Source organism: Vigna unguiculata, chromosome 10 (genome assembly GCF_037176805.1).
Source record: "Vigna unguiculata cultivar grain cowpea cultivar isolate G323 ecotype 2 chromosome 10, ASM3717680v1, whole genome shotgun sequence".
NCBI classification, from domain to species: Eukaryota; Viridiplantae; Streptophyta; class Magnoliopsida; order Fabales; family Fabaceae; genus Vigna; species Vigna unguiculata.
Window position 1 is genome coordinate 45,003,520 of NC_140801.1, and position 72,089 is coordinate 45,075,608.

Genomic DNA, 72,089 nt, shown 5'->3' on the forward strand with positions numbered 1-72,089 from the left:
TTCTTGCCAACTATATTTTGTATCAAAAATCAAATGAAATTCATGCAAACAAAAAAAATCAAAGAAAAATATGCATGAATTTCTTGCAAAAATATTTTTATAAAAAATATTACAGGTAATGAGTGATTTTTTAGTAGTGATAGCCCATGAAAAATTAATAGAAACAAATAGTTTGTGTTTTATTTCCACTTTTTCTTCAATAAATAATACAAAAACATATAAGAATTGAGAAAAAAGAATGTATAGTTTGAAAAGAGATTTTTTTTATCAACAATAAGTTTGAAAAGCGAATTAACCAGACACCATTGAAGAGATAATACAAAAAATTATCTTAATTTTCTTCCTCTATTCATCGCCATTTTTTTATTCTTATTATGTGTTCATTTTTGTTAAAATTAAATGACTTGTATTATAAAATAAAGGTTAAAATGTCTTTTTGTCCTTATTTTCGTTAACTTTTGTTAAATAGGTCCAATTTTCGTTATATATTCAAATAGGTCCTAATTTTTGTCACTTTAATTCAATTAGGTCCTAATGTCGTTTGAATTGTTAACGTTCACTATACAGTTGGCATTTTTGTGCTACATGTTGCATTAGTAAACCTATGTAGCAATGTTTTAAGTTTAATGAGATGTTTAATCGTATGTTTAAACATACTTTTTTTAAAAAATAAATGAAAAGGAAAACCAAAAAAAATGGAATGTTTAAAAATTCTTAGTAACTTGGGCTTAGGGTTTATAAAAATTGAACAGGGCAAGTTCTTGCTTGTGTTTGGAACATTAAGCTTGAGTGAAGTAATTTATGTCTCGGACCTAATCTTCTTCTTCATACTGTAATAATTGTGTGCAACGTAGTGTTACCTTGTCTGATGCAAAGATATTGCGTTACTTTCCTTTAAAGTCGAGATTGCAAATATTATTTATGTGTTCTAAGACAGCTGATTCTATGACATGGCATGCATCAGAAAAAAACCCAAGATGGATTGATGAGGCACCCTAGAGATTCCGAGGCTTGGAAAACATTTGATCTATTGCATCCAGAATTTGCAAGTGATTCACGAAATGTACGACTAGGCTTAGCTAGTGATGGTTTCAACCCTTTCGGAAACATGAGTACTAATCATAGTATATGGCCAATGGTCCTCATTCCATACAATCGTCCTCCTTGGGAGTGTATGAAGCAAACCTCCTTCATCCTCTCTATGATAATTCTGGGTAAACAAATGGAAGGGAATGACATTGATATCTACTTACAACCATTGATCAAAGAATTGAAGGAGTTATGCACTAGTGCAGTTTTGACCTTTTAACTCGCGTTATAGGCCTCGGTTATCGCTTAACCGAAGCATAAAATGGCGCGGTGGCACTTTTGTAATTTTTTCCAACTTTTATGCCTCGGTTCATTAGAAAACCGGTGCCAAAAGTCTTATATGCCTCTGTTTTGAAGACTCGAAGCCTAAAAGTTGGCTAATATTTCAAAAATGCCATTATAGCAGTGACATTTGGCCTCGGTTGGAATTGAACCGCTGCCAAAAACTATTTTTTGCCTCGGTTAAAATTGAACCGAGGCCAAAAATCGGTTTTCTGCCTCGGGTGGAATTGAACCGCTGCCAAAAACCGGTTTTCTGCCTCGGTTAAAAATTGAACCGAGGCCAAAAGGTTCGTTAGGGTTCAAAAATCGCGAATCACTTTTTTTCTTCTTCTTCCTCGCGTGCGCGTTCTCTCTCTCAGCCACCCACCTCCACTGCTACTGTTGCGTTCCGACCACCATTTTGTGTCTCTCTCTCGCGCGCTCTCTCTCTCGCGCGCTCTCTCTCTCTCTCTATTGTGGTTTCTATCGTTGGGACTTCCGGCAAGGGTGTTCCATTTTGATTTGATGCAGGAACGTTATGCAGGTTTGAATCTGGTGCTGCAATGGATTTGGTGCTGCAATGAATCTGGTTCACACGCGTTCATGGCGGTCCGGTGACAATAGCTGACGACATCAGGTTTCCTGGAGCTTTCATGGCTTTTTTTGCAGTGAGCGACTTCAAGAGCGGTGCTGTTTCGTTTCTAGTGCAGGGATGGCGTTGCGGCAACGAAGATGCTGGTGCGTGGTGCTGATTTGTGGAGGTTCGTTCATGGTATTGCTCGTCGCTGTTGTGCGTTGCAGGTGCGGTGGCTATGGTGGCGGAGCTTCTCTTCTCCTCTGGTGGCTGCTGGTGCGCGAGTATAGAGGCGATGTTGCAGTGTAGTGGTGCGTGGAGAGAAGATGGAGGTGCTGCTCACGAACAGTGGCTGCTTGCGACGTTGACGCTGCAGTGCGAGGCGAGAAGGATGGAGGAGATGATGATGTGGCAATGTATGATTGGCCAGATTTATAAAAAAGAAGCCCATATGGCCTCGGGTGTACCCAAAACCGAGGCCAAAGGGGTATCAAATTAAAAAAAAAAAAAAGCCCATATGGCCTCGGGTGGAACGTAAAACCGAGGCAGAAGGGGACTCTATGGCTTCGGTTCTTAACCGAGGCAAAAAGCTATGACCTTTTGGCCTCGCCCCAATATGCTTCGGTTCTCGAACCGGTGCAGAATATTGAAAACAACCGCTGCCAAAGACCCTTTCTGCACTGGTTATGGTTTGATGGAGTGCAAACAATGTATAAAGTGACGTTTGTAGCGACGTTTGACATGAAATATTTTGTGGCGGCAGGAATTACGACATTTTCAAAAAGCGTCGTGCGCGTAAATAATGACGTTTGAAAACGTTGTAATATACAAAAATAAACGCCACAACTTACATGATTTTTGTAGTTTAATACCTTCCCCACATGTAATTGACTTTCAAACCCAAAATTGGTTTCGAAAACTATTCTTTTTTAAGTTTTTCTATAGTTTTCCTTAGTAAATTATGGTGGTGACTCCTCTGTATTTTAAAATAAATTTTTTCGCAGTCCCGTCATGACCCTGATTGCAACAATTTTTATTAAAATTAAATGACTTGTATTATAAAATAAAGATTAAAATGTCTTTTTGTTCCTAATGTTTGTCAACTTTTGTTAAATAGGTCCCAATTTGCGTTTTTTGTTCAAATAAGTCTTCATTTTTGTCAATTTGATTCAATTAGGTCCTAATGCCGTTTAAATTGTTATTGTTTCACTGTACAGTTGACATTTTGCTGGTACGTGTTGCATAAGTAAACCTACATGACAAAGTTTTAAGTTTAATGAGATGTTAATCACATGTTTAAACAGTTTTTTTAAAATAAATGAGAATTGAAATTAAAAAAAATAGAATGTTTAAAAAGTCTTAGTGTTTTGGCTTAGGGTTTATAAAAATCGAACAAGGCATGTTCTTTGCTCGTGTTTGGAACGTTAAGTTTGAGTGAAGTAAGCTATGTCTCAAACCCAATCTGCTTCTTCATGCTGTAATAATTGTGTGCAGCGTAGTGTTACCTCGTTTGAAAGTGGGGGGGCGAAAGGTTTTGGGGTTAAGACCCATTTTTGATTCTGGAGAAGTTGCATTTCTCATGACAACAAGAACTCTGAAAAATGTGGGTAGAAAGTTCTGGGGTTGTGTTAACTACAAGGTAAGATTGATTTAATTGCTATTCTATTGGGTATGTCAGATTTGATGAATCTTCTAATTGTTGTTCGTTTTGATGTTTTTCTATTCAATAAAAGCGGAGAGTGAAGCTGGTGTTTAGTGTAATTTTTTCAAATGGTGGTATGAAGACGTTAATGGAGAAAATGATGCTATTATCGTCAGCCAAAACATGAAGATACAACATCTGGAGAATGTTGTTAGGGTTCTTAAAAAATGGTTCATTGTATTAGCAGAAGTAGTTTGTGTTGTTGGGTTGATAAACGTAGTGATATTGTCCCTGATGTTGAAAAATTGATAGAAATAGGTTATAACTGTGAAACTAATGATGTACGAACGTTTCCAAAATTATCGATGAATTTAGTTTTTTATTTTCTTTTAATTTAATAAAATAGTCCAAACCTAGTTTAAGAAAAATGAGAAAAGCGTTTCCCATTAGGATGTTTACACGTGTATTGTACGGTTATTTCTTAGCTATCCTAACAAGTGTAAAAAAAGAAGAAGAAAAAGTACGGGGAAAGAGTGAAGTTAAAAGATAGTTTTTGTTTTCCTCCCTCCCACTTGCGACGGACACTACTCGTTTAAGCATTCTTCTCCCAAATCTTATGTTACCATTTAATAAATCCTTTCTAACTGAGCTATGGTTTTGGCCTTGGAAGGTCTTGGAAAATTGGGGTGGAGCTGGTTGTTTTGAAGCGGGAAAATGTCACAAATCTGGTAAATCATCTCCCAAAATCCACTGCGTTGATTAGTTAACGAGTGTACAGTAATGATATAAAACTTTAAAACTATAGATAAATAGAACAAGAAGTTTTTTATGATCTTGATAATGATTTGTGCTTGGCAAGTATTTATTGTTGCTTCCTTTAGATGTATTTCATAGTTAGTAATGTTGCTTAAATTGATTCACTTGTCCTCTGTAGGTAAAATTCCTATTTCACCAAAGATAAGTGCCAAAATGTTTGTTGCTTATGACTGATATGTAAAACTAATTAAGGATCTTTAGAATTTAGGATTCTCACACGATAAACATAATAGAGCAATAATCTTGATCCATGAGAGATCCTGTGAATATGCATTCTTCAATTTATAATCCTGTGTGCTCTTCAACCATCATTACCCAATCTATCTCTTTGCCTTTCTTTCTCTTCTCACACGTTCTTGATGGGTTACTATGAAAAGAACCTTATGGCCAAAGACAAAACCCCAATCCCTTTTATAAACCAACGTCCATCAAGTTGGTTTTTATTTTATCTTTATTTTATTTTATTTTATTATCACTTCTCACAATAATAACCAATAGGTCTTTAAATTTTATTAAATCACAATTGGGCCCATCATAATATTTCAAATGAGTCACTAATAGAATTAATTCGTCAATTAATTCTAACATTCTCCTATTTGACTCATATGATGTCATAACATTATGTGATTTAATACATAAACATAATGCGCATTAAAAGACCTTACATAAATTGGTTTCATCATTATTCATACTTAAAGATATAGAAATAATAAGAGTGATGACTGTCACACATCATTCAATCGACATGATCCCTTCCATGTACTGTTGGTCTCTTGGCAAGCGTACCAAAAGTCAACTGTAGTATAATGATTTGGAGTAAGAGTGTCGAACCCACGAGTAACGAATTCAGTTAAAATAATTAATTATCTCGATCAGCATATATATACAGAAATTTTAATTTGATAGATCATTGACGTTTAAACTAATTTGCATAAACAAATATAGTAAAGCAGAAAATTAGATAAAAATTCAGTAAAAGAAACTGAGATTGAATTTCATCTATCTCCCTTGTCTGTAATCTGGATTAATATAATATATAACATCTGAAAATACCAATATTGATGCACACTCAAAAATCATTTATACCGATCCCTTGCGTATAAAATTCATAAGATTAGTTCCCTGAATATTGATTCCTCACATATTCAACAAACTATCCAGCATTACGGTCAAGTGTTAAAAGCAATTGATATATTGAGATCTATTCCTAGCATCACAGTATATCAAGTATCATTGTTCAAATCAGATTTTCAAAAATACCTTCCGGTCAGATATAAAAATCAAAATCAAAACATCTATTGATCAGATAGAAGTAAGCATTAAGAGCAGAACAATAATACCAATATTGAGTAAAACAGAAATGCTATATATAAATATCACTAGATTACATCCAAGTTTGAGTAGATTACATTCAATCCCAAGGAAAGAGATTAGCCACTCATGGTAGCTATCAAAATCCTAAGAGCTAAAGAAAAAGAAGAAGAAAATGTGAACTCTGTAGCTCGTCGTCACAACTCCAGCAAGTCTGCAGTTTTTCTCCCCAAAATCTCCCACAATTTCACTTTCTGATGCAGGGAGAATTTATACCCACGAAGGTCTCGCTCAAGCGACGTGAGTCTCGCTTGAGCGAGACAACATTCTTCATGCTAAAGAAAGCTTCTCGCTTGGGCGAGACGTGCTGAAACCAATGTCTCGCTTAGGCGAGCAAGAGTACTTCGAGCTGAAGAAAGGATCTCGCTTAGGCGAGATTGACAACATCTGGGCTCGCCTGGGCGAGAATGGCGGCAAGAGAGGGTCTGCACTGCGCGAACTCTCGCTTAAGCGAGAGTCTGCGTCGCTTAAGCGAGAATGGCGACAATGGCTTTAGCTTAGGCGAGAATGCTTTGGTTTGAGCGACCTTGACAACATTTCTTCCCTATTTTCTCTGTTTCTTGCTTTCTCCTTCACTCTTCTTGAGTTCTCTTTAATCTTTCCTGAAAAACACACAAAATAGGATCAAATGATTTCTTTAATTCAAAACTTGGAAGCATGTGATTGAAACTTAAATTTAGGGAAAATCAATATGAAATGAACACCCATTAAAAGCATAAGTGCCAGATTTTGTTATGAATCTTTACTGAATTTTGGCACTTATCATGTACTACTATATCATCCCTTTCTCCTTAATATGACCTTTAAAAACGAGAAGTCCATAATGGGTTCAAACATAATGTTATTTTACAAAATAATAACATAACATAATTTGTTTTCTTCATCGTAATTTCCATACATAAACATAAAGAAGAAAACACAGATTTTAGAAATTTATACATTATGGAGCTTAGAGTGTCACATAAACATTAAAAACATTAACATTCAACATTTAACATTCACTAGTAGACATAATGCCCATATTCTTTACATGACCAACATACAATTTGGGCGGTAACCCTTTTGTTAAAGAGTCAACAATCATAAGATCTGTGCTAATATGTTCTATTGACACTCTACGTTTTTTAACCTCTTCTTTAACGACAAAGTATTTCAACTCCATATGCTTAGCACTTTTAGAATACTTATCGATTTTAGAAAAGAAGACTGTTGCAGAATTATCACAATAAATTTTCAGCGGCTTGAAAATACTGTCGACTACTCCAAGTCCTGAAATAAAGTTCCGCAACCAATTAGCCTGAACTGTGGCCTCAAAGCATGCCACAAATTCAGCTTCCATGCAGCAATGACAGATTGCTTCACACTTTTCCATGAAATTGCTCCTCCGACTAAAAGATACACATAACCAAATGTAGACTTTCTTTTATCCACACAGCCGGTAAAGTCTGGATCTGTATAACCTATCACCTCAAGGTGATCAGATTTTCTATAAGTAAGCATGTGATTCTTTGTTCCTTGTAGGTATCTTAAAACTTTCTTTACAGCTTTCCAATGCTCCAGTCCTAGATAACTTTGGTATCTACCAAGCATACCAACTGCAAAGCTAATATCTGGCCTCGTACATGTTTGAGCATACATCAAACTCCCAACAACAAATGCATAAGGGATATTTTCTATTTGTTTCCATTCTAAATCATTCTTTGGACATTGCATGAGACTAAACTTGTCTCCTTTCTGTATTGGAATAGGAGATGCTGAACATTTATCCATTCTGAATCTCTCTAAAACTTTATTAATATATGCATTCTGAGACAAACCTAATAGTCCTTATGATCTGTCACAGAATATTTCTATTCCTATCACATAGTATGCCTCACCCATATTTTTCATTTCAAAGTTATTAGAGAGAAACCTCTTAGTCTCACTTAATAGACCAAGATCATTAGTCGCAAGCAAAATATCATCAACATATAGAATCAAAAATATAAACTTACTCCCACTGACCTTTAGATATATACACCGATCAACGGTATTTTCCTTAAATCCAAAGGACAAAATAGTATCATTGAACTTTAGATACCATTGCCGAGAAGCTTTCTTAAGTTCATATATCGATCTCTTAAGTTTACACACCATGTGTTCCTTTCCTTCTTCAGCAAACCCCACCGGTTGGTTCATATAGACATCCTCTTCTAAATCCCCATTCAGAAAAGCAGTTTTAACATCCATTTGATGCAACTCAAGATCATAATGAGATACTAATGCCATGATAATCCTAAAAGAATCTTTCTTTGAAACAGACGAAAATGTTTCCTTATAGTCAATGTCGTTTTTTCTGAGTAAAACCTTTGGCAATAAGACGGGTCTTGTAACGTTCAATATTGCCTTGAGAGTCACGCTTAGTCTTAAAGACCCATTTACACCCAACTCTCTTGCATCCTTCTGGCAATTCCACAAGGTCCCATACGTCATTATGTGCCATTGATTTAAGCTCATCTTTCATGGCATCTAACCACTTATCAGAATTATCACCATTAATGGCTTTTGAAAAAGAAATTGGATCATTATCAATACTTAAGTCATTTTCTGAATCTTGTAGATAAACCACAGAGTCAATCGAAATAGCAAACTTTCTATCTTTATGAGATCTTCTTAATACTATTTCTTGTGGTTGTTCTACTATTGGTTCATTGTTAACCTCGGGATCATTAATTTGTTGTTCTTGTTGATTGTTGTGAGTTTCTACAACATGTGGAACAACAACTCTTGATAAAGAAGTACTAGCTATAGGAACTTGTACTCTAACATCCTTAATCTTCACATTTCGTGAAGCTTCACTCCCACTGGTTTCACCATTCTCAATGAACCGAGCATTTCCAGTTTCAACGATTCTTGTACTATGGGTAGGACAGTAAAACATATACCCTTTTGATTTTTCTGGATAATCAATGAAAAATCCATTGATTTTTCTTTCATCCAGTTTCTTTTCTTGCAGATTGTATATTCTTACTTCTGCTTGACAACCCCAAACATGCAGGTGTCTCAAACTAGGTTTCCTACTCGTCCACAACTCAAAAGGAGTCTTTTGAACAACTTTACTAGGAACCCTGTTCAACAAATACATAATAGTCTTTAAAGCATACATCCACAATGATATAGGTAAACATGAATTACTTAACATACTCCTAACCATATCCATTAAGGTTCGATTACGCCTTTCTGACACACCATTTTGTTGTGGTGTGCCTAGCATTGTGTATTAAGCACAAAAACCACGTTTCTCAAGGAACTTAGCGAACGAACCAGGATGTTGTCCACTTTCATCATATCTTCCATAATACTCACCACCTCTATCAGACCTTATGATTTTCACCTTTCTGTCTAATTGCCTTTCTACTTCATTTATATAAACTTCCAAGGCATTCACTAACTGAGATTTCTCATGTAGTAGATAGACATGTCCATAACGCGAAAAATCATCAATAAAGATGATGAAGTACTTCTCTTTATGGAAAGAATTTACATCAAACAGATCACATATATCGATGTGTATGATTTCAAGAAGCTGAGTGCTTCTCATGGCTCCTTTCTTTGTGTGTTTAGTTTGTTTGCCTTTAATACAATCCACACACATATTCAGATTAGTAAAATCTAAATCTGGAAGGATTTCATTCTTTACTAATCTTTGCATTCTTTCTTTGGAAATATGTCGCAAACGTTTATGCCACAAGTAAGAAAATCGTTCATCCACTAAACTATGTTTAGTGCCTACATTGTGATGCAAATTCATACGAGTTTTAACATATAAATTATCCAAATTCAATTTATATAAACCATCATAAAGTGTACCTGATCCAATCATAAAAGTACGCTTAAACAAACTGAAACAACCATTCCCAAACTTAAAAGAATATCCAGCAATGTCAAGCTTAGACAAAGAAATTAAATTCCTAGGGGTTTTTTTATACATAAAAAGTATCCATAAGGTCTAAGTGATATCCAGTGTTGAGGATTAGACGATAAGTTCTGACCGCTTCCACTTGAACTTTATCTTTATTACCCATGAAGACAAACTTCTCATTTGGGTTTATGGTTCGGGTTGTAAGAAATCCCTGCATCACATTAGAAACATGAGTCGTACATCCAGAATCAATCCATCACGTATTATGGGGAACTTCAGTTAAGTTTGATTCAAAACATATGTAAGCATTATGCTCACCTTTCTTTTCGAACCAAGTTCTACACTTTATGTAGTCCTTCTGGAAATGTCCAGACTTCCCACAGAAATGACATTTGTCATTTTTCTTCTGGATTTTGGTTGAGGACTCGTCAATCTTCAGTGGTCCTTTACCCTTTCCATGTTTCTTAGCAACTTTCTTTCCAACAGCTCCTTGATTCTTCACAGACTGAATAGAGTGACTTCCTAAGTTCTTTAGTCGGGTCTCCTCCTGAACCAGCATACTGTGCAATTCATGCACATTCCACTTGTCTTTCATGGTGTTATAGTTCATCTGGAACGGACCATACTTAGACGATAATGAGTTCAAAATGAACTGCACGAGAAAACCTTCATCCACTGCCATTCCTAGAGACTTAAGTCTTGCTGCGATATTTGTCATCTCGATCACATGCTCATGCATGGTACGTGAACCGTCAAACTTCATGGTGGTCAACATACTTATCAGTGTCCCAGAGAGAGATTTATCTGCAGTTTGAGAGCGCTCTTCCACAAATTTCATAAATTCTTTTGCGTCATCGATTTTGGGAAGAGCTGACTTTATACTGCTTGCTATGCTCATTCTCATAAACATTAAGCTAAGTTTGTTTGATCTTGCCCAAACTTTGTAATGGAATTTCTCTTCATTGCTATTGGCATCCGTGATAGCAGTCGGCTTTTCAACTTGAAAAGCTAGATCAAGATCCAACACCCCTAAGTGAAAGTGGACTTGCTCACTCCAGCCAGAGAAATTCAACCCATTAAAGACTGGAACATACGAAGCATGCAGGTGTAAAGATACCAGAATAGAGACTGCAATTAACACATGCCTAACATTAATGCTTTGAGTCATAAAACTAAACGTAAAAACAAATTCAGATATAAACAAATCATTCTATGCGTACTAATGTTCTCCTTTGGGAGATCCAATAATACACAACCATAAACATAATGATATTAATCATATTATAAAATTATTGATAATTAAAATATGCATAAACTAGAATCAGCTATTACCTTTGGGTATATAAATAAAACTAGTGACACATACAAAATTATCTACAATCATGTTCATTAATGTTGACAAAGATTGATTAAAAGATTTTGATGATGATAAATATGCTGAAGAAAACACTTGAAGATATTGAAGACAATATAGTTTATGTTTAAAGATTCCTATTGTAATAGACTTAAACTTTTTCTAGTTAGGTGCAAAACTGTTAGAACAACAGCCAACTCGCAACTCCTCTAAGAGAAACTCATTTTTTGCAAAAATCAGTATGGTAATCGATTACTAACTTATAATAATCGATTACCAACTCAAAAAAAAGTTCTATTTTTCAAAACCTACTTAAGATAATCAATTACCACAAATGGTAATCGATTATCACTGGCAGTTATAACTTGGCTCTTGAAAAACGACTTGAAATAATCGATTACCATTTCTGGTAATCAATTACCACTAGCAGTTATAAAAATATTTGTTCAAATTTGTACATGAGATAATCGATTACCATTTTGGGTAATCGATTATCCTTGGCACTTTCAGCTAAACTCTTCATTTCTAACTCAGCCTGCGAAAACCTCTTTAAATAGAACTCAGTTTCCAAACTTCAAACTACCTTTTTAAGATTCAGAGTTCTTGTGTTGTAACTGCAATGTGTTGCTCTGTGAGATTCTTAAAAAATAGCTTTGAAAAGCCTAGTGTGAGTGAGTGATAACTTTTTCTAAGTGAGTTCTTAGAAGATTGAGTGTTGCGCTGTTGCTAGGAAAGCTGGTCATCCTCTGTGTGATTCAGGGGGAGCTTTTTGTTCATCTCTTGTGGTTGTTCAAGAGAGGTGTTTTCTAATCCTTACTCTTTTATAATCTATTGTAATCTGATTATTATAGTGATTGAGTTAATCTCTTTGTTTAAGAGATTAACAACTGAACGTAGGATCTTTTGATCTGAACCAGTATAAATATCAGTGTGCATCTTTCTCCTTTAAACTCTTTATTTATTTGCACTTGTATTTAAAGTAACTGTGATTTTAAGTTAATCATTTAAATTTTGAGAAATTTTTTTAAAACCTGTTAAGACTTATAAAAATCCAATTCACCCCCAACTTGATTTTTGACCATAGATTAAATATTCCGCTGCGCGATACCAACATTTGGTATCAGAGCTTGCTTTGATAGTTATTTAAATTTTTCGAAAATGGTAGGGTCAAACCAAAATTTTGCTGATGGTGCGTCTATCAATAGACCTCCACTTTTCACTGGTGAAAACTACCCTTTCTGGAAAGTCAGAATGCAAATATTTGTAGAATCAGTTGATAGGGGTATTCGGGATGCTGTTTTGAATGGACCATTTGTTCTTGTTAACGTTGTTAATGAAGTGCAGGAACCAAAGTCTTTTGCTCAATGGACTGCTGATGAAAATAGGCGAGCTCAATATGATGTTCTAACTCTTGATGAATTCTACAGAATTTCTGTTTGCATCAGTGCACACAAGATGTGGGAAATCCTTCGAGTAACTCATGAAGGAACAGATGATGTCAAACAGGCTAGAAAGAACTCCTTGATTCAAGAATATGAAATGTTTCGCATGCAGCAGGGAGAAACCATCTATGATGTGCAGAAGCGGTTCACACACATCGTCAACCATCTCAATAGGCTAGGTAAAACCTTTGATATTGATGAACTTAACATAAAAATTCTTAAATCCTTGAATAGGACTTGGCAGCCCAAGGTGACGGCCATCACGGAGTCACAAAATCTTGCAACAATGACCATGGCGGCTCTCTTTGGAAAACTGAGAGAGCAAGAGCTTGAACTAGGAAGATTGAATGATGAAGAAGATCAAGGAAGAAAGAAGAATATTGCTTTCAAAACTGAAGTTGTCAAAGGAAAGAAGCAAAAAGAGAAGGAAGATTCTGATGATGATGAGAATCTTAGTCTCATGATAAAGAAGTTCACAAAGTTCAGAAGCCCAAAGGCAGAAATCAATTCAATAGTAATAAGAAGGAGAATCAAGGATCCTCCTCAAACTTTAAATGTTATGGATGTGGAGAAACTGGTCATGTAAAAGCAGACTGCCTAAATTCAAAAAAGAGTGATGAAAAGAAAAGCAAAAAATATTATAAGAAAAAGGCATACATAGCGTGGGAAGATAATGCCTCAATTTCATCCAACTCTAAAGGATCCGATGAGGAAGAAGCAAACTTTTACTTAATGGCCAATAATGATCCCTCTGATAGTGAGGTAAGCTCCTCTGACAATGAAAATGAAAATGATTATGATTCACTTTATGATGCCTTTCAAGAATTGCTTGCTAAATCTAGTAAACTAGATATTGCTCACAAAAAAATTAAAAAGTGATTTTAAAGAATTATAGAGGAATTTTGAAAAATCTCTTGAAGAAGAAAATGCTTTAAAAAATAAAATCTTAAGTTTGGAAAATAGAGAAATTGAGACAATTGAATGTGCATCTTGCAAAAGCTATATGTTTGATTTAATGATTTTAGAAAATCAACTTAAAAATGCTTTAGAAAGTAAATCTTTTGAAAAACATGTTTGTGAGAAAAATAATTTAAGTAGAAACACATATGTTCGTAAAAATAAATTAAAAAGACTCGTAGAGTGTGGGTAGAAAAAGGAACTGCTCACTCTAAAAATACTTGTATATCTACTTGTTTTTATTGCATGAAAAAGGGGCATACATCAAATAAATGCAATATTAAACATTATGATGTTCCAAATGGGAAGTATACTTGGATGCCTATTGTTAGATAATTAGTATATCTCTCTAACCCCAAGGACCCAATAAATTTAATGGGGACCTAAAGAAATTATTTTTCTTATTTTGTAGTTAACTTCCAAATCCAGAAAATCAATGTAGTACCTTGACAGTGGATGCTCAAGACACATGACGGGTGATAAAAGGAAAATCAAGAATCTTAAAAGAAAGGATCAAGGATTTGTTACATATGGAGATAACAATAAAGGGAAAATAATTGGAATTGGAGATGTTGGTGGAGGGGATACCTTGGAAATGAAGGATGTGTTACTTGTAGAAGGACTGAAGCACAATCTCCTCAGTATCAGTCAGCTATGCGATAAAGGTCTCAAAGTTATCTTTGAAAGTGACTACTGCACTATCCATCAAAAGAATTCTAAGGAAATTGCTCTGAAAGGTATGAGACATAACAATATTTATTTAATTGATCTTGATTATGCATCATCTAGTAATATAACATGTCTTGTTGCAAAAGAAGAAAATCCTTGGTTATGGCATAAAATGGCTGCTCATATTCACATGAAACAATTGAATAAGTTGATTTCTAAGGATCTAGTAATTGGTTTACCAAAAATGAAATTTGAAAAAGATAAAATATGTGTTGTTTGTCAAAAAGGAAAACAAGTAAGATCATCATTTCATTCAAAAAATATTTTATCTACTTCAAAGCCATTAGAGCTTTTGCATATGGATTTATTTGATCCCTCTAGGACTAAGAGTTATGGAGGAAATTATTATGCTCTTGTTATTTTGGATGACTACTCTAGGTTTACTTGGACATTCTTTCTTACTTTAAAAAGTGAAGCCTTTAAAGCATTTAAAAAATTTTGCAAAATTAGTTCAAAATGAAAAAGATTTGAAAATTAAGATTATAAGAAGTGATCATGCTAGGGAATTTCAAAATGAGTCATTTGAAAATTTTTGTGATGAAAATGGAATTTTGCATAACTTCTCCGCACCTAGGACACCTCAACAAAATGGAGTTGTAGAAAGGAAAAATAGGTCCTTAGAGGAACTAGCTAGAACAATGCTAAATAAACATAATGTTCCTAAGTATTTTTGGGTTGATGCTGTGAGTACTGCATGTTATGTTTTAAATAGAATGCTTATTAGACCTATTTTAAAAATTACTCCTTATGAATTATTTAAAGGTAGAAAGCCAAATGTTGCCCATCTTAAAATTTTTGGATGCACATGTTTTGTTTTAAATAATGGAAAAGAAAATTTAGGAAAATTTGATTCTAAAGCTGATGAGGCAATATTTCTAGGATATTCTCTCATGAGTAAAGCATATAGAGTTTTTAATCAAAGAACTTTGAATGTTGAAGAATCCATGCATGTTGTCTTTGATGAAGTTGTAGACCTTGAGGAGAACCCTCTTGAGTCAAATAAGCAAATTACAGGTGATGAAGAATATATTCAGGAGGTCCTTGATGAAATGTATTTAAATGAGAATCCACCTCCTCAATCTGAAGATCATGAAAAGTGCTGGAAGTCACCAAGAGGACTATCTCTAGACAATATCATTGGTGATATTTCAAAAGGGGTAATCACTAGAAATATGAATAATTTATGTATGAATGTTGCCTTTGTTTCACAGATTAAACCAAAGAATGTTCAAGAAGCTCTTCAAGATGATCAATGGTGCATTGAAATGCAAGAGGAGCTCAATCAATTTGAAAGAAATAATGTATGGGAGTTGATTCCAAGAGATGAATCACTTCAAGTGATTGACACAAGATGGGTTTTCAGAAATAAGATGGATGAGGATGGAAATATTACTAAGAATAAAGCTAGGCTTGTGGCAAAGGGATATTGACAAGAAGGTATAGACTATGATGAAACATATGCCCCTGTTGCAAGGTTAGAAGCTATACGCTTACTTCTTGTTTATGCTTCTATTATGAAATTTAAATTATATCAAATGGATGTCAAAAGTGCCTTTCTAAATAGTTTTATCAAAGAAGATGTGTACGTTGAACAACCTCCTGGTTTTGAGGATTATAAATTTCCAAATCACATTTCTAAATTGAAAAAGGCACTTTATGGTTTAAAGCAAGCACCTAGATCTTGGTATGAACGCTTAAGCACATTTTTGCTCGAAAATGATTTTGAAAGAGGTAAAATAGACTCAACTTTGTTTATTAAAAGGGTAGGTAAACACATTTTATTGGTTCAAGTTTATGTTGATGATATAATTTTTGGATCAACTAATAAATCTCTATGTGAAGGTTTTGCAAGCATAATGCAGAGTGAATTTGAAATGTCAATGATGGGAGAATTAACCTTCTTCCTTTGTTTGCAAATTAAGAAAATCGAAGAAAGGACATTCATATCTCAATCTAAATACTGTAAGGAAGTACTTAAAAAATTTGAAATGGATAATGCTAAAGCAGCAAGTACTCCTATGGCAACTTCTTGCTATTTGGATAAAGACGAATCAGGTATTGAGGTAAATCAAACTATGTTTAGAGGTATGATAGGGTCTCTTTTATATCTTACAACAAGTAGACCTGATATTATGCAATTTATATGTGTTTGTGCTAGATATCAAGCCAGTCCTAAGGAATCACATCTTATAGCAATAAAAAGAATTTTAAAATATCTTAAAGGAACTATATCTTTTGGACTTTGGTATCCTTTTGGGGCCTCACTTAGTTTAATAGGGTACTCTGATGCTGATTATGGTGGCTGTAAAATAGATAGAAAAAGTACCAGTGGTACTTGTCACCTCTTACGAAGCTCATTAGTTTCTTGGCACTCCAAGAAACAAGCTTGTGTGGCTTTGTCAACTACAGAAGCTGAATACATAGCTGCTAGAAATTGTTGTGCTCAAATTCTCTAGATGAAACAACAGTTAGAAGATTATAATATTTTACTAGTGCTATTAATTTAACCAAAAATCCCATCATGCACTTTAGGACAAAACACATTGAAATTAGACATAATTTTTTTAAGGGATCACATAAGTAAAGGCAATTGTGAGATAGAATATGTAGATATCAATCACCAATTAGCTTATATTTTTACCAAACCTTTAGCTAAAGATAAATTTTATGAACTTAGAAGAGATCTGGGAATTTTAGAAGTGTCTTAAAAATGCACCAAATTGAACAAAAATGTACAAATTCGCACTTTATAAAAATTTCGAAAAACAGTGTTAATAATCGATTACCACTTATAGTAATCGATTACCAGGTCCTCTTTCTATTTCTGGGTTCTCAGATTATGAGCAAATAATCGATTACCACTTACGGTAATCGATTACCAAACTTCTCTAAACATTTTATTTTCCAGATTATGAGAAAAAAATTGATTACCACTTACGGTAATTGATTACCCACCTTCGTTGCCCCATTCTGGACTCTGCAATATGAGCAAATAATCGATTACCACATTTGATAATCGATTATCCTTCGTCGTTGCGCATTAACCTTTCCTCAATTAGCCGTTGTAACGGCGAGATTCTCCATCAAATCACCAAATCAAACTGTTTTTCCCTCTCTCAGTTATAAAATCCTTCTTCCACAAATCACTATTCACTCACAAACATCCAAAATCACAAACCCTTTTTCTGCAAATCAATGGCAGAACGACGCAGGAAGATTCCCACTCGTCGACGAGGTGCTCAACCTTCATCCTTTGTTGATCTTCCTCCAAGAGATGCCTCCATTGATGGCTGGATCTTTGATGAAAGCAGACGCCCAGAGTTTCTCACCCCCTTCAAAGAAAAACCACTGCAAACGCCCAAGTTCATCAATAATGGCTGGTTCTGAAACCAAGGATTCTCCTTCCCTGATCTTTTCGAAGAACAAGGCATTCGATTCTTCACAGAAATGCAAGGTGTTTACTATCCCGATCTTGTTCGTGTTTTCCATTACAACCTCAAATTCAGGGGAAACATTGGGTATACAAAAGTCAAGGGAGTAGAGATCATTCTTGATGATGATATCTGGACCAATGTAGCACGAATTCCTCCTTCTGCTGACCACACATCCATCTTGTATACTCACATCGATAGATTCAATACAATTCTTACATACAGTCTATTTTACGGCAGCCTGATTTGCACATCAGCAAAAAGTTATTGGCTGGATTTTGTTCCCACATGGCACCAATCATGCTCAATCCAGTGAAGCTGACCTACTGATCATTTATTGTTTAATGAATCATATTATGATTGATTGGTCAATGTTGTTTATGGAGACTATGCTTAAGGCAAGGAAGCTTACCCAATATCCTCTTCCATATTCTCTTCTCATATCTCGCATCTGTGAGTACAAACAGGTTCCAACCGAGGGGGAACTCTGTCAAAGCACCTCACCTTCAAATGAAATCTCTGACTCTTTCCTCAGGCAAATGAAGATTGTGCAATTTGGAGGTGAATATGTTCATAAAGATGATGTTCCTAACTATGAAGATGATGAAGGAACTCCCTCCCAGATCTTGTCCCTCCTCAAACCAATGTTGGTTCTTCAAGCAATGTTACAACAGGATCCTCCATCCCCTTAGAAGACCATATTCTTGGCCTGAATCAAAGACTTAAAGACTTCTTTCCTCTATCTACATCTCGCCATGAAGAAATCCTTAGGTCCATTGGAGAAGTCAATACTAGACTCTCCAATTTAGAAACAAAATTTGATGCATTCACTCATGATGATGACATGAGTGAAGAATTTTAGGAGATCTAATTGTTTAATTTAATGTTATTGCTTCTTGTGTAATGACTTTCTCTTTGAAATAACAAATTCTCTATGTTATATTTGTCTGGTGTTTTTTTTTCTTACCCTCCTTCATGACCCTTTTTTATCTTCTGATCAAAATAGGGGGAGAAAAAGTTTAAAGGGTTGTCTCACTGTTTCTTTCCCATAAGTTGTTTAAATTGCAGAGAAACTTTAAACATATATTTGATCATCATCAAAAAGGGGGAGATTGTTGACAAAGATTGATTAAAAGATTTTGATGATGATAAAGATGCTGAAGAAAACACTTGAATATATTAAAGACAATATAGTTTATGTTTAAAGATTCTTATTGTAATAGACTTAAACTTTTTCTAGTTAGGTGCTTTTTCTAGTTAGGTGCTTTTTCTAGTTAGGTGCAAAATTGTTAGAACAACAGCCCACTCGCAACTCCTCTGAGAGAAACTTAATCTTTTGCAAAAATCAGTATGGTAATCGATTACCAACTTATAATAATCGATTACCAACTCAAAAAAATTCTATTTTTCAAAACCTACTTAAGATAATCAATTACCACGAATGGTAATCGATTATCACTGGCAGTTATAACTTGGCTCTTGAAAAACGACTTGAAATAATCGATTACCATTTTTGGTAATCGATTACCACTGCAATTATAAAAATATTTGTCCAAATTTGTACATGAGATAATCGATTACCATTTTGGGTAATTGATTATCCTTGGTAGTTTCAGCTAAACTCTTCATTTCTAACTCAACCTCCGAAAACCTCTTTAAATAGAACTCAGTTTCCAAACTTCAAACTACCTTTTTAAGATTCAAAGTTCTTGTGTTGTGACTGCAAAGTGTTGCTCTGTGAGATGCTTAAAAAATATCTTTGAAAAGCCTAGTGTGAGTGAGTGATAACTTTTTCTAAGTGAGTTCTTAGAAGATTGAGTGTTGCGCTGTTGCTAGGAAAGCTGGTCATCCTCTGTGTGATTCAGGGGGGAGCTTTTTATTCATCTCTTGTGGTTGTTCAAGAGAGGTGTTTTCTAATCCTTACTCTTTTATAATCTATTGTAATCTAATTATTATAGTGATTGAGTTAATCTCTTTGTTTAAGAGATTAACAACTGGACGTAGGATCTTTTGATCTGAACCAGTATAAATATCAGTGTGCATCTTTCTCCTTTAAACTCTTTATTTATCTGCACTTGCATTAAAGTAACTGTGATTTTAAGTTAATCATTTAAATTTTGAGAAAAATTTGTAAAACCTGTTAAGACTTATAAAAATTCAATTCACCCCCTCTTGATTGTTGACCATAGATTAAATATTCCGCTACGCGATACCAAGAATTAATTATGAGAACAATGAATCAACCTTTGGGCGATCCTTAAATGTCTTATAATGAATGAATTTCAATTAATCCATAAATTTAATTATTCATAATTTAGCATCCATAGTATGGGTAATTAAAATAAAAAACATTAATAATTTGAAATCACAAAAACTTTAAAATTTTGGCTACTTTGGTGACTAACAAAATTTATCATACTTGATTTCAAATAAATAAATAAATATACATTTAATTGCTATAAACTTTATATAACATCTCATTAATTTTAATTTAACAATAATAAACATAAATATTATTGCAAATTAAAATAAAATTATTAATTATTTATATAAATAAAATAATTAATATTAATTTTATTGGTGACGTAAACCAATAAAATCATTAAACTTTAAGTTTAATAAACCACGTAACCACACGGTTCACACATTATGAAATTGGAAAACTTTTGATTTGCACACGTTCACAGTAATAGTTTAATACCATTCACACATTATGCCATATTACTTCATTCCAAATTAAAATAGAAAGCACTTTCACAGTGAAAAGCATGAACCCAATTAGGCACGTTCAACCACACACACAATTCCAATTAATGCTATTCGTACGGGAGACATCGTGGCATTCAACATAAAATCATGCATGAACAGATTTAACCAAAACTAATTCATGCCATGGACGTGATTTTTTAACACGCGGCTTGCAGACCAAAAAATCAATCATAAAAAGCAATTATACTTATATATATATATATACATATATATATATGCAACGGAAAACATCATAATGAACAAAAATCACTTAATTGGAGAATCATAGATCTTACAATACATGCTCATGTAAAACTAATTAAGGATCATTAGAATTTAAGATTCTCACACGATAAACATAATAGAGCACCACTAACCTTGATCCATGAGAGATCCTGTGAATATGCATTCTTCAATTTATAATACCGTGTGCTCTTCAACCACCGTTACACAATCTATCTCCAGTCTCGCTTAAGCGAGAGTCTGCGTCACTTAAGCGAGAATGACAGCAGTGGCTTTAGCTTAGGTGAGAATGCTTTGGTTTGAGCGACCTTGACAACATTTCTTCCCTATTTTCTCTGTTTCTTGCTTTCTCCTTCATTCTTCTTGAGTCCTCTTTAATCTTTCCTGAAAAACACACAAAATAGGATCAAATGATTTCCTTAAATCAAAACTTGGAAGCATGTGATTGAAACTTAGATTTAGGGAGAATCAATATGAAATGAACACAAATTTAAAACATAAGTGCCAGAGTTTGTTATGAATTTTTACTAAATTTTGGCACTTATCAACTCTCCCCAACCTAGCATCTTGCTTGTCCTCAAGCAAAGTAACAAAATCAACAGCTATTCCAAACTAAAACTGAAATTGGTTATTGAGAAATCATTTTCACAGTTCCTGTCCAAACAACTTTTGCATTCCAAACCACATATTCAAAATCAGAAGCAAATGGTAAATCCAATTATCAAACAACATTAGGATAAGAGTGCAACCAATTTTTCAGGAAAACTAATTGTAAGAACTAGTGATGCTAACCAAGGAAATTCTCTCTTAAATCTCACAGGCATGTGTCTCTCTCATTTTCCACTGAATTTCAACAAATCAAAATTGCTAGTCATTTTCAATTCAACCACAAACACACAATCAGCATGGATCTTAAAGTCTTTTCAAGGTTGTAATGAGGCTAGGCTTTCAAGAATAATGGTTTTTCAAGATTACCAAAAGCACAACTTAGAAAAGAGAGCATAGCTACAATTCAAACCCAATTCTACTCTCTATTCCTCACAATTCAGACCTCAATACACCAAGTTTCTTTTTCATTCATAATTCACTCTTATCTCTTTTTGTTCTTTTCTTTTCTTTCCTTTTTTTTTGTGTAAATATATACATTCCTACATAATACTAAAGAGTGAATTATGATACTCAGCCCTTTTCTTCCTTAAGTTCAATTCTACCAACCAATTACCCTTACAGTTGAAAAATGCACCTATGCTCTCTATCCCTAAGTGTGCAAAGGGAAAGGATAATAATTCAAGTTAAGGTTAAGGTGCATAATTCAAACAATTAGGCTCAAATGGGCTATCAACAAAGGATGATTATTTACAGGTTGGCTATTTGGCACTGAGTTATAAATTCAACAAAATTGCCTTAATCATTTCCATGCTTCAAATGTGATGTTATTAAATGAAAACTTAAACAATATCAATTTGTCAACAACAGTGGAAACACTCAAACTGTTTAAGGATTCATACACTCACTGGGTTTTCTGGTTTATTTCCTTGGTATCTCACTTGTTGTTACAACTGATTATCTTGACTAACTATGCAGCACTAATATCCTACTCCTGTTTAATTATGAATTCAACCAAAATTTCCCTTTTTCACCTCTATGTTCAGTTCACTCAGTTGTTCAAGACTCAGGATACTTACTGAAATCAGATTTCTCTTTAACCAATTTTCTCAAGAAAGATTTTCAAAGTGATTCCCAAAAATTTTAGTTGTCTCTAAGTATTATGCACAAAATACTAAGCCAAAAGGTAAAGTTAAACAGTTAATTAACTAGATAATATAGCATTCTAGCCAAAACAACTAAAGCAAAATAGTAGTAATTACATAAATACTGCAAAATACTAAAAGAAAAAGAACAATGAAACTGTATTTATAGAGTTTTGAAGGGTGGAATGATGTTGTGAATCAATCTCCTCCAAAATCAATCTCATCCTCAATGTCTGCTCCATCTGTCTCAGCAGCTCCTGATGGTCCCTCACCTGCAACAGGTCCATTTCCCCCCGGGAAAATAGGACTGTCCCCAGGCCACTGCAGATAAGTCAAGAATTCTGGTGGAGTCATGCTTGGGTATGGTCCGCGGACATTCTAATAGAGGTACTCCTGAAGGTGGAGTTGTCCTCTATAAATGGAAACATTTTGCTGGTGAATGTGCTCCATTTGCAACCTCAGATATCTCATTTGCTCAAGCAATTCATTATTCATGTTGAGCTGAGGTTGCTGTGTGGGCCCTGTTTGTTGTTCTTCCATTGCTGGTTGGTCTTCAACTGGTTGATCTTCAGCTTGTTGGTCTTCAGCTTGTTGATCCAGCTGGGGCTCTTCTAGCTGCTCCAAGTCCTCTGGGTGGGTACAAAAGTGTTCAATGAATCTCTTGGTAATTGATGGTCGTATCTTTTCAGTTAACTCTACCTCCACCCCTTGATCTTGGCAAAGAGCTGTGATCAAAGCCGGAAAACCCAAAGCACCTTTTGCCTTGTCATTCCTAGTGTTGACTTCGTATCTCACAAATTTGTGGATTTCTTCAGAGATAATTGTGGCGATGTCAACAATCAGATCCTCCCTCATTATGCAATAAAGGAGATGACATCTAGGGACGTTCAAGTCTGACACGTGGCCAATGGGCACTATGTTTGCAAGTAAGAATGTGGTCCAGACTTAGGCTAAGACTTTCATATCCCCTCTTAGAATTCTGAGAGGATTTCCAGTGGGTCCGACTTGATAAGATCGGTTGGCAGCGCATATAAGGAGTGCTACTTCATTTTCATCATAAGGTTCATGACTCCTCCTTCTTGTTGTGAAGTCACAGCGTTGCCCTGGTTCTAGAGGTAGTGGATTACCAAGGAATTCACTGATGGCTGCTTGATCATAATTTACCCACCTCCCCCTAACTTTAGATCTCTTTTCACTAGGATTGTCCTCAGAATAAGCATTTGCATAGAACTCTCTCACAATCTCTGGATCAAATTTGGGAAGCGGGTCAGCCAACTTCATACAATTCCTCCTAATAAGGCCATTCAAGAATGGATCATATTCATCTGGAAGTAGGACCACCTTTCTTTCTTTGATAAAGACCCAGTTCTTTATCTTCTCATACCGTTCTTCTCTTTCGGGGTCCCTAAAACGATTGCTTATTGGCCTTTCAGGAGAATAGCTACTTGCACGTCTTCTCCTCTTCCCTTTGCTGGGTTCAATAGTGGGAAGTCTAGATGTTGTCTTTGTTCTAGCCATGGACCAGCAAGGATGAAAATTAACCCACAAAAAGCATGCCAAGTCAGCTTTCACAAGTTAAATGACCAACCAAGACGAAATTAAGTCACACATTTTGTCAAACAGCTTGAATGCACTCTTAAAAAATGAAATTTTTGAACCAATTCGTGCATAAACAACCCACATTATTCTGCTACAGCATCAATTCATATTAAAACTCACAATATAACACAAAATGTAGCAAACAGAACATGGGCACTCTCCTAGGGTTTGGAGTGTACAAAATCGTGACTATGCTTGGTGGAAATGAAGAGAATGACGAAGAACAACTTACCTTGAAGTGAGATTAGCAAAGGGAGACGAAATTTGTGAGTTAAAATTCAAAGAATTGAGCGAGTGCATGGTACGCTCAAAACTGAGAAGGAAGAATGTGAGCGAGAGTTGGGAGCGAGGGTTTGGGGGAAAGAAAACTGAAAAGTTCAGCCCCTGCTACCCACTTAAACATGAATTCTCGCTCAAGCGACTGATTCTCGCTTAAGCGAGATGAGCGTGAGAGAAAAATTAAAAAGTCTCGCGCAGGCGAGACTGTGTCGCCCAAAACACCCCTGGTGCAGGGCATTCTCGCCCAGGCGAGCCACTACTCGCTTAAGCGAGTATATCAGCAAAATTGGTTGGCTCAGGTTCTGCATATCTCGCCCAGGCGAGACATGTTTAGCTTGGGCGAGATTTCATGCAGTTTTGGAAAACTCTGATTTTGCCACTTTTCAAATTTTTGCTCAACTTTCACTCACTTGATTCATGATCCTTTCAATCCAAATAGCTCAAAAACACACATCAAACCATACTTCAATCAATTCTCTATCATTCCAAAAGGTTTCACATCAACAAACTCAAAATCAAGCTTTTAAACTCAAATTTCACAATTTGGCCAAAACAAGGCAATTTTTAGCATTTGATGATCTCAATTCTGGCACCAAAACTCATTCCCATGCTTAAAATACCAGTTTTGTTTGAAACACCAAAAGTGCATGGTTTGCCTTATTGAGATGATTGGATGCTAAAATTCACCTTTTTACACAAAAACATAAAACTATAATTACATACACACAAACACATAATTACATACACAAACACATTTAATCACATAAGATGAAATTGAAATGCAAGAACATAATTAAAACACTGGGTTGCCTCCCAGGAAGCGCTTGTTTAACGTCACGAGCCTGACGCCTGTTTCATTTAAGGTTCATCCAGTTGAATGATTGTGGCGAGCCTATCAATCTCACCACCAAGATAGGGCTTCAACCTTTACCCGTTTACAACCCAGCTCCTTTTAGATTCAGGATCCTCTAGTTCAATGGCTCCATAAGGTCTCACATTTTTGACAAGAAATGGTCCTGACCATTTTGATTTTAGCTTTCCAGGGAATAGCCTCAACCTGGAGTTGAACAATAACACTGATTGGCCAGGATAAAATTCTCTTTTGAGAATTTTCTTGTCATGATAAGCTTTCATCTTTTCCTTGTAGAGCTTAGAGGACTCATAAGCGTTGAGTCTCATTTCCTCCAATTCTTGCAGTTGTAATTTTCTCTTTTCTCCTGCTACCTTTGAATCAAAATTCAAGAATTTCAAGGCCCAGAATGCCTTGTGTTCCAGTTCAACCGGTAAGTGACATGACTTACCATATACTAGCTGGAATGGGGATAAACCTGTGGGAGATTTATAAGCAGTTCTGTAGGCCCAGAGTGCGTCATCCAACTTCATTGACCAATCTTTTCTTGAAGATGCCACTGTCTTCTCTAGAATACGCTTGAGTTCCCTGTTTGACACCTCCGCTTGTCCATTGGTCTGTGGATGATAAGGTGATGCAATTTTATGCCGCACTCCATAATGTTCTAAACATTTCTGAAGTTGAGCATTGCAAAAGTGTGAACCACCATCACTAATCAACACTTTTGGAGTACCAAACTTGCAAAAGATATTCCGCTTGAGAAATTTGATTATAGTTTTGGCATCGGCCTTAGGAGCTGCTACTGCTTCAACCCACTTTGTCACATAATCAACTGCCACCAAAATGTATTCATTTGAGAAAGAAGATGGCAGTGGTCCCACAAAGTCGATTCCCCAACAATCAAAAGCCTCAACCTCTAAAATGATATTCAGTGGCATTTCATGTCTTTTTGAGATTCTCCTTATTCTCTGACAACTATTGCAGTGTTGCACATATTTATGTGCGTCTTTGAATAAGGTGGGCCAATAAAATCCATATTGGAGGACTTTTGCAGCTGTCCTCTCTCCATTAAAATGCCCTCCATATGGGGAACTATGACAGTGCCACAGAATGCTCTTTGCCTCATCATTGGATACACACCTTCTCAACAGTTGATCAGCTCCGATTTTGAACAAATGAGGATCATCCCACACATATTGGTGTGCATCTCTCAGGAATTTCCACTTCTGGTGCCAATTAAGATCTTCATGTATGACCCCTGCAGCTTTGAAATTGGCCATGTCAGCAAACCATGGCCTTTCTTGCACCATCATCAATTTTTCATAAGGAAACTCCTCTTGCACCTCTGATTGAGTGTTGGTCACCTCAGTATTCACCAATCTAGACAAATGATCAGCTACAAAGTTTTCACTTCCCTTTTTGTCCTTGATCACCAAATCAAATTTCTGCAACAATAAGATCCATCTAATTAGTCTTGGTTTTGAATCAGATTTGGTTAACAAGTATTTAATTGCAGCATGATCAGTATATACAGTGACAGATGAACCAATCAAATATGCTCTAAATTTTTCCAATGCATAAACTATAGCTAACAATTCCTTTTCAGTTGTTGCATAATTAATTTGAGCTTCATTAAGGACTTTGCTTGCATAGTGTATAGCATGAAAAACTTTGGATTTCCTTTGTCCTAAAACTGCTCCTATGGCATAGTCACTTGCATCACACATTAACTCAAAGCCTAAATTCCAATCAGGAGCAATTATCACAGGAGCTGAAACCAATTTCTGTTTTAACAATTCAAATGCATGCAAACATTCAACATTAAAATTAAAGGGTGTATCCTTGTTGAGCAGATTGCTGAGTGGTTTGGCAATTCTGGAGAAATCTTTGATGAATCGTCTGTAGAACCCAGCATGGCCTAGAAAACTCCTGATACCCTTCATATTTTTGGGTGGTGGCAGCTTTTCAATGATCTCCACTTTAGCTTTGTCGACTTCAATACCTTTAGCAGAGATTTTGTGGCCCAGCACCACACCTTCAATTACCATAAAATGGCAATTTTCCCAATTCAAAACCAGATTAGTATCAACACACCGCTTTAGTGCGGTGTTTAAGTTTTCCAGGCATTGATCAAATGAAGCCCCAAATACAGAGAAGTCATCCATAAAGACTTCTATGCATTTTTCCACCGAGTCCGAGAAAATTGCGAGCATGCATCGTTGAAAAGTTGCTGGTGCGTTACACAATCCAAACAGCATTTTCCTGTAAGCAAACACACCAAAGGGACAAGTAAAAGCAGTTTTTTTTTGGTCTTCTGGATCCACTGCAATTTGATTATAACCAGAATATCCATCCAGAAAATAATAGAATGCTTGCCCTGCTAACCTTTCTAGCATTTGATCCATGAAAGGCAAAGGAAAATGATCTTTCTTAGTGGCCTGATTTAATTTTCAATAATGTATACACATTATCCAACCTGTGATTGTTCTAGTAAGAATTAATTCATTTTTATCATTACAAATAACAGTCATACCTTCTTTTTTTGGAACTACCTGGACCGGGCTGACCCAGGCACTGTCGGAGATTGGATAGATCATACCTGCATCAAGTAACTTCATTACTTCTTTGTTGACCACCTCTTTCATGGTTGGATTCAATCGTCGCTGAGGCTGTGCTACAAGCTTGCAGTCTTTCTCCATATGAATTTTGTGCATACAGTAGGATGGACTAATTCCTTTAAGATCAGATAAAGTCCAACCTAGTGCACCATCGTTGGCCTTAAGAACTGAAATAAACTTTTCCTCTTCAGAAGCCGTTAAAGTACTACTGATCACCACTGGTTTGTTACCTCCATCTGCAAGAAAAACATATTTTAAATGAGGAGGTAATACCTTTAGCTCCAGCTTCTGACTTTCAGTTCTATTTTCTTGTTGCAATTTCTCAAGCTGTATTTCATTTGATGCAATTTCTTTTGCTGAATTCAGATGTGTTAGGTATTCATCAACTTTCTTTTCTTCATCTTCCTCCAGATCATCACAAGCTCCAATCAAAGCTTTTTCCAATGGGCTTGCCTTTGTCAATTGCTTCCTGGATGACAGAAAAATTTCATCTATCACATCCATCCTGAAGCATTGTTGCTTGTCCTTCGGGTGCTGCATTGCTTCAAATACATTAAAGTTGACTTCATCATCTTGCACCCTGACCTTCAATTTTCCATCATCAACGTCAATAATGACCTTGGCCGTCTTCATGAAAGGTCTTCCCAGTATTAGAGGAACTTCAGTGTCTTCCTCAATATCCATTACTACAAAATCAACTAGGAACATGAATTTGTCAACCTTAACCAAGACATCCTCTGCCACACCATAGGGATACTTCATGGATCTGTCAGCTAGCTCTAATGTCATCCGTGTAGGCCTCACTTCCAGATCTCCTATTCTTTTTAGCATAGACAAAGGCATCAAATTTATACTGACACCAGATCAGGCAATGCTTTTCCCACTGGTAATGTTCCGATTGTAACTGGAATAGTGAAGCTCCCAGAGTCTTTGGATTTCTGAGGTAATGATTTTTGAATTATAGCACTACACCCTGCTTCAAGCTCCACTGTCTCTTCAGAGAATCTTCTCTTTTTTGTTAGGAGCTCTTTCATGAATTTTGCATATGTCAGCATCTGCTCCATAGCCTCCACAAAAGGGATGTTAATCTGTAGTCGCTTGAAAATGTCCATGAATCTTGCAAACTGCCTTTCCTTGTCTTTTTTGAAGGGATTTTGAGGGTATGGTAGGCTCTTCAACTGAGGCACCTGTTTCTCATCCTTCTCCCTCTTTTTCTCCTCACTTTTATTTTTTTCTTCTTTTTCTTCTCTTTTATTTACAAACTCTCTTTTATTTTGTTCTTCCTCTCCCTCACACTCATTTTTTTCATTCTCTCTCTCTTTTTCCTCCAACACCTCCTCCTCTACACCCAGTTTGTCTCCAATCCCTCTTCCCACAACTTTACCACTTCGGGTGGTAATAGATTTACAATGCTCCTTGGGATTAGTCTGTGTGTTGGCGAAAAATTGACCTGTTTGCTGATCTGATAATTGTTTCGCCAACTGTCCAACCTGTGTTTCGAGATTTCTGATTGAAGCTTCTGTATTTTTCTGATTGGTCAAAGAAGCTTGCATAAACTTTTCTAAAGTATCCTCTAGTTTAGATGTTCTGTCATGCACCGAAGGATAATGTTGTTGTTGTTGTTGATAAGGAGGTTGTCTGTTTGAAGGACCAACATCTTGCTTCCATCCAAAATTCTGATTTGGATTGTTTCTCCACCCTTGTGAAAAGTTGTTATTGTTGGAGAAATTTCCTGGTCTTCCTTGGTTGCTCACATATTGAACTTCTCCTTGTGAGCTACTCTGATAAGAACAATGACCATTTGGATGATCTCCTCCACAAAAGTCACATCTCATGGGTTGGTGATTGGGAAAAGATTGCACAACTTGCAACTGCTCTGGCAATTTAGACATCTGCTTCGTCAGTGCTTCAATCTGTTGAGTCAGAATTTTATTCTGAGCTAAGATCGCATCTGTAGTACTAAGATCAAGCACTCCCTTCCTCTGAACAGTTTGCCTATTATGTTGAGCTTGATGATCTGTGGATGCTAATGCCTCAATGATTCTTGTTGCTTGCTCCGCATCTACACTCATCATTGTTCCACCTGCTGCTGCATCTAATATCATCTTGGTGTCAGGCCTCAGACCATTACAAAATATGTCCAGCTGAGCAATATCTTCAAATCCGTGATTTGGGCATTTCCTCAATAAAGAATTGAACCGCTCCCAAGCTTCACAAAATGGCTCATTTGGTCCTTGCCCAAACGTCGAAATATCAGCTTTGGCTTTGATGTAGCGAGATGGTGGAAAGAATCTGTTCAAGAATTTCTCCTCAACATCCTTCCAGCTGTTCAAACTCTGATTTGGATGTGACTTAAGCCATTCCTTTGCTTTACCTGCCAAAGAAAAAGGAAACAAATGCATGTATACATGCTCAAGATCTCCTTCTTGAAAGCCCATGGTTCCTATCAATTCATAGAATGTAGAAAGGTGAGTATATGGATCTTCATTATCCATTCCAGTGAATTGATGAGAACTGATCAAGCTGAGGAAGGCTGGCTTCATCTCCAAAGTTACCACACTCCTTAAGCATAATATTTTGGAAGTTGAATTTGTTTATTTTACAGAGGGATTGATTTAATACTTGATTTAATACTCATTGTATAGTACCCTTATTAACTTGCGTTGACAATTAGGCCATTAAAGACTAAAATTCAGCAAAGAGAGCAAAAGACTAATTCTAAACAACTTATTAAAGTTTTCTTTTTTTAAAAAGGAACAAAATAAAAAACTCATTGAAAATTGTGGCTGCCATGACTTGTAACTTTATCTATCAAAACGAACTGAATCCATGAATTATACTTTTACTCGAAAATGTGAATAAATAAAAGTAGTTGTAAAAAAACCAACTACTTTAAACTTTAATAAAGCTTATTATTGTTATATGCTGAATATAACTTTTATTTATATATAATGCAAACAAAATTACATGATATACACAAATGTCAATCGGTGAATTTGTTGTGCTATAGCGTTCTCACCCGTAAACCAACATTGAATCTTTCACCTAAAACAAATTCTCTTGTTAAGTTGATACTTAACCATATTGAAACTCTATACTTTTAGAACACTTTATCTGATTACAAATTAATTTATTATAAATTAAATTTAAATATAAAAGAATTTTAAAATTATTATCGTCCCAAGTTTCAATACAATTTCTAGGTGATATAGATAATTATGTTTTATTAAATCTCTCATACTTCTACTTGAAAATTCATATCTCGGAAATGAATCAGTTTTAATATACTTAAAGTAACTGAATAATAAAATTAACCGTAAAGAAACAAGTTCATTAGATTTGTTCGATTATAAACTTATTGTTCGATTATATATTTGAAGGAGATTACTGAAAAAAAAAATGAAAGGAGACTACTTGAAGAGACTTCCTTCCATTCTTAAGCCCATTTAGCTACCAGAGACATCAAACCAGCTCCAAGCAAAAGAAAAACATTTGCTCGAAGACGGAGTCTGCCACTATGTTGTATCCTTGGACTCATGAAATCAGCGACAAGAAGATCAACCAGAGCCGTATAAATTAAGATTCCTGCTGAAGCTGCATTCAAAACTCCAAACTCCTTGCACAATAAGAGCAGTTGAACTACGTGAGATTCCTATGCCAATTTGTTGGGTATCTTGGCAAGCGTACCAAAAGTCAACTGTAGTATAATGATTTGAAGTAAGAGTGTCGAACCCACGAGGAACAGATTCAGTTAAAATAATTAATTATCTCGATCAGCATATATATATATATATATATATATATATATATATATATATATATATATATATATATATATATATATATATATATATATATATATATACAAAGATTTTAATTTGATTTGACATTAACTATTGCATAAAATTAATACAGTAAAAGTGGAAAAGTTTAGAAAAATACAGTAAAAGAAACCGGGATTGAATTTCATCTATCTCCCTTGTCTGTAATCTGGATGAATATAATATATAACATCTGAAAATACCAATATTGATGCACACTCAAAAATCATTTATACCGATCCCTCGCGTATAAAATTCATAAGATTAGTTCCCTGAATATTGATTCCTCACATATTCAACAAACTATCCAGCATTACGGTCGAGTGTTAAAAGCAATTGATATATTGAGATCTATTCCTAGCATCACCGTATATCAAGTATCATTGTTCAAATCAGATTTTCAGAAATACTTTCCAGTCAGATCTAAAAATCAAAATCAAAACATCTATTGATCAGATAGAAGTAAGCATTAAGAGCAGAACAATAATACCAATATTGAATAAAACAGAAATGCTATATATAAATATCACCAGATTACATCCAAGTTCGAGTAGATTACATTCAATCCCAAAGGAGAAGATTACCTACTCATGGTAGCTATCAAAATCCTAAGAGTTAAAGAAGAAGAAGATAATGTGAACTCTGTAGCTCGTGGTCACAGCTCCAGCAAGTCTGCAGTTTCTCTCCCAAATTCTCCAGTTGATTTCACTTTCTGATGCACTAAGAATATATACCCATGAAGTCTCGCTCAAGCTACCTAAGTCTCGCTTGAGCGAGACAACATTCTTCATCCCAAAGAAAGCCTCTCGCTTGGGCGAGATGTGTTGAAGCCAACATCTCGCTTAGGCGAGCAAGAGTACTTCAAGCTGAAGAAAGGATCTCGCTTAGGCGAGATTGGCAACATCTGGGCTCGCTTGGGCGAGAATGGCGGCAAGAGAGTGTAAGACCCGTAGAATTTAATTAATTAAATAAATAATTAATTAATAAATACGGGAGGGGTAATAATTATGACATTAAATTATGGTTGGTATGACATGGAAAAGTGCTAGCTCATGTGGTTGAGAGCACTTTGATTGCATTAAAGGACTTGGGTTCGAGTCCTATGCATGATACTTTTTGTGTTATCATTATTATTTCAATCTATGAAAGCATGTTCTGTTATGATATGATGCTTGAATTGTGATGGTTAGCATGAAACATGATTGGTTGAAGTGGTTATGCACTTGAGTGGTAACAAATGGGTCATGGGTTCAAACCTTGGAAATTCTAAATGGAACTTATGCTTATTTTATTTTTGCTAATGGTGACTTTAGAGGGAAATGGGAAAGGTTAACAGAAACCATGGGAAGCAGTACGGCCAAGGGGGGGGTTGCATTCACCATTCATGATGAGAGATGGAGGGTTATTAAAAAGTAAATGAACTTAAATTCGTTTTAATATTTTGGGTAATCTAAAGTACTAGTTTAAAAGGAAAAAGTTGGAGTTTAGGCAAGGTTTTGGCAAGGCTGAACTTAGACTCAGAAAAACAGAGACAAGGGGAGTGAGGGGGGTCTGACGTGAGGGAGTTGAAGGCAGAATTGAGAGAAACCAAGGTTGGCCATTGGTGATTGAGGGGGAGCTTCATCAATTGTTCAAATTTAAGCTAAGGAACCAGGTTAGGGGAGCTGGACTCCGTAATTTTATGCATATAATTATAAGTGTGTAACTGTATGGTATATTGATTGTTTGAGTACTGTTAAAGCCTTCATAATTCTGGTTTTCTGGAATTTTCCAGAAACCGCCTGGCGGGTGATGAACCACCGCCAGGCGACTCATGCGAATTGGTGTGTTCTGGGTTCTTGGAAGAGGAACCGCCTGGCGGCACATTCCCGGCCGCCAGGCGACGCAAGGCGTCTTAACCAATTACTGGGTTTGTTGATGAAGCGCCTAGCGGGACTGGTTAAACCGCCAGGCGGCGCGGAGCAATCTGACTCGTTTTTGGGTTTTCTGGAATTCTGGGTGAAATCTGATCGGGGCAAAAGGCAGTGGTGATCCTTATAGAGGGGTAATGATGATCAACAGTAGGTATAACCACCTAATCGAAGGCTTAAATGAATGGAACAGTGAATATGAGTTAGGGTTGAAATCACGAATTGGAATATGTTACTGTGAATTGGACATAGGAATTGGTGATCAATAAATTAAATTGTTATGATTGTGGTGGGATTAGTTTTGTGTGTACTCTTAAAGATGGAAAAAATGGCTGAGCATTGGGTGCAGGAGGGATCTGGGAAGTTCCAGAACTGACGCACCGCCTGGCGGTGCGAAGCTGGCCGCCAGGCGACGTAGGTGACAGTGCAGAGGGAGTGCTTGTTGTGATTGAGCGAGTGTTGAGTGTCAGTAGGAGCTTGGTGTAAAACGAGTGCATTTGGTTGAAGTTCGGAGTCATAGGGATAGGAGTTAATGGAATGGAATGATATAGATGGTGGATAGGATACGCGAGGACGAGTATATTAGGGTAACGAGGGATAATTGAAATTGAGGTTTTGGTATGAGTCATATAATTGGGTGAGGGCAATATTGGACCTTGAGAGGTCTTGTTGGATAGTGGTACTGTAATCTGGGTATAGTAGAAATAAGTATAAAATATAGTGAGATGAACTTGTATATCGAAGTAGGTTATAAAAAGGGGAAAGAAAAGAGTATGTGAATCTAGACTAAGAAAATGGTTTCAAGTGAGGTACTTCCATTGATGCAAGGGCATGGTGAATAATCAAGTCTAGGGGACTTGTTATGAGTCAGTTAGTGAGAATAGCATTGGAAGCTAGAAGCAGTGAACCATGAAAGCTCGTGACAGGGAACTCAAGTGGAGTGCTGCTGTACTAATACAACGCCTGGCGGCTGGAGTGGGTAGCGCCAGGCGAGGGCAAGGACATAGTGGGGTTCTGGACTGGATGGCGCCTGGCGGTTGGGTAGGCTCCGCCAGGCGGCGGTGACACGGACAGTGGCTCCTGGAACAGCGTCTGCCTGGCGGTGTAGACTGTCCCGCCAGGCGGTGGTTGCAGACTTTGTGAGTTTGAGGCGCTTGGCGCCTGGCGGTACGTGTCCCCCGCCAGGCGGTCTGGAAGCTGGCAACGCCTGGCGGTACGTGTCCCCCGCCATGCGATTTATACTGCTGCAACATTGAGTTGTGATTATGAATTCGTGATCTACAGTGCGTTTAGTGATGCTTTAAGGGTGAGATTGCTGGTGTTCCTAGAGTTGTGGCTCAGAACGTATCCCTTGAGTTGTGGCTCGGGATAGGGGTTAAGCACGTGGTATTCCTTGAGTTGTGGCTCGGAATAGCATCTCTAGAGTTGTGGCTCGAGATGGCGGATGAACACGAGGAACCCTTGAGTTGTGGCTCGGGTTGGCGAGAGTTGCCGGTGTGAGTGTGCTGGTTGTGGCCAGTACGGATGGGTCCGGATAGATTGCCCTCCTCAGTTGTTGGCTGACGAGTTTGGTAGTCTTGGGACGATACGGGCTTTGTTCGTATATGGGAACTCTACCTGGCGTTGCGGTGTATGATCCGTAGCATGTTTTCCCGCACGTGCTCTATCGGTTGTGGCCGATAGGTATGGCAGCAAGTCACCTTGAAGTAATCAGTAGACGATGTAGAACACGAACAAACGTATTGGGGATCGGATTGTGGGAATAAAAATATAGGGCAATATGGAAAGTTAAGTTAAGTGCTGTGATATGTATGCATGTTGATATATATATATATATATATATATATATATATATATATATATATATATATATATATATATATATATATATGTTTATAGCTTTGTATATATGTGATTTTATCTGCTAAGCTCACCCTATATGCGTGTGTGTGGCGATGATCGTGTACGCGGTACACGGGAGCAGATGTTGGTGATGCAGGTGGCTCGGGTGCAGCCTAGTCGCGGAGAGGGGATTGACTTGGGAAAATTATTGTGTTTATTCACTTGTTTTGAAACATATGTAAACCCTGACGGGTGATTTGATAATATTGTGGATTTTGGCTTTGTAATGAACGTTGTATACTTTATTTGCACATTTAATAAAGTTTTAAATTTTCCCGCGTCTTGGGAAAATGAGGTATTATTAAACACAAGATTTTACTTAATTCATTTATTTAATTATATATCAGTAATATCCTGGCGGGATGTTACATATGGTATCAGAGCAATGGTTTTCAAAATGATTTTTGGGGTCTATGGGGAGTGAGCATACCGTGTTACGTTTATGTGACTAATTGTTTGTGTTGTTAGTTTATTTTTGGATATGAAATCCTAATATGAGCTGTATATGTGAACAGCTATAATATGTGGCGTGCACGAGCTATGGCTAACCGTAGGAGGAGGAACACAGCTGGAGCTGATGACATAGCTCAGGCGATCCATCGTATGGTGGACATGATGCAACCTATAGCGGCGCCACCCAGAGCTGTAGTGGCACCTACCCGACCAATATCTATGAAGGATTTCATGAAACACCGCCCGGCCAAGTTCTCTGGCAAGGCCACCCCTGATGAGGCAGATGCCTGGATGCAAGAATGCGAGAAGATCTGTAGAGTGCTGGGATGCACGGATGAGCAGAGGCTGTTGTTTGTCACAATTCTCTTGGTGGCAGAAGCAGAGTATTGGTGGCAGGGGATGCAGCAGTTGATGCAGACTCGTGAGGAGCAGGTGACATGGACTGCCTTCAGGACAAGGTTCCTGGAGAAGTACTTTCCCGACAGTGCGAGGCACGAGCGGGAGGCAGAGTTCCTTACTCTTCAGCAGGGGACCATGACTGTGGCGGCATACATAGAGAGGTTTGAATATCTGGCGCGTTTCTACACTCCAGCAGTCACCGAGGAGTGGAGGTGTAGGAAGTTCGAGGGCGGCCTAAAACATGAGTTACGTCGTTTCCTGGTGCCGCTTCGGATTAGAGAGTTTCCAGTTTTGGTCGAGCAGGCCAAGACTGTGGAGCAGTTGGAGACCGGGTCGAGTAGTGGAGGGAAACAGCAGAGGACTACCCCAGATGTCAGACCTCAGAGGAAACCTTATAGCAGACCGCCGACTACCTGGGGAAGATTACGGTGTTATAACTGTGGCGGGGAACACTTGAGGAGGGATTGTACTAAACCTGCCAGCAGTACAGGTGGAGGCAGTAGTACTGGTAGGTGCTACGTATGTCAGTAGACAGGGCACTTTGCACGTCAGTGTCCTAACAGAAGACAAGCTGGTGGTGCGCCAGCTACGAGGCCAGTAGGAGACCGACCCAGAGCACCGGGGCGTGTGTTCGCCTTGACGACTACGGAGGCGAAACAGTCAGGTAACCTTTTACAGTTTCTATGTTTGTTGTGTGACCACGAGGTGGTGGTGTTGTTCGACTCGGGAGCCACTCATTCGTTTGTGTCTAATGAATGTGTGAGGAGGCTCGGGCTTACGATGCGAGAGCTAGGGTGCGAGCTTTTAGTTGCGACGCCAGCGTCTGGAGAAGTATCCACCACTTCTATGTGCGTGGGGTGCCCTATGGAGGTGGCAGGCTGTAGGTTCAGGTTGAACCTCATTTGTTTGTCGATGGAGGGTCTAGACGTGATTCTGGGCATGGATTGGTTGTCGAGTAACCATGTCATCATTGATTGCGGGCAACGTCAGATAGTGTTTCCTGAGACGGTGGGGCTAGAACTTATCTCGTCTAATCAGGCGGTGAGGAAGATTGAGGCTGGAGCTACATATTACATGATTGTGGCTCAGGCAGAGAAGAGGAGCACGGCCGAGAAGATCAGCAGGATTCCGGTAGTAGATGAATATGCAAATGTATTTCCGGATGAGATTCCAGAACTACCGCCTAGCAGGGATGTAGATTTCCCCATTGATCTCATCCCTGGCGCTGGGCCAGTTTCTATGGCACCGTACAGAATGGCGCCTGCTGAGTTAGCCGAGTTAAAGAAACAGATTGAGGATCTGCTTGAGAAGAAGTTCATCCGACCGAGTGCATCACCGTGGGGAGCACCGGTTCTGTTAGTGAAAAAGAAAGATGGTAGCTCCCGGTTGTGTGTTGATTACCGGCAGCTGAATAAGCTAACGATAAAGAATAAGTACCCGTTGCCGAGGATTGACGATCTATTGGATCAGTTGAGGGGAGCTGCGGTGTTCTCAAAAATAGACCTGATATCTGGATATCATCAAATCCTTGTCAGGCCGGAGGATGTCCAGAAGACAGCTTTTCGATCACGGTATGGTCACTACGAGTATGTAGTGATGCCATTTGGGGTGACCAATGCGCCGGCTATATTCATGGATTACATGAATAGGATTTTCAGGCCACACCTAGATCAGTTTGTAGTGGTGTTTATCGATGACATTCTGATCTACTCTGAGAGCAGGGAAGAACACGCAGAGCATCTAAGAGTAGTATTGGGGATTCTCAGAGAGCACCAGTTGTATGGGAAACTGTCGAAATGTGAATTCTGGTTGGAAGAGGTACAATTCCTGGGCCATGTGATCTCAGCCCAAGGAATAGCCGTTGATCCGGCAAAGATAGAGACTGTGGTGAAGTGGGAGAGGCCCCAAACAGTTTCAGAGGTACGGAGTTTTCTGGGTTTGGCAGGGTATTATCGACGGTTTGTGGAGGGTTTCTCCAAGATGGTGAGTCCTCTTACACAGCTTACGAGAAAGGACCAACCTTTCTCGTGGACAGACGAGTGTGAAGCTTGTTTCGAGGATATGAAGAGAAGGCTGACCACCGCACCGATATTGGCAATCCCTAACACGACTAAAACATTTGAGGTGTACTGTGATGCCTCGTATCAGGGGTTAGGCTGTGTGCTGATGCAGGATAAACGGCCTGTAGCATATGCATCGAGACAGTTGAAGGTGCATGAGAAGAATTACCCGACACACGACTTGGAGTTAGCGGCAGTCGTGTTTGCCCTCAAGACATGGAGGCATTATCTGTATGGAGCGCAGTTCTAGGTATTCAACGATCATAAAAGCTTGAAATACTTGTTTGATCAGAAAGAGCTGAATATGAGACAGAGGCGTTGGATGGAGTATTTAAAGGACTACGACTTTGAGCTATTGTACCACCCTGGTAAAGCAAATGTCGTAGCAGATGCCCTGAGTAGGAAGAGAATTCATGTATCAGCTATGATGATTAGAGAGTTGGAGCTGATAGAACAGTTGAGGGACATGAATCTGGGGTTGGATATGGGGCCTGGACAGATACGATGCAGCATGTTGAGGATCACGAATGAGTTCCTAGATGAGCTCCGGGTGGAACAGGGTAAGGATCAGGAACTACAACTGATAACTGGTGAGTTGGGCACTGAGAAGAGGAAGGATTTCCGAATGGGCAGAGATGGGATTCTACGGTTCAGGGAGAGAGTGTGTGTTTCAAACAACAGGGTTCTGAGGAAGATGCTCCTAGATGAGGGGCATAAGAGTCATCTTAGCATACATCCGGGTATGACTAAGATGTACAAGAATTTGAAAGCCTCTTTCTGGTGGACGGGTATGAAGACGGATGTGGCTGATTACGTCGCTTCTTGCTTGGTATGTCAGAAAGCGAAGATAGAACACCAGCGACCGGGTGGTATGTTAGAACCTCTGGATATTCCACAGTGGAAATGGGACAGCATTTCCATGGATTTCATCACTCACCTGCCGAGATCAGTGAAAGGGCATGACTCAATCTAGGTGATAGTAGACAGGTTGACGAAGTGTGCTCATTTTCTGCCGATTAACCAGAAGATGAATATGGATAGGCTGGCGGATTTGTATGTGCGAGAGATTGTTAGATTACATGGAGTGCTAGCGAGTATTGTGTCAGATAGAGACCCGAGGTTCACATCGAGGTTCTAGCAGTCATTGCAGAACGCTTTGGGTACTCAGCTCAGGATGAGCTCCGCCTATCATCCTCAGACAAATGGACAGTCTGAGCGGACTATACAGTCGTTGGAGGACCTGTTGAGGACCTGTGTTTTAGACCATCTGGGTACATGGAGTGATGTGTTGCCATTGGTAGAATTCACGTATAATAATAGTTATCATACCAGTATTGGAATGGCACCCTACGAGGCCCTGTATGGTAGGAGATGTAGGACGCCATTGTGTTGGCAACAGGATGGCGAGGCGGTGGTTCTTGGGCCAGAGTTCTTACAGCAGACCACCGAGAAGGTGAGGGTGATTGAGGATCGGATGCGCGCGACTCAGAGCAGGCAGAAGTCGTACGCGGACAAGAGGAGGAGGCCGCTTGAGTTTAAGGCAGGGGACCACGTATTTCTCAGAGTTACCCCTACTGCAGGTATTGGCAGAGCACTTAAATCGAGGAAGCTGACACCTCGATTCATCGGACCATATCAGATCATGATGAGGATTGGTCCTGCAGCGTACGAGATGGCATTGCCACCACACTTGGGAAACTTGCATAATGTTTTCCATGTGTCACATTTGAGAAAATATATAGCCGATCCTACGCATATTCTGGAGGATGACGATGTGCAGATACAGGAGGACTTAACCATTGGAGCCGGACCAGTGAGAATCTTGGATTCTCAAACGAAACAGGTCGGAGGGAAAGAAATCAAAACCGTGAAAGTCCTATGGGATGAGGCAACTCAAGAAATGACATGGGAGATGGACGATGTCATGAGGCGGTCCTATCCTCATCTCTTCACTGGTAAGTTCTCTTTTTCGAGGACGAAAAATTTAAAAAGGGGGGAGTATTGTAAGACCCGTAGAATTTAATTAATTAAATAAATAAATAATTAATAAATACGGGAGGGGTAATAATTATGACATTAAATTATGGTTGGTATGACATGGAAAAGTGCTAGCTCATGTGGTTGAGAGCACGTTGATTGTGTTAAAGGACTTGGGTTCGAGTCCTATGCATGATACTTTTTGTGTTATTATTATTATTTCAATCTATGAAAGCATGTTCTGTTATGATATGATGCTTGAATTGTGATGGTTAGCATGAAACATGATTGGTTGAAGTGGTTATGCACTTGAGTGGTAACAAATGGGTCATGGGTTCAAACCTTGGAAATTCTAAATGGAACTTATGCTTATGTTATTTTTGCTAATGGTGACTTTAGAGGGAAATGGGAAAGGTTAACAGAAACCATGGGAAGGGGGCTGCATTCACCATTCATGATGAGAGATGGAGGGTTATTAAAAAGTAAATGAACTTATATTTTGGGTAACCTAAAGTACTAGTTTAAAAGGAAAAAGTTGGAGTTTAGGCAAGGTTTTGGCAAGGCTGAACTTAGACTCAGAAAAACAGAGACAAGGGGAGTGAGAGGGGTCTGACGTGAGGGAGTTGAAGGCAGAATTGAGAGAAACCAAGGTTGGCCATTGGTGATCAAGGGAGAGCTTCATCAATTGTTCAAATTTAAGCTAAGGAACCAGGTTAGGGGAGCTGGACTCGGTAAAATTTATGCATATGATCATAAATGTGTAACTGTATGGTATAATTGATGTTGTGTACTGTTAATGCCTTAATAATTCTGCGTTTCTGGAATTTTCCAGAAACCGCCTGGCGGGTGATGAACCACCGCCAGGCGACTCATGCTATTTGGTATGTTTTGGGTTCCTAGAAGAGGAACCGCCCGACGGCACATTCCCGGCCGCCAGGCGACGCAAGGCATCTTAACCAATTACTGGGTTTGTTGATGAAGCGCCTGGCGGGACTGGATAAACCGCCAGGCGGCGCGGAGCAATCTGACTCGTTTTTGGGTTTTCTGGAATTCTGGGTGAAATCTGATCGGGGCAAAAGGCAGTGGTGATCCTTATAGAGGGGTAATGATGATCAACAGTAGGTATAACCACCTAATCGAAGGCTTAAATGAATGGAACAGTGAATATGAGTTAGGGTTGAAATCACGAATTGGAATGTGTTACTGTGAATTGGACATAGGAATTGGTGATCAATAAATTAAATTGTTATGATTGTGGTGGGATTAGTTTTGTGTGTACTCTTAAAGATGGAAAAAATGGCTGAGCATTGGGTGCAGGAGGGATCTGGGAAGTTCCAGAACTGACGCACCGCCTGGCGGCGCGAAGCTGGCCGCCAGGCGACGTAGGTGACAGTGCAGAGGGAGTGCTTGTTGTGATTGAGCGAGTGTTGAGTGTCAGTAGGAGCTTGTGTAAAACGAGTGCATTTGGTTGAAGTTCGGAGTCATAGGGATAGGAGTTAATGGAATGGAATGATATAGATGGTGGATAGGATATGCGAGGACGAGTATATTAGGGTAACGAGGGATAATTGAAATTGAGGTTTTGGTATGAGTCATATAATTGGGTGAGGGCAATATTGGACCTTGAGAGGTCTTGTTGGATAGTGGTACTGTAATCTGGGTATAGTAGAAATAAGTATAAAATATAGTGAGATGAACTTGTATATCGAAGTAGGTTATAAAAAGGGGAAAGAAAAGAGTATGTGAATCTAGACTAGGAAAATGGTTTCAAGTAAGGTACTTCCATTGATGCAAGGGCATGGTGAATAGTCAAGTCTAGGGGACTTGTTATGAGTCAGTTAGTGAGAATAGCATTGGAAGCTAGAAGCAGTGAACCATGAAAGCTCGTGACAGGGAACTCAAGTGGAGTGCTACTGTATTGATACAGCGCCTGGCGGTTGGAGTGGGTAGCGCCAGGCGAGGGCAAGGACATAGTGGGGTTCTGGACTGGATGGCGCCTGGCGGTTGGGTAGGCTCCGCCAGGCGGCGGCGACACGGACAGTGGCTCCTGAAACAGCGTCTGCCTGGCGGTGTAGACTGTCCTGCCAGGCGGTGGTTGCAGACTTTGTGAGTTTGAGGCGCTTGGCGCCTGGCGGTACGTGTCCCCCGCCAGGCGATTTATAGTGCTGCAACATTGCGTTTTGATTATGAATTCGTGATCTACAGTGCGTTTAGTGATGCTTTAAGGGTGAGATTGCTGGTGTTCCTGGAGTTGTGGCTCGGAACGTATCCCTTGAGTTGTGGCTCGGGATAGGGGTTAAGCACGTGGTATTCCTTGAGTTGTGGCTCGGAATAGCATCTCTAGAGTTGTGGCTCGAGATGGCGGATGAACACGAGGAACCCTTGAGTTGTGGCTCGGGTTGGCGAGTGTTGCCGGTGTGAGTGTGCTGGTTGTGGCCAGTACGGATGGGTCCGGATAGATTGCCCTCCTCAGTTGTTGGCTGACGAGTTTGGTAGTCTTGGGACGATACAGGCTTTGTTCGTATATGGGAACTCTACCTGGCGTTGCGGTGTATGATCCGTAGCATGTTTTCCCGCACGTGCTCTATCGGTTGTGGCCGATAGGTATGGCAGCAAGTCACCTTGAAGTAATCAGTAGACGATGTAGAACACGAACAAACGTATTGGGGATCGGATTGTGGGAATAAAAATATAGGGCAATATGGAAAGTTAAGTTAAGTGCTGTGATATGTATGCATGTTGATATATATATATATATATATATATATATATATATATATATATATATATATATATATATATGTTTATAGCTTTGTATATATGTGATTTTATCTGCTAAGCTCACCCTATATGTGTGTGTGTGGCGATGATCGTGTACGCGGTACATGGGAGCAGATGTTGGTGATGCAGGTGGCTCGGGTGCAGCCTAGTCGCGGAGAGGGGATTGACTTGGGAAAATTATTGTGTTTATTCACTTGTTTTGAAACATATGTAAACCCTGACGGGTGATTTGATAATATTGTGGATTTTGGCTTTGTAATGAACGTTGTATACTTTATTTGCACATTTAATAAAGTTTTAAATTTTCCCGCGTCTTGGGAAAATGAGGTATTATTAAACACAAGATTTTACTTAATTCATTTATTTAATTATATATCAGTAATATCCTGGCGGGATGTTACAGAGAGGGTCTCCAGTCTCGCTTAAGCGAGAGTCTGCGTCACTTAAGCGAGAATGGCAGCAGTGGCTTTAGCTTAGGCGAGAATGCTTTGGTTTGAGCGACCTTGACAGCATTTCTTCCCTATTTTCTCTGTTTCTTGCTTTCTCCTTCATTCTTCTTGAGTCCTCTTTAATCTTTCCTGAAAAACACACAAAATAGGATCAAATGATTTCCTTAAATCAAAACTTGGAAGCATGTGATTGAAACTTAGATTTAGGGAGAATCAATATGAAATGAACACAAATTTAAAACATAAGTGCCAGAGTTTGTTATGAATTTTTACTGAATTTTGGCACTTATCACAATTCCAATTCCCACCGGAGTAGTCAAGGCAAAGAACAATTCCATTACTGTCACAGATACTCTCTTGAAGTTTGCCTACAATAATCGAACTCATTTATAAGTTAGATCCTTTATCCCTTTCCATTCTTGAGGAGTGAAATTCTCATAAATACACATAAAGTATACACATAAAGTTGCAGATAGAAGACATAACTCACAGAATTAACTATATTTTTTTCGCTAAATTATAATTATTTACCAACTTTTTATCTTAAGATCTAATGGCATGACTATCTTTATCTGTGTAACTACGTAACCACTGTGTAAACCGTTTTCTTTTTTTTCGTTAGTACGTTAACCTAAACTTTCTTTTCTCTCTCTTTGTATAAAAGGAAGAGACTCCTCTCTTTCTAACACAATATAATAAACACTTCTGCTATCCATCGTAGTTCTTTTCTATTCGTTTCTGCACTCTTTTGCTTTCCCTCACCATTTCCGCTTTTCCCATGCTTCCTTCTTTTTACGTGGAAAATTCAGTCATGGTTATTCATGAAATCTGATATGGTATCAGAGTTCTTCGTATGAAGAGCTCTGTTGCGCGCCTGGAATACTCTGATAAATCTCCTAAACTTTTCTTGGCTTTTCTTTACATTACAGATACTTTTCTCACCTATTTTCTTTATAGTTCTTTCTTTTTCTTTTTCATATCATGGGCAAGGAAGAAAAATCAGAAAAGATTTCAAATGATAGCTATCTCTACCTGCACCCTGGAGAGAACCCAACCATTGCTCTTGTTTCTCCTGTTTTAGATTCAAATAATTACCATTCATGGAGCAGATCGGTGCTCACGACTCTCAGTGCAAAGAACAAGTTACAGTTTGTGAATGGAGCCGCCACTGAACCCGACAGTGATAGCCCCCTGCGTGATGCCTGGATGAGGTGCAATAATATGGTGGTATCTTGGCTGGTGCACTCGGTTTCACCACAAATACGACAGAGCATCCTATGGATGGAAAATGCAGAAGATATATGGAGTGACCTGAAAAGCCGCTTCTTTCAAGGAGACCTCTTGAGAATCTCAGACCTTCAATCTGATGCTACGCAGTTGAAGCAAGGAGACCAAACGGTGAGTGAGTATTTCACCAAACTAAGGATAATTGGGACGAACTTGAGAGTTTTCGACCAGACCCTATGTGCAGTTGCAAGAAAGTCTCTGAACTTATTGCACAAAGAAAACTCGAGGACCGTGCCATGCAATTTTTGAGAGGTTTAAATGACCAATTTAGCAATGTAAAGTCACACGTGTTATTGATGGAGCCCTTGCCTCCCATTACGAAAATATTTTCCTATGTTTCACAGCAAGAAAGACAGTTATCAAACAATGCTTTCAACTCAAAAGTCAAGATCATTGCTGCTGCTAATAACTCACGTTTGTCATGCACTTTTTGTGGTAAAAATGGTCACACTGAGTCTATATGTGATAAAAAGAATGGGTTTCCAAGCAACAAAGGAGGCAAGCGGGTCTGTTCACATTGCAGAAAAACTGGCCACACTATCGATACGTGCTATAAGAAGCATGGGTTCCCTCCTGGCCACAAGCCTTTCAGTGCCAACATCAAGGCTGATGACACCGAGAATGATGAAGATGAGCAAGAAATCATATTCACAAAGCAATAATATCAGGCTTTGATGGCACTAATCAAACTTGTAGGAGAGTCCGCTACCACAGCACCAAAGTCAAGTCACATCAGCAGCATATCTACGAATAATATTGACTAAGGTAACATCATTTCATGCATTAATATGATACATAACAAAGAAAGATGGATTGTGGACTCAGGGGCTACGGACCATGTTACCATAAGTCTGGATAATTTTGACTCTTTTAATAAGATCAATGATATCCAAGTTAATCTACCTAATGGCATTAACGTAAAAGCTACTCATAAAGGAAATATTAAACTAAACAATGGTATTATCTTACATGATGTCTTGTTCATACCTGAATTCAATTACAATTTAATATCAATATCCAAATTGATCAAAGATTCGCAGGTACACATTGCTTTTACTGACAATGGTTTTTTTATTCAGGATCTGAACAAAAGGATGATTGGTTCAATTGAGTATCAAGAAGGCTTGTACGTGCTTTCCAATCCTACGAGGTCTGTCAACTCCATTAATAGCAATATTTGGCATAAAAGATTAGGTCACCCGTCTGATAAAAGACTTCATGTTTTACATAGCAAATTTGATTACATATACTCTGTAAATGAACCTTGTGATATTTTTCACATGGCAAAATAAAAGAAGCTTTCTTTTTCCAACAATGAGTCTCGCACTGACAGGTGCTTTAGTCTAATACACGTTGATATATGGGGTCCTTCCCCCACTCCTTCTCTTCATGGGCATCGATACTTTCTTACTGTCATAGATGATTTTAGTAGATTTTCATGGGTGTATCTTATGCAAAACAAATCTGAAACAACAACTCATCTAGTCAATTTCATTAATCTTGTTGAAAATCAGTTTGGGACTAAGGTGCAAATCATTAGAAGTGACAATGGTAATGAATTTAAAATGAATAGTTTCTTTGATTCTAAGGGCATTATTCATCAAACCACATGTGTGGAAACTCCCGAGCAAAATGGGATAGCTGAAAGAAAACATCAACATCTTCTAAATGTTGCCCGGGCCTTAATTTTTCAATCCAAAATTTCCACATGTTTTTGGTCTTATGCCCTTTTACATGCTGCTTTTCTAATCAATGTTACTCCAACTCCTTATCTTAATAATCAAACTCCTCATGAAAAACTATACAAAAATCCTTATAACTATCATGATCTTAAAGTGTTTGGATGCCTCTGTTATGTGCAAACTTTGTCAGCTAAACGATCTAAATTTGAACCACGTGCTAGACCTGCTATTTTTCTTGGTTTTCCTCCTCACACCAAAGGTTACATTGCTTATGATCTAAAAAGCCATGACATTAAGACTTCTCGTAACGTGCTATTTCATGAAGATATCTTCCCTAGCTGTTATAACATTGATAATAATGTTGCCAAAGATGATGTTTGTTTGCCTATCAGTCAATCTTATAATCCTGTTTTTGATTATGAGCTGCATAATGATGATAATAGTGGTAATACCACTAATATTGATAATCTGATTTCTGCTGATCAAAACTGCACTTCTTCCACTACTGATACACGCAAGTCTAACAGGATTAGGAGTTTGCCCGCATACTTGAAAGACTATCAAATTGATTTAGCTTGTGTCAAGAACACAAAATACCCTATTCAATCATATATTTCTTTGTCTAGACTGTCCACTCATTTTCAGCAGGTCATTCTCAACATTGATAGCAATAGAGAACCGAAATCTTTTGAGGAGGTTGCTCAAAATCCCGATTGGAAGAAGGCTATGGACACTGAGCTATCGGCACTCGAACAAAATCAAACTTGGACCATCACTAATCTTCCTTCTGGATGCAAAACTATAGGATGCAAGTGGGTCTTTAAAATTAAACACAGAGCTGATGGGTCTGTCGAGAGGCACAAAGCCCGTTTAGTAGCAAAAGGATTTACTCAATTGGAGGGCATGGATTTCCACGACACATTTGCACCTGTTGCAAAATTAACTACAGTACGCTTTATCATTGATTTAGCTGCCATCAAGAATTGGAAATTGACCCAACTAGACGTCAATAACGCATTCCTTCATGGAGAGCTGGATGAGACCATATATATGGACCTTCCTCCTGGCCTGATGCATCAGAATTCAAAACAGGTATGTCTTCTACATAAATCCTTATATGTACTGCGACAGGCTAGTAGGTAGTGGTATGCTAAACTTTCCAATTTTCTTCTCACCAACAAGTTCACACAGTCATTCGCTGACCACTCCTTATTCATTCGAGATATCCAAGGTAAAATCGTCATTATTCTTGTCTATGTTGATGATATTATTGTAACTGGAAATGACCTAGATGAAATCCAACTTATCACCTCACTACTTGATAAAAAATTCAAACTTAAAAATCTGGGCAATCTAACCTACTTTCTAGGGTTTGAAATTGCTCGAAGCCATCTTGGTATCAACTTATCACAGAGAAAATACACTATGGATCTACTGTGTGAAACTGGTATGTTAAATTCCTCCCCTGTTAGCACTCCCATGAATTTTTCCACTAAGCTACATGCAGATGGCGAGCCTGTGACAGATCCAAGTGCATATCGAAGGCTTATCGGAAAACTAATCTACCTAACAAACACAAGGCCAGATATCACTTATGCTGTCAATCAACTTAGCCAATACGTAAGTGCACCCACCAAGGATCATCATCAAGCCGCATACAGGGTTCTTCGTTACCTAAAAGGCACCGTTGGGCAAGGAATATTCATGGATGCAAAAAGTGATGTTCATCTCAAAGCCTATAGCGACTCAGATTGGGCTGGATGCACTGACTCTCGTATATCCATGACTGGATATCTAGTATACCTTGGAAACATCATCATCACTTGGAAATCAAAGAAGCAAACCACCATCTCCAGAAGTTCTGCTGAAGCCGAATATCGAGCCTTGGCTTGTAACGCCCCATTTAATTTAAAGCACGAAATTAAAGGAAACGTCACACAGAGATAACAATGTAGCGTAGTCTTGGGGTCCCTAACACAACCCCTACAAACCGGGCACACCACGATGCCAAAGGAAAACCAAATAAAAGTCTGACCAAAGAGAAAAGGGTAGCAAGGCGTAAAACAATACATGGGTCATAGCCCTAACGAAAAATCATGAAGGAAAGAAATATAAAATTCAGCCCCGATGGCTAAGCAGCGGAATCGCTATTTCCTTGTTGACCGCGGGAACCTCGCCCATATGCTCACATCAATTAAATTGATGATCATCGCAAGAAAGAATAGCCACATATAAGACAATCATACAACAAACAGGGTAAGCTAGAGCCAACAACATTCTCATCATACAGTTAAATATGTATTCACCATTCAATACCCATACAACAACCAAGCAAGTTATGACTTTCAATCGATACGCTACGACGCGACTCGACTCATCCGAATACGTATAACCTGGTCGGATTTAGCGGATGCTTGCACTTGTGGTGGATACCTCTGCTCACCCCCGAGCTGCTCACCCCCAAGCTATGTGTTACAAGTGTTACAATGAATCAATTTTCTCTCACCACAAGGTTAGCCCTTAATGAATTTCGGGCCTCTTGCTACTCTCACCACAGGAGTCAGTCCGCTCTAAGTGAGACTAACTGACTCCTTAGAGTGTCAGGATGTAACCTTAACTTGAATCCTTACCTAGTTATACAGATGGGGCACCACCATGGACACCCACTAACAGGGGCCATGGAATTACGTTCCGACCACTGAAGCGCGACCCTGAAAGTCTCACCTAGAGACTCCAAGGAATTATTCACTGACACAGATAAACCATATTCACACAGCCAAAGAACATTCACCATGCATAGATATACATTAATCATACCGACCTTTAAAGCCAATGCCTTTCATGTTTCAGGCCCAACCCATTTGAATTCATTATAAACCATCCATGCATAAAGGATTTCCATCTCATCTCATTATCATGCCTCTTTGATACCAACCATGTCATTAAAATCGCATGCTAAACTCATAACAACTCAATATTCACAATTTATGACTTGCACCACTCATTCATACTCATTCATCTCAACTTTCATCACAATACTTAAAATCAAGCAAGCATTTTCCATACAAAGCCAAGAAAATAATCACACCTTGCGCTGCCTCGCCCAGCACCTCGCTCAGGCTGAAGGGTCTCGCTCAGGCGAGACGTTCTCGCCCAGGCGAGCCCCCTTCGCCTAGGCGAGGGCTCGAAAAAGGAAGCAGGAGCACATGCGGGATCTCGCTTAGGCGAGACCCCTCTCGCCTGGGCGAGATGCTCGCTCCCTCAAAAGGTTGAGTTGGTCGCCTGGGCGACCTTTCGCGCAAAAGTCCTAGGCGAGCTCCCTCTTCGTCTCGCCTAGGCGAGACTGGCTCGCTTAGGCGAGATTAACAGGTCTCGCCACTGTTCTCCTGTAACAGTCACCTGTTCGCACCCAAAAGACAGTACATGGCAGTTCACACATTCAACACAAACATACAGTGTATACAACGTCTAACAAACTCTAATCCAGCCATAAAATAATCAGGACTCAGACTCTGACTTCCCCGTACCTGGAAAAAGCTTAGCGAAGACCCCGACTGCGCGACCACGAGCACGACAGCTCTAAGGATGAACTACAGGGCTGAGGTAAGAGTGGAACAGAACCAGACATATGGGGTTAACCAAGACTCTTACAACAGATTACGAAAAGGTTACAAAAAGGGAACTAGCATGAACTCGAAGGTCACTTACATGGAGTAACGGAACTTCCTGGCTCAACGTAACAGCGGAGGCAGAACCCTAGCAGAGGGGTTGACGGCTGCAACTCAAGATTCTGTGAAAAGAGTGGAAAGTGGGACTTAGGGCAACGTAGTAAGAATTTATATACTGGGCCAACCCTTAGGCCCACTTACAAGGGCAGCCCCTTTAATTTAGGGCAAGCAGAAAAGAATTAATCTGAATGGGCCTTACATGGCTCACACGGCCTGTGAGGTGCAATGGTTATATCATCTCATGCATGACTTACATCTCTGCACCACGCAACCCGCTATTATCTATTGTGACAACACATCTGCCATAAAAATCGCTAATAACCCCGTCTTCCATGAACGAACGAAGCATATAGAGATCGACTGTCACACCATCAGGGAGAAAATACAACAGGGATTGATCAAACTTCTTCCAATGAAAATGAACCACCAACTTGCTGACATCCTTTTAAAAGCTTTACCTCCTGGTCTTTTCTCCCAACTCAGTTCCAAGCTTGGCACGCAGAACATCTACTGCCAGCTTGCGGGGCGGTCTTAAGATCTAATGGCATGGCTATCTTTATCTGTGTAATTACGTAACCACTGTAAACCGTTTTCTGTTTTTTCGTTAGTACGTTAACCTAAACTTTCTTCTCTCTCTCTTTGTATAAAAGGAAGATACTCCTCTCTTTCTAACACTATATAATAAACACTTCTACTATCCATCGCAGTTCTTTTCTATTCGTTTCTGCACTCTTTTGCTTTCCCTCACCATTTCCGCTTTTCCCATGCTTCCTTCTTTTTACGTGGAAAATTCAGCCATGGTTATTCATGAAATCTGATATTTTAAACGATACAAACAGTCTCTCTATCTATCTATATATATAAATATATGAATTTCTACCACATAAGCTTTATAAGCTTATGGATACCATCTACCAAACCATTAGCTGTCATGTATAATGACTAACATCACACAAAAATTGTGTGGTGATTAATAATATAGTTCATCAAAGTCATACATCTCAACAATTTTTTTTACCTAGGAAATATCTTTCATGCGCTTCATAGTCAAATTAGATAATTAAGAAAAGAAAAAGTTACTAGGTAAAAGTTGAAAAGTCATATACGGTCCCACATATATTGTACTTGTAAATGATGGATCAAGCCATTAATTAATCTAATTAAAAAAGTGGGTTAGACAGCAGGCATTAGATAGTATTTGATAAAAAAAAATAGTATTAGATAAAAAGAAACAGGTTCAAAAATCCTGGGTTATTTGTTCCATACCAACACAACAACACACATGGTCCCAGTCACAAATCATTTCACACAAAGCATCTTGGATCCTCACTCACATATAAGCATTTTGGATCCTCATTCACATATTCTTTTTGTTCAGATTAAATCAATCAACCAAATTCATTTGGATACCTGAGATATGCAGCTTCCAAGTCCCATGCCTTCAAAGAATTGATGAAAAGTCAGCGCAGCTACCAGTGGTCTTATCGTGTTAGGACTCTCTGAAGCTCCCAAGGAAATTCCAATAATAACAGAGTGAACAATTATCCCCAACTCCAACACCTGTGTAACAGATTCAAAACCCCCGTTGTCAAATAAAGAAACCGAGAATGAAACCCTGATTTTTGAAGAAAAAATATTAGTTTGTCCCTTAACCTTATATATTTATTTATTTTTTTTCATTGACTTAGAGTCTTAATGAATACCTGTGATATGACTCGATGGCGAAGAAGCTGGGAGGATTGATCGTGGGAGTGAACAGGGCCATGACCATGGCCCTGTGTTGCATGCATGTGAAGTTCCACATGCCCCTCGTACCCTGTCTCTCTCTCCACATCCCCACTCTCAATCTGTACATTGGAATGGTGTTTCTGAAAATAAGCAGTGGCATATGTATCCAGCATGAGAGTCCCCATGGCAGTGCACATTGCCACAAAGCCCGTGAAGGGAAAATCTCCCCAGGGATGCTCCTTCAAGCACGGGGATGCCAGATTCTCAAATGCATCAGGTAAGACATGGATGAAGCCGGTTGCCAGAATTACACCCGCTGCGAGAGCCTTTATCAATATTAGAGTATAATGCAAATTCTAGAAGAATCTAGAAAAATATAAGATAGAGTTGTTGAAATGTAAAGAAACTTCTAGAGTATTGGAGAAAAGCCTAGGATAGAAAGAAAAATCAAGAACATTCAACTATGTAGAAAAATCTAGAAGTATTTGCATTAGTTCTAGCTAGGAGATTCTAGAATAATCTATGGGACTATAAATACCCATGTATCCTACCATTTTGTAACATCAAGAACAACTAACACAACATCCAATACAACTACTCTCAACTACAAATACACTTCTCCAACTACTACTTTCACACTCTACTATCTACACATTTTCTCTATCCCTTCAACTATCCCTTTCACAACCTTGAATTACTATCAGTGGTACCAGAGCTACGTTCGGTCATCTACTGGGCGTAGATAAACTTTTCAACTACTTCAAAAAAATTAGAACTTCATTCTATACTACTTCCAAAATATTTTCTCAACCTATGGCCACTACCAATCAAACATCATCAATTCCAGTACCTATTTTCACAGGAGAAAATTATGATTTTTGGAGTGTCAAAATGAAGACATTCTTTCGCTCCCAAGATTTATGGGACATTATAGAAGAGGGATTCACCATTCCAGAAGACACTTCCGCTCTTACTGCAGCTTAGAAGAAGGAGTTGAAGGAAAACAAACAGAAGGATTCAAGGGCTTTATTTGCTCTTCAACAAGCAGTTGATGACACAATCTTTCCGAGAATAATAGGTGCCACAAACGCAAAGCAAGCTTGGAACACAATACAAGAAGAGTTTCAAGGAAGTGATGAGGTACGCAATGTTAAACTTCATTCTCTAAGACGAGAGTTTGAATTAATAAGAATGAAAGAATCTGAGACCATTAAAGACTATTATTCTAGAATAAAGGAAATAGTTAGTCAGATGAGAGCCTATGGGGAAACTATTCTTGACAAAAAAATCGTTGAGAAAATTTTAATTTCTATTCCCCAAAAATATGATGCAATCGCAACTGCGATTGAACAAACAAAAGATTTGGCCACATTGTCAGTAACACAACTAATGGGCTCTCTTGAAGCTTATGAACAAAGATTGAAAAGGCATGAAGAAGACTCAGTCGAAAATGCCTTTCAATCAAAACTAAAATTACGGTCTCAGAATAAAGAATATGAAGGAAATAAAAGTAGAGGAGAAATTTCTAGAAATAAAGAAAATTCTAGAAGCTTCCCTGTGACTCGTCAAGGAAAATATCCCCCATGTGGCATATGTAAAAAGACAAGTCACATGGAAAAAGATTGTTGGCATCATGGAAAACCTCAATGTCAATACTGCAAGAAATTTGGCCACGTAGAGAAGTATTGTCGTAATAAAAATAAGCATCAAGCAAACTTTGCTGAAGAACATAATCAGGAGCAACGCTTATTTTTTGCCAATCAAGAATCTCCTAACGGAGGAGAAAGTTGGTACTTGGATAGTGGATGCAGCAATCACATGGCCAAAGATCAAAGCATCTTCAAAGACATTGATAAATCTGTCAATGTCAAAGTTCGACTAGGAAACGGTACCATAGTGGAGTCTCAAGGCAAAGGAACTGTCATGGTGGAGACAAAGAAAGGTACGAAATTCATCAAGGATGTTTTATTGGTTCCCAATCTTAAAGAAAATCTTTTAAGTATTGGTCAAATGATGGAGAATGGATATTCTCTCCACTTTGAGAAAGATACATGCAAAATTTATGACAGTAGAAAGACAGAAATTGGCCAAGTAAAAATGGAGAAGAGAAATAGAAGCTTTCCCATAAGCTTCAAACCTGGAACTAATATTGCCATGAAGGCAGAAGTTGATGACTCGTGGCTTTGGCATAGGAGATTTGGCCACTTCAACACATATGCCTTAAAGCTTCTATATAAGAAAAACATGATGAGAGATCTTCCATGCTTAAAAGAGAATAATGAATCATGCGAAGGATGTCTCCTTGGTAAACAACATCGATTACCATTCTCGACCGACAAAGCATGGAGAGCTAAAGACTTACTAGAGTTGATCCATACTGATGTTTGTGGACCAATGAGGACGCCTTCACATCACAACAACAGGTACTTCATCCTCTTCATTGATGACTTCTCTAGAATGACATGGGTTTATTTCTTAAAGGCAAAGTCAGAAGTCTTTGGAATATTCAAGAAATTCAAGGCCCTTGTTGAGAAGCAAAGTGGAAAACAAATAAAAGTACTTCGAAGTGATCGTGGAAAGGAGTATACATCTCGCGAGTTTGACAAATTCTGCGAAGATGAAGGCATAGAGAGACAACTCACAGTCGCATATACTCCACAACAAAACGGTGTATCAGAAAGAAAAAATCGCACAGTCATGGAGATGGCAAGATCAATGCTAAAAGAGAAAGGTATGCCTAATGTAACACCCCATATGGATATTACTAGATAAAACTGATTTTTCACAAAATATACTTTAAGAAAATCAGACATTACAATAAATTCCCAAGCGCAGGAAATTTCAAACTTGTCTCGCTATAATCCATTCGTACTGTCTCATCTTTATTACAATTTCATAATGGATAAAACATCATAATGTCTATTACAAAAGGTAGGAAAACATAACATAAAGAAAATCCCCCATCGGTAGCCCCGCTCTGTTGCTAAGCATCAGCATGATCACCTGAATTCACGTCTGCTCCCACGTAACAAGTCACGTGATCATCGCCAAACACAAACACACAAACAAGCAAGGGTGAGCTGAAAAGAAAAATAATACAAACAATAAAATAATAAGAATTGACCCTCACCCAGTCCAACTTAATCAATTTTAGATTATTGACCTTTCTATAACATTATACCCCAATCTCATAATCTATATAAGAAAGATCCATTCACAACCTTGGTCCTTAGGGATTATCATGCTCCCACGAACCTACCCGCTCGTGGTCCAACTCTACGGACCTCCCCGCCCGTAGTCCAACTCTACGAACCTGCCCGCTCGTAGTCCAACATGCGTGAACACCTACTATGAACCTCCCCGCTCATAGCAGCCTCAAGTGTGAGCACGGAACATACGAATCTCCCCGCTCGTATCCCCACACAAGAGTACAACAGATACGGACCTCCCCGCCCGCATCAATCACGCATCTCAAATCTCTGTTACGAACCTCCCCGCTCGTAACTAATCCAGCATGTCCCTGACCAAGCTATCAACCCATCCATGCAAATCCATCTGCAATGGACCCTTGCCCCTGCACTATTACCTGGCGCTGCCTAAGCGCCACCAGGCGAAATTGTACTATACACTGCCTAACGGTCTTAACATGCCGTCGGCGCCACAAGTTCCAAAATTCCAAAATTTATGATTATTCTACTGCCGAGTAAATAAAGAGAAGGATAGATTACGAAACTAAGCCACATTAAAATATGTTAAGTATTTTAATTATCAAGAATATAGTTAATTCCCTGTATCTATTCCAACTTGGAAGTTTAACATATAATGCAAAGAAAACATTTCCACTACTTAAAGCTTTCCCTGAAGTTGCCAAACTTATAAAGTATAAATAGAAATTTATTAAATGCCAACCATAATAAGGAATTTAACACGACACCAAGCCTCTCACTCCAATCACAGAACCCTTCCTCTTTATCTCAAATTCACAATTCTTACAAAACGAACCCCTCATTAACAAGAAAAAGAAAGAAAACCACAAACCGAACAATTATCTAAAAACGTTAAACATTTCAGTTAAAATAAAATGAAAGATACTCTGCCAATTTTCAACCCAAGTAACTTTTATATCCAACTCATTCCTATAAAATATAACTAACAATCTTTGAACATTAAAACTTTAGATCATAAATATTACCTAAAAACCAAAACAGAATATCATCAATCAAGATATAAATAATATCCATATAAAGCTAGGTAATAATCTATGTATGTTACAATATAATAATACCCCACAGTAACTAATTTAATATACTAATATTTTATTACTTTAATTCCTTCCATGTAGACATATTTCTATGTGTAATATATTATCATGCTATCAATCGAAATCTCCCTATAATTCATACTAAATACGTAAGTGCAAAACCAAAAAGGAAGCCTCTTTTACTTTTTATAATCATCGATCATCATAACCTCACTGCATCCAAACTTTCTCTATAAAAAAAAGGAAAACTGCTTTGCATACTTGTATGACAACCCACACGTAGAGACTAGTTTATATATAATATATATAACACTATTATTATAATGGTTCACCTAAAAGATTGCCAATGAAAAACTCAACTATAAATCCCTTGCATCCAACACCCTGCTATTACCACCACAGAAAATAAAATTAAGAAAAACAAAAGAACAAAGATGGCATGTCGTATGTATAATATTAACCACTGTCAAAAACACCAGTGCATGGTATATTTTTAATCAAGGCAACAATCACGATAAAGATCAAATATTTATTTTTACCATCTAACATAGAAACGAAAAGTAATATCGTTTTATAATCCTCCCATCACAACGTTTGAATCACACATCAAACCAATTCATCGTAATACTCACAGAAAGGAAAGAAAATAAAAGTTCAGAAACAAGGTTCATGCCACAGAAATCATGTGTCCACATCACAATTTTGCCATCCAACTTGGTCATAGGTTCAACAAACCACCAACCACAAGGAACACAAAAATACACACCAAAGAGAAGACAACCAACAAAGATAAGCATGAAAGTACAACTCCCCTTACCTGGTGTTTTAGCTTCAACAAATTCCAAATGAATTCTTCCTTGTTTCCCAAAGCTCCCCTCCTTGCTTCCACTCTAATTCCCTCTCTGGATTGCAATTCCTCAGAACTCCCTAGCCACACAATATGACTCTTTGTTTTCTCACTCACTCCTCCCCCTCTCACCAATTATGCCCAAAATAAATAAAAAAATTATAAAAACGAAATTAATTTAAATTTAAAGTTTAATAGCCATTACTACACCTAAACTGCTACCTTTTTGATTTCCAGAGAATTTCTACAGTTTCTAGATCATTTAACCACCTGGCAAAATAGTAAAACATAAGGGTAATATTCATTCTAACCGAGATTCGAACCCATATCCTTCCTACCCATCAAACACATGCACACCAACAAACTATCACATGATTCCTGTTAATTCACACATTCGTATGAACCTAAATCATGTTTTCACGTTCACGATATAATTGCAAAATAAAACAGAATTAAATAAATCTACTACTGACATACTCAGGACTTGAACCCAAGTCCCCTCAACATAATCAAGTGCTCTAAACCACTTAGGTTAACATTGTTTCTTGTTTAGGATTTATCAAAGAACTCTCTTATGGTAGTCTCAACCCCTCATTTCTTATACTTTATTAATTATTAATTTTTATGAATTTCCTGGATCTCACACCTAACACTTTTTGGGCTGAAGCAGTCTACACTGCAGTTTACATTTTAAACAGATGTCCAACTAAGGCAGTCAAAGACAAGACTCCTATTGAAGCTTGGAGTGGAAGAAAGCCATCAGCCAAACACCTACGAGTATTTGGATCTATCTGCTACATACATGTTCCTGATCAAAGGAGGCACAAGCTTGAAGACAAGACTATACGAGGAATATTCTTGGGATATAGCACACAATCAAAAGGCTATCGAGTTTACAACCTACAAACAAAAAAGCTCGTCATTAGTCGAGATGTTGAAATTGATGAAAATGCTTCTTGGAATTGGGAAGAAGAAAAAGTTGTTAAAAGCACCACTTTAGTTCCAGTGCAACAATATCAAGAAGAAATTCAAGAAGAGGCAGAAGCTTCAGGTATGCTTTCTCCACCTCCATTAGAAGATTCTTCACTAGAGTCCACTCCAAGACGAGTAAAATCTTTGGTAGACATATACGAAACCTGCAATATGGCCATGATTGAGCCTAACTGCTATGAGGAAGCATCAAAGCAAGAAATATGGGTCAAGGCTATGGAAGAAGAGGTTAAAATGATTGAGAAGAATAACACTTGGGAGCTCGTAAACTGTCCTCAAGGAAAAGACATCATTGGAGTGAAATGGGTATATAAAACAAAGCTCAATCCTGATGGAACTATACAAAAGCATAAGGCCAGATTGGTCGCAAAAGGATACTCACAACAACCAGGAATCGACTACAATGAGACATTTGCTCCAGTCGCACGACTAGATACAATAAGAGCTCTAATAGCCCTAGCAGCACAAAAACGATGGAACATCTATCAACTAGATGTCAAATCAGCCTTCCTAAATGGAGTGCTCGAAGAAGAGATTTATGTTGAACAACCTCAAGGCTTCATCAATAAAGGCAATGAAGGCAAAGTACTAAGACTAAAAAAAGCCTTATACGACTTGAAGCAAGCTCCTCGAGCATGGTATAGCAAGATTGATCAATACTTCATCGATCAAGGATTCAGGAGGAGCAAAAGTGAGCCAACACTATATATTAAAGCACAAGGTCAGTATCACCTCATTGTCTCCTTATATGTCGATGATCTTATCTATACAGGAAACAATTTGGAGATGATGAAAGAATTTAAAGAAGACATGATGAAGACATTTGAGATGACCGACCTTGGGTTGATGAACTATTTCCTCGGTATAGAGGTGAAACAACAAGAAGACGGCATATTTATCTCTCAAAAGAAATATATTGAAGCCCTATTGAAGAAGTTCAAGATGTATGATTGTAAACCTGTCGCTACTCCATTGGTGGTAAATGAGAAACTACAAAAAGATGATGGAGCACAAGAAACAGATGCATCACGCTACAGAAGTTTGATTGGAAGTCTCTTATATCTCACAGCCACAAGACCAGACATTATGTATGCCACAAGTCTTCTATCAAGATTCATGCAAAAGCCAAGTCAGATTCATTATGGAGTAGGGAAAAGAATTTTAAGATATCTACAAGGCACAAAGGAGTTTGGAATATGGTACAAAAACATGACTAACTCAAGGATCATTGGCTACACCGATAGTGATTGGGCAGGATCAATAGATGACATGAAGAGAACCTCAGGCTATGCTTTCTCGCTTGGATCAGGAATATTCTCTTGGGCATCAAAGAAACAAGCAACTGTTGCACAATCAACAGCTGAAGCAGAATATGTGGCTGCTGTTGAAGCAACAAGTCAAGCTATATGGCTTCGAAAGATATTCAAAGATATGGGAGAGAAACAAAGTGGACCTACTACAATCAACTGTGATAATAAATCAGCTATCGCAATGACGAAGAACCCAATACATCACAGTAGAACAAAACACATAGCAATTAAATACCACTTCATCAGAGAAGCGGAAACAAATATGAAGATACGACTTGAGTACTGCCCGACAGAAGATCAAATTGCAGATATCTTCACAAAGGCCTTACCAAGACCAAGATTTGAACTACTACGCGCTATGCTTGGAATTACCGAATTTGCATCAAGGAGGAGTATTAGAGTATAATGCAAATTCTAGAAGAATCTAGAAAAATATAAGATAGAGTTGTTGAAATGTAAAGAAACTTCTAGAGTATTGGAGAAAAGCCTAGGATAGAAAGAAAAATCAAGAACATTCAACTATGTAGAAAAATCTAGAAGTATTTGCATTAGTTCTAGCTAGGAGATTCTAGAATAATCTATGGGACTATAAATACCCATGTATCCTACCATTTTGTAACATCAAGAACAACTAACACAACATCCAATACAACTACTCTCAACTACAAATACACTTCTCCAACTACTACTTTCACACTCTACTATCTACACATTTTCTCTATCCCTTCAACTATCCCTTTCACAACCTTGAATTACTATCAATCAAGACGAAAATATTCTTCTCGGGACTTAAAGCGGGTATCACTCTTCCCAGAAGAGGAATACAAACTCCAATTCCACTCCCTATTAAGATCGATAGCAAAGCTATTATTTTATATTTCAAAGATTTAGCTGTGTTACGATCTTCGTTTTCTCCCTCACATTCTGCTGCAACTATTGGAACTACGATCAAAAAGACGAGAATAAAAGAAGAAAACAAATAGTTTATCTTGACTCTATCCATTTTCACCAACAAGAAGAATAATAGAAATTAGAAGGAAGAGAAAAGTAGGAGTAGAATGGAGAAAAAACTTTGAAGGATTGTTTAAATAGAAAACGGTGTTGTCAAAGTAAGTGGTTTTTGTGCAGAATCAAACTAACCCACTTTCTAACTTATAGCTAAGTGATTATGAAGCAAGATGATTTTTGGCAAAGAGACAATACACTTTCTTAATATCTTTTAGAAATTTATTGGTTATTTTTTCACATACTTTATTCTTTGCATGTCATATAACTTGTTTTCTTGTTTTCTTAGGTAATGTCTTATTAATAACAGGATCATGTGGAATCTCATCATTGATAACTGATATATCTTCTTTTTTGGTACTTTCTTTTTCTTATTTGATGTTTGGATGCACTTTCTTGCTTCTCCAAATTTTATTGTTATATTATGCAATTTTATTGTTGCTTCAATTGATTCGCTTGTTCTCTGCAAGTAAAACTCCTGTTTCACCAAAGATAAGTGCCAAGATTAGAAAAAGAAAGAATATAATATTTGACTATCTAGCATTATTTTTTTAGTTTAATTTAGTGCCAAACTGTTTGTTGCTTATGACTGATAGCTCAAGAGTCTGACAAGTTACAGAATTGGTTGTATTTTAACATATTAGCAATGTTACCACACTCCTTAAGCATAACATTTTGGAAGTTAGATTTGTTTATTTTATACAGGAACTGATTTAATACTTGATTTAATAATACTCATTGTAACGTACCCTTATTAGATTGCGTTGACAATTAGTCCATTAAAGACTAAAATTCAGCAAAGAAAGCAAAAGACTAATTCTAAACAATTTATTAAAGTTTTTTTTAAAGGAACAAAATCAAAAACTTATTGAAAATTGTGGCTGCCATGGCTTGTAATTAGTATATCTCTTTTGATGCTTTCTTTTTCTTATTTGATGTTTTGATGCACTTTCTTCTTTCCCGAATTATATTGTTATATTATCCAAGTGTATGTGTTCCTTGTTTCTTTATAATCGGAGTCTGAATTATTTTGGATTGGAGATAATGTGTTTGTTTCTACCCAGAAAACTATGTTGTTCATTGCCTTGTTACTCATACGGATACACTGTTGAGTCTGACCATGCAAATACCATATATATGTTTAATGATATATGTTTGACTATAGCAGAACTACATAATGAGTTGGATGACTTAAAAAACAAAACCTGTAAGCTGGGTTGATGGTTTAATCTTTTTTACTTATGTGTAGAATTTAAACACACAATTGATCACAACAACAACAGCAGAAAAAGTTACGTAACCAATATTTTTTTAGAAAATAAATTTTTAGCAAGGGCCTAGCCCTTATTAATATTAATATTTTCTTAAAAATAAAAAAGGGACGTAACCAATAAGTCTGAGTTTCACCGTTGTTTTTGTGAGATAGCTGTGACACTCTTGTTATAATGAATTTGCTATCCATTTTAAGGAAGGGCTTTAGAGGAAGGGTTTTGTTGGAAACGTTTTTTTCTTTTTTTGCTTTTGGTATAATAAAATACATCTTAAGTCCATTTAAATATGAGGCACATCAAACAAGCTCTAAGTCAAAGAGAAACGTTGACCCTAAAGTGAAGTCTGTCACTTAGTTGCATCCTTGTATGCATGAAATTAGTGACAATATGCATGAAATTAGTGGCAAGAAAATAAAAAAGTGTGAATAAAATTTGGCTGAAGCTATTTGGATACTCCTTCCACAATAAGTACACTTGGATTATTCTCATGTAAACACTTGTGATTCCTGTGTCCATTCCAATCCCAATTTCCACTAGAGTAGTCAAGGTAAAGAACAATCTCATCAGTATGACATTTCTTGAAATTTGCCGTAACAATTCATTTCAAAACTCATCTATATTGACCATTTATCCTTTTTCACTCTATTTGAAACATGAAATTCTCAAATATAGATCTACTTATTCTTCAGTTCTACTAATAATATAAAACTTAAAACATAATATAGCCCATTATTTAAAGTTACAAACACAGTCCCTTTCTAGACTTTCTCCCACGGATAATATGTTGTTTTGAATGGATATTTACCAAGTTACACGTTGACTAAAGTGAATAAAAGTGATAAGGTTTGAGAATTACCAACGCAACTTAATAGATCTATATGAGAGTTGGCTATCTGTCATTGAAAATTTTGTCTTTAGAAAATTAAGGATTAAGTATGTCTTTCGTCTATGAACTTTGAATTAAAATTAAAATTCGTTTTTGTCTGAAATTTTGATATATTTTACATTTTAAACTTAAAAAATGAATGAACAGTCATTTTAATCCAATTACGTTAACTTTTTTTGACGTGTTGAATGCATCTCTAAGCAGATATTGAATCGAAAATGTGTCAAACGTTATAAAAAAGTCAAATACTAACATAAAACACCAACACTTAAAAAAAGTTAACGTACTTAGGTTAAAAAGATTGTATTCATTCATTTATTTAGTTCAGGGACCAAAATGTATTGAAGTTTCTGACAAAGATAAATTCTAATGTTGGGTCAAAATTCAGAGACTCAAAATATAATTAACCCAAAAATTAAAAAGAGTGTTTGCAATCTTGTTTACAATTTTTTATTCTAAAATTTTGTCCACTGAAAAATTATTGTACCAGAAGATTATATGACCCTAAAAAAATTCCAAAAAGTCAATGGCAAAGATAAAGATATACGAAAAATACTTAATATTGTTCAATAAATATAATATAATTTAATTAACACGACGATAAAAGTTTAAAGATTTAAAAATAAATTTTACAAATTAATTGATAATAAATTAATTCTAAATTTTAATATAATTTTTACAGTAATTCGTACTTTATAAAATCTTTCTCATAATTTTTGAAAACTTTATCTATAAAAACCAACTGAATCCATGAATTATACTTTAATTATACTTTCAAAAATGATATTTAAACAAAATTTCTGGACTCAGTTTTGACATAAAAGAGGTGGCACTGTAGTTAAGTTTTTTAAATTGATTTTCATTAAAAGTTTTTAATTCTTGCATGTGCGGACAATTTTGGAGGCAAAAGAAAAAAGCATTGTGTTTTGCAGAGAGAAGACAAAGGCATTTTGTTTTGCTGAGAGAAGGTAGAGGTGACGAAAACACATCGTCGAGAACAAGGGTTTCCGTTGTCATCATCCATGCCCACGGTCGTTTGTGAGTTTCCTTTAATTTTATCTCACAACTTTCTCACACCTTCATCATTTCTGGGTTGGTAACCCAATCATGATTTGTTTATTTCTTTGGCACCGAGAACCCACAACTCAAACATCGAAATGTTTGGTCTGTGTGAGATTCACCAGATAAGTTGAAACATTGGGTTTATTTAAGCAAAATGGTCAAATCTTTGGGTAGTAGGAATCATTGCAAGCAAGGAATGCAGTAAGAGTGATTACAAGGTTGGGAGAATCAAGTTTTTTGAGTGTTGTTGTTGGAATCTTTCCTTCGTCAACGTTCATTTTTTTAATGCAAAAATACAAAACTTAAGTGTTAAGACAAAATGTTCGTTGTCATCGTATCATAGGACAAAACTATAAAATGTTCTTAATATTATGAGCATTGCTAAGCAGGTTTTTTGGATGGTGTAATGAAAAGATGTCCCTTAAAATATGTATGAGGTATGTGGGGATTCCTATTGGATTAACTTGTGAGTTATTCTTATTATTTTGAACATCACTTGCAATAATTCAATGGAAAATAAAAAACTTAAGAGTCAAGAGAAAAATGTTCATTGTAATCATATGATAGCACAATAATATTTCCAAGACAACTAAATGTTAATTGGATAGGGATAATGGAAAAAGATCTCATAACTAATGATGGATTAAGTGGGGAGTTATGATAGACATTTTGATCTTGAGTTATGAACAACAAAAGTAAACTATTTCCATGACAACTAAATTGAATAGTAGCTTATTTCGATGGTGAACATTACAAACTATCCCATAAGTATTGTAAATGGTATGTGGGGAGCCGTGTTGGATTAACTGGAGAGTTATTGTAAATTTTTTTTATTATCAGTTGCAGTAACTCAAAATATGAAACAAAAACCGGTACTGATGACCAAAATATTCAACATAACTTTCCACTTAATTGTTCTTCACTCCTCACTTTCAAACATAGTGACTCGAAAATTCCAAAAAATCCCCATGGCCACATTACCCAGTATTTAGTGTCAGATTCTCAAAAGCATCGGGTAACACGTGGATGAACCCAGTTGCCAGAATCACACCTGCAGCAAAAGCCTTTATCAAGAAACGCAGGTATCACTTAAGCAGGTATCACTTTTCCCATAAGAGGAATACACACTCCCATTGCACTCACAATTAAAATTGATACCAAAGCTACTATTTTGTATTTCAGAGCTTTTGCTCTATCACAATCTTCATTTTCTTCGTTACAACCAAAAATACTATAATAGAAGAAAAAAACGAAAACTGTTGGTTTATCTTATATCTAGTCATTGTAAGATAAATCTAACCAAGAAGAAGAATGAGAGAAATAAGAAGGAAAAGAAGAATATAGTGAAGAAAAAATTTTCCGAATGATTTAAATAGGAAACTGTATTATCTGATTGATTACTTAAATTTTAATTAATGTATATTATTTTTATTATAAATGGTAAATCTTTTAACAGAAAAGGAAGATGACATAAATGATGAAGCTATGTCATGAAATGTCGACATAAGTTTGTAACAACCAATGGAAAAAAAAACTTTGAGAAATTTAAATGCAAAGAGATTTTGAGAGAATAAGAGGAGTGTGTCCATTATGTGGAAACTGACGGCAATGTGTGAAAGAGAAGAATAAAAAAAGTAGAGTGAAGTCAACCTTTTCTGTTTTCATATTTTGATTGAAATCTCTTAAATGTAGGACCAATATAACAAAAAAAATAAAGGCAAAATGACCCATCGAATACAAATATCAAATAACAAGGTAGAAAATATGAATTCCAACTTCATCTTTTCTTCTATATTGTGATGCATGCGTAATGATTAATAAATAAATTATTGATCTGGTTTTATTTTTTATTATTTGACTTGTGTGTTTTAATATTTTATATACGGATCATATATTTTTATCATAGAATAATTATTTTTTTATCATTAAATTTAAACAGTTGATTTTATGTACCACCAAATATCCATACTAGATTTACTAGCGAAAATTAATGTAATATAGATTATGTAACATAGATTTACTAAATTAGATATAGATTACCGGTTGGTATATATAGAATAAACGGTGTAATCGGTAGTGATCAAAATAATATACACAATAAATATATATATATATATATATATATATATATATATATATATTTAAAAGATGGCAGTTTGTTGTTTCAAAATCTTGAATTCTACATTAATTAAATTAAATTAGAGTTTTGAAAGATATAAATACTAAAAAAAACTTTACGATGAATATGTTACGGTTAAAAATTAATTAAAAAATATATATAATATAAAATTTCATGTTATGTTCTTAAAAAAAAATACATGTATAGGAAAATATTATTCTATAAAATTAAGATTTCACACTTAAATAAGTACAAGAGTTGGATAATTTTATCTTATTCAATTATCGAAGATAGCGCATGAGAAATAAATAGAAATTAATAGTTTGTGTTCAAAGAGGGAGTTTACTCGGTGTGCTGAAGTTTTGATGGTGTTCAAAGTCATGCAACCCGATCAAGCTTTGTCTAGGGATGTCAAAACGGGCCAGCCCGGCCCGTTTTGACCCGGCCCGATTTTGGCCCGATTTATACGGGCCGGGCCGGGCTGGCCCGCAAGGGTGAAACGGGTTACACTTTTGAACCCGGTCCGCAAGCTGGCGGGCTGGCGTGCTGGCGGGCTGGCCCGCGGGCTTTTTTCCATATGTTACATTTTCAGTCCAAAATCAGATTTCAACAAAATTATTGCAACAAAAACAACCCTGCAGTATATAATATAACTGATCACAAAACAAACAACCCTACAATATATATAAATGACATTTTGTTCTCTGCAAGTCATCAAGACACTGTTGCAACATCAATAACAAGTCTGAATTAGAGTACTTTAGGCATGGAGCATTACCAAAGTGCAAACAGTTACATAAAAAAAAAACAGAAGCATTAATTATGGATGAGAGGTTGTATAATTTGTTTGGCAACATGTGCTGCAGAAGCATCTAAACCCTCCAAATCAATAGGAGCATCTTCTGAAATCTCCCCATCATCAAACCCCGGTAGAGATGCCTCAAACAAATTAGAGTTCAGAACAGTTAAAAAGGAGGTGGCGAATTTCAGCCCGCCAACCCAGGGAGCATAAATTGTGGGTTTTACTGCAGGGTTAGTCTCTGGTTTTTCAGAAGGGAAGGGATCAAATCTTCTTCTTCTTCCAAAACACAGTGTTGTTGCAGTTAGCAATGGATCATCGGCAATGGCGTCCCACTCCACCCCCAAATCTCTGCCCCACTTGCTCCCTCTCCCACTTCCCCTTCTGCCCCGCTCCTCCGCCCCCACCCTATCACCACCCACACCAACCCCCTCTTCCTTACGCCTCCGCCAACCCTAATTTCCAGAATTTCAAGAGACCCCGAATCCACGACAACAACACCCACCCTCTCAATTTCTCCGACGACCAGCGCAGGTTACAGCTCATTCGCGATCACGGAACCAACCCCTCTCTCCCCCACACTCAAAACGCCTTCCATCCACACGACGCCGTTCCGCCGCACCACCCTCACAATGCCCAATTCAGATCTTCCCCGCACCCCTTCCACCCTTATCCAGACCCCTCGCAATGCTTTCCCGACGTTTCCCCCGCCCCTTACCATCACACTCACGCTCCTCACGTTGGCATGCAGCCACCATAACTTCCAATTACAGGAAACCAATTTTAGGGTTACGAAAATCATAAATTTAGGTTACAAATTGAAAGAAAAGGGAACCAGAACGCAAATTACAAACAAACCTGTGTTCGTGGTGGTCGTGGCGGTCGAAATCGTTCGTCAATCGCAGTCCGATGGTGGCGCTGCTGCCCCTGCCAGCGACGTGGTGGATGTCACGGTGGAGGAGAAAGGAGACGCCGTGAATGGCCTGCACTCTGCCTTCGTGTTTCTTGGCCAGCGACGTGGGTGGAGGAGAAACGAGGGTGCTCTCTTCTGGTTTCCCAAAACGCGGGTGGTGGAGGAGGAGGAGAAGAGAGTGTGAGAGGAATGAAGGAATAAGTCTGGCAGTGGCAGAGTAGAGAAGAGACTTCAAAAAAATTAAACACTCCACCCACCTCCTGCTGCTACACTGCACGTGTTTTTTGTTATTCATTAACTTATACGGCCCGCGGGCTGGCCCGTTTTGGCCCGTGGGCTGGCCCGACGGGCCAGCGGGCTTGACGGGCCGGGCTGTCATAGGTTGGCGGGCTGAAATTCTTAGCCCGGCCCATGCTTTTTCAGTCGGGCTGGCGGGCCGGCCCGTCGGGCCTGGCCCATTTTGCCATCCCTAGCTTTGTCACTAGAAATAGGTATAATCATTCATATGAATAGGTAATGCATGTTTAACATAATGTGAGTCAAACCTATAATTACTTAGATCAGCTTATCCAATCTTGAACTGTAAAAATATAGGTGTTACATAACTCTTTAATGGATTAGTCACTTATTTAATCGATTATGAAATGCACTACAATCAAAACCCAATCAGGATAACTGATTAGATAAATCTCTTAATCCATTAATCTCACCAGCAAAGAATTCCTTTTTAAACAAATCTCAATTCATTTTCAAACACACAGAATACATAATCAAAAACCTGATTTGAGAGATTGAGAAAAGAGAATTCTTGACTTTTTGAGAGATTACTCTTTTGGGTGTTCAAGAAGACTAAGGATGGAGTTAATCTTGGGAGATCAAGCTTGCCGGTAGGTGTTAGCGCACAAATGGGTTTTGGTGATTTGGTGCTTGAAGATTTGATAAAGATATACGTGAAGTTATGATCAATTTAATGAAGGTGTGAAGACTTGATGATTCACTTGTTGAAGTTATTCTTTATATGTTATTATTTAATACTGGATTAGATGACCAAATAATTTAAAATTATAAAATGATAAACTTAAGAATGCAAAAATATTGTATAGAAATATACTTTCATTTTAAGGACTATTCAATTTAAAAATAAAATAAATGATAAAAAAGTAAAATAACTTATTTGATCATGTGACTGTAAAATAAATATAAATAAAAAAAAAAAAGATAAGTTAAGAAATGTCAAATGACTAAAAAATTAACTTTTAAAATACTTGTTAACAAAATAAAATAAACATTGGTTATAAAATAAATTTAATAGATAACAGATACATATATTTTAAAAATTTGAAAAAAATTATTAAATACAATCTTTATATGGGATTCTATGTATATATGATTAGTGTAATTATTTATTAGATAATTTCTATTCAAATTTTACATATTAAAATAGGAAGAATATTCAATGATAAAAATATCTATATTATAATTTGATATAAATATGTTTTATTGTTTATAATTTTTTTACTAATTTTAAATAATAGTATTTCACAAAATAAAATTATAATATATTTTTTAAGTTTAATTTTAGAAAGTGACTAAGTAATGAAATATCATAAAAGAAAAAAGGAAATATATAATAAAATTTAATTTATTTAAATATTATTATTTTATGAAATAAAAGTAAAGTATATTAAATAATCAAATAATTAGAAACTATATTAAATAATGATGTAATTATAGAAAAAAAATTTAATTTATTTAAATATTATTATTTTTTAAATAAAAGTAAAGTATATTAAATAATCAAATAATTAGAAACTATATTAAATAATGATGTAATTATAGAAAAAAAAATTAATAATTTAAATATAAATAATGGGTAAAACATAAAATTTATCTCTAGAGACATATGTGACAACAACAAAAACGCTAAAAAATATCAAATAACTAAAACACTAACAATTAGAATATTTGTCAACAAAATAAACATAGATAAAAAGATAACTTTCCTAGTATTTTTTTATATTATAATGGATAATAGATAATACATAATAAATTATAATAGTTTTTAATTATTTTGAAATTATATTGATATTTTTTAGTTAAAATTGTGTGAAGTTTTTAATACGGTTTGTTATGGTTAGGGATGTCAAAAAAATCCGTACCCGCGGATATCCGCGGATAAAACCCGCAACGGGTAGGAAATGGATATTAAAAATGGATACCCGCTACCCGCGGGTACGGGTATTTTTGATACCCGCATGTTAACGGGGCAGGTACAGATATCATAGTATCCGTACCCGTGGATACCTGTACCCGCTAAACTTTAATTCACAAAAAGTACCCTTATATATATATATATATATATATATATATATATATATATATATATATATATATATATATATATATATTAGTAAAAAACATTATAGCCTAATTTTTTCTAAGTTGCACATCTTGTCTTCTGTCTTCATTCTTCAAACTTCAAGTATTGGTACGTTGTCTTCTTCCAAGTACACCCATTGACATTCTTCTCTTTCCTTTACTTGAAATTGGGCATATACATCAAATCCTAGATAGATAATGACGTTTATGGTATACTTGTTGTCAGATGATGAAATCAAAATAAGAATACTTGGCACGTGGCAATTGAGGTTTATTGTTTTTTTATTTTGTTTATTTTTTAAGAATCAATTGGAGAAAATGGACTTTTTGATCAAAACACTAATTAAAGAATTTTAATTGTGTTGAATGTCATTTTATATTTACTTTTATAATTATTTGGACTTGTGTGAACTTGAATTTATTTGAACTTTATTTAAAATTTATGATAGTGATGTATTTTATTTTATTTTATTTGAATTTATGATTAAATATTTGTTTTTTAAATAATTTTGTAAATACCCGCGGGTACTCGTGGATACCCGCGGATATGAAAAAAATAGGCGGATACCCGCATAACGGATACCCGACGGATATGGGTACGGGTACGGGGCAAATATTTATCTAGCGGGTAGGGTACGAGGGAGCTACTACCTGTACCCTACCCGTCCCGTTGACATCCCTAGTTATGGTTGTTTATTACAGTATATTATTACAATATATTTCTTATTTCATTTTTTATGTGCAATTTAATAATAACAAATTAATGTACTAAAATGTGTATTTTAGTTTACAAATTTAATTTTAGTATTGTTATGAATAAATAAATCTGAATATTTAAAATATGAAGTTGTTAAAAAAAATTAATGTTGATGTTTTTTTTAAACACAGATTCATGTTTTGTGTGTGTGTTTTTTAAATAAGGATTGATGTTTGTTTGAGTTTTTTTAGGTTAGTAAATATATATTTATTAAAAGAGATTGAGAAAAATAATAATTTTTTTTAAGTTTATAATTAAGTTTTATATAAAATTAACATGAATTTTTTTATATATATAAATTTTGAAAGTTAATATATATATTTATAATATGTAAAGAGTTGAGTCTCTACAATGGATTAAAAATAATAAGAATGGATTATGTAAAAATATATAGAGTAAACTCATTAAAAATATTAAGCATAAATCATATAGTTAAAATATTAAGCATAAATCATATAGAAAAAACGTAAAATGAGTAAACTATATAAAAATTAAAAGAATAGACAACATATAAAAAATGAAAAAAATTAGACTTTTTAAAATATATAGTTAAATGATGCAGAAAAAAAAAATGTAAAAGGCAGATGATCTTATGGTATGAATGTTACACGAAAAACAAATTGCAAACAATAAATTCTGTAAACATAAAAGGTCAGACAATGTAAAAAAATACAAGGTTAAACGATCTAAAAATATAAAAATTAGACATAAAAATGTAAAGATACTTATATTATTATTCTTGGCCTTAATTTCATCTCATTTTTTATAATTATCATTTATGTATTTTTTTAAAAAAAAATATGTTAATTTTGTTTAATTATGACTTAAAATATTATGTTTAATTGTTTTAAGCTGATGTTTTATCTTATACTTAATTTATTTTATTTTAATGCAATTCTTTGGTAATATAAAGATGAAATTTTAACTTTTGTAAAGTGAAAATAACTTTTTTTTAGTGAAAGTAAGATATTTTAGGAGCAAAATTAATGTTTCTAGTTTATTTTAACAGTATTATAAAATTTAAATTATGGTGACATAGTTTACATGTCAAAGTAAAAATAAAAATAAATTATTAAATAATAAAATTACAATTTTTAGTTTTGGTATTATAAAAGATTTTAAATTAATTAATAAACATACATAAAGTGTAATTTCTACAATTACGAAGAGTACACCTGAGACTTCAATACAATTTCATTTCCTACCATATAGAATATGACTATGACAACAGTAAATAATTCTCAACTAATCCAACATCATCTATTATATTAAACCAATAATTAAACAAATAACTACATTGAGTAGAAGAATCCACCTTTTGTTTCCAATAGAAAATGTTTCTATATTTCCTAGCCAAACGAATTAAAAAACTACGAGTGATGTTAAAATACAACCGAAGCACCATCATTAAAAATTCAATATATTATGTTTGATATATTATCTCCACTTGTTAGATGTATGAAGAAAGGAGTAAAACAGCCAGAGAAGAAAGTAACAAACAAAAGTTGTTAAGATAAATAGGACAATTCTTCTCAAAACAGGAGCCGGTGAATTGATTTTACCTAATTTTACATAATTTAATTTTTTTGAAATAGTTTTTAAAAAAATAGCTTGTTAAAAATAATTACATGGGATGTTTAAGTAGATTGATTGTTTAT

The 72,089-nt window shown here is 36.8% G+C and overlaps 1 protein-coding gene, 1 long non-coding RNA gene, 1 other non-coding gene and 1 pseudogene across 3 annotated transcripts; 1 reads left to right on the plus strand and 3 right to left on the minus strand.

Annotated features, from left to right (window-relative positions):
- Positions 1 to 25,045: 25,045 nt before the first annotated feature.
- LOC146883314 (uncharacterized) lies at positions 25,046 to 30,198 on the minus strand (annotated as a pseudogene).
- LOC114186423 (small nucleolar RNA R71) lies at positions 29,816 to 29,922 on the plus strand. The gene has a single exon (XR_003605080.2). It is a non-coding gene; the product is annotated as a small nucleolar RNA R71 (small nucleolar RNA).
- Positions 30,199 to 31,091: 893 nt separating the features above from the next.
- LOC146883315 (zinc transporter 1-like) lies at positions 31,092 to 60,243 on the minus strand. Its single transcript, XM_085668387.1, has 6 exons — positions 60,010 to 60,243; positions 51,808 to 52,188; positions 51,515 to 51,664; positions 43,694 to 43,775; positions 32,118 to 32,137; positions 31,092 to 31,307 (listed from the first exon to the last, which is right to left on the minus strand). Exons 1-6 carry the CDS (start codon positions 60,241 to 60,243, stop codon positions 31,092 to 31,094), a joined length of 1,083 nt encoding a protein of 360 aa, XP_085524513.1.
- Positions 60,244 to 66,294: 6,051 nt separating this feature from the next.
- Positions 66,295 to 67,762, minus strand: LOC114183376 (uncharacterized). The gene is made up of 2 exons (XR_014985247.1): positions 67,241 to 67,762; positions 66,295 to 66,522 (listed from the first exon to the last, which is right to left on the minus strand). It is a non-coding gene; the product is annotated as an uncharacterized LOC114183376 (long non-coding RNA).
- Positions 67,763 to 72,089: the final 4,327 nt, after the last annotated feature.

Excerpts from the sequence above, each read along its gene's own strand:
- LOC146883315 (XM_085668387.1), bottom strand. The coding sequence starts at position 60,243 with ATGGATAGAGTCAAGATAAACTATTTGTTTTCTTCTTTTATTCTCGTC. Across the intron at positions 51,665-51,807 it reads GCCATCGAGTCATATCACAG|GTGTTGGAGTTGGGGATAAT; the intron begins GTATTCATTAAG and ends TCTGTTACACAG. Across the intron at positions 32,138-43,693 it reads GGGAATTGGAATTGTGATAA|CTGTGACCACGAGCTACAGA; the intron begins GTGCCAAAATTC and ends GACTTGCTGGAG.